Source organism: Corvus kubaryi, unplaced genomic scaffold (genome assembly GCF_017639235.1).
Source record: "Corvus kubaryi isolate FWS band 111438036 unplaced genomic scaffold, C.kubaryi_AGA036_p1.0 37396, whole genome shotgun sequence".
Taxonomy (NCBI): domain Eukaryota; kingdom Metazoa; phylum Chordata; class Aves; order Passeriformes; family Corvidae; genus Corvus; species Corvus kubaryi.
The window spans coordinates 24,934,481-25,006,569 of NW_024581135.1; the positions used below are offsets into that span (position 1 = coordinate 24,934,481).

Consider the following 72,089-nt stretch of genomic DNA (forward strand, 5'->3'; position numbering starts at 1 on the left):
CCACGTCAGCTGGTTACAGCTGAACAATGGATTCCGCCTGCCTGCAGACTGCCTCTTCACGCCTGACTTGTGTACGGTGTGTGCTCTTCACACTTCCTGCCAGTGTTTACAGCCAGGCTGCAGAGAGAATTCAAGAAGTCCTGTGCTGGCTCTAGGTGTCCACACCTTTGTAGGCTTCTGCCTGTCCAGAACCAATGTTGGCTCTAGTGCTCTCATATTAGCTCAAGTTCAATGCATTACTTTAGGCTAATGAACAAATGAAAACTAGTATAACCTATTCCCAGGGATGAAAGGAAGAGCCAAGAAATATCAAAGTAGTGATGTCAGTTAAACCTCTTTACAAAACAGTCAAGTGGAAAGACTGAAAAGGAAGGTTGCTCTTTTACTCCAATAAAGGCCAAATAAAGAGCTAAACACTCTTTCTCCTTCCCATCATTACAGTACTATTAGAGACTGGGCTTTTTCAAATAGTTTCCCTGATACAATCAAAGATGTTTACTTTCTTTATACAGGTATGTCCTCACACAGTAAATCCCCTTTAGGCATTCTGAAAAAGAGAAATCTATTTCTACTAGCTTTATTAGTTCCCAGACCCGGAGCAGGATGAATTGTTTATGGTAATAAGTGATTTGTTTAATTTAGTACATTTTTCCTACTTGTGACTTGACCATCACATTATCTTAACTCCTGCGTTTGTAGGACTAATCATAAATATTCACCAAACAGATTATACAGATACATTTCAATTGATGATTTGTTTGCAGACCAACATCTCTGAAAATACCCAAATTACTTTTTATGCCCCCAAGGGTATGTGGCCGTTTGCCTAATTCACATGCCATAGTTTCTGACAGAGGAAGTGAAATCTTTAAAATAGGAGAATAATGATGGAAGCGTATCAGTTACTGAACAGATAATAGTTATTAATACTAATCTGTATAAAAAATTGTTTACAAAATGTTTAGGGCTCTCAAATAAGTTGGTAAACATGACCCCTGGAAAGCAGGAGTGAGATGGGATCATGAGACTAGTCATGAATCACTTTCTTCTATTTCCAAAACCTCTGCTACTTACTAATTTGTCTATTATCCTGCAGTGCTGCTCTGTGAAAACCTCCAATGATACTACATATAATACAAAACCCACATGCAAATGATCATGGAAATTTAAGTAATACTAACTAAGGGAAATTTGGCTGAACAGGCAAAATTTTATATATAATAATTTGTTTTGTAAAAAACATTTACAAAATTACTTCCAATTATGAAAGGAGGACTGAATTAATTATTGCCTTTTTATGAACCAGATAGACATTTTGGAGTCTTGTGAGAATATTTCTTTAAAAAAAACATGTGCAAGTAGAATGTAGAATTAGGGTTAATAGAGTCATCAACAATAATCTTCTAAAGCCATAGAAAAATGACAGCAGAAAACGTCAGGTTTCAGAGGCATAAAACTAAAAGCTCAGAAATTTAATAATGAACTCTAATTTTATCATAAAACCTTAATAGAGCTGGCTACAAAAATGTACTTCAATTTTTATAAACTCTCAGACTGTCCTGAAATCAGCAAAACCAGAGGTTTTACATTGCTTTTAATAACCTCCAAAGCTTAGTGACATATTAAAATTTGATTGTATTTTAATATCATCTGAAAGATTATCCAACAGCTGCAATTAGCAATATGTAGCTGGCCCCCTTCAGGGTCAAACTTTGTGTATAGGAAGAGATGAGATTATTCTGGTTTTATTAGAAAGGAATACTTATGGATACGAGGCAGCAGCAATGTGAAGCGGAAGCTTTCCAATCCTAATAGCTGCCTATGGGCTCAGATTTCCTAGGTAGTTACGGCACATGGTGCTTGGTTGTCAGACATTTTGGGATGATCTCTGATGTAAGGTTTGGCTTGCAAGGGCAAGTAGAGCTGTCTGCTGGGAGCCCCTGGGGGGTGGCCACGCCAAGGACACTGTCGTGGCCCTTCGCATTACGAGGCTGTGTGTGCGCCAGCTGCTCGTGCGCTGAGGGGTGAGCCACTGGCATGTTCGAGGGACCAATACTTCTTGGGCTCAAGATACATTAGGGGAGACACCTAAACATTTGGGTGGCTCCCTGCTGGACCCCATGGCTTGCACCAGTAGACAGACTGGATATCTCTGAAATAACAGATGGAAATTTTCTCTGCTTCTTGTGTGGATGTGACTTCTAATAAACCATCATATAATTTTTTTTCTCCTCCTCTTTAAACCAGCAAGGATTCTTACCCTCTGAACCCAGCAAGGCCTTTGTAAACAGCAGAGCGATTGTTTTCAATTTCCTGTTTAAAGGAATAGTCTAAGGGAATGCTGGCATGCTCAAAAAATGCAGGATTTATTTTCCAAGAAAAAATCCATTATAAAATTAATAAGCACTTACCAGAATTCACATGCATATCCAAATCAGTAAGCAGGTGCTTCCTATTGTGATTTGAAAAGGACTTCTCTCTGCTTTCAGCACTTTTCACGGTTAAGAATCAGGAATATTGGTATTTAGTTCCTATGTGGAAATATTTAAAACTCTTTCTAATGTATTTATGATGTTTTCCTATGCAGCCCTGCACAAACATTTCCAGTGTGCTATGACTCAGTATTTTTTTGAAGTAGCAGAAATACAATGAAAAGTCTGTTTCTCATAGTATTTTGGCAGAAAACAACTCTGTGGGTTGGTGTTGGCAGCACCACAGTCTAAGAATAGGGCACTTCTCAGGCAGAAAGTTGTTGAATTTGGACATCAGCTAGGTTTGCCTAGGCGTAAAGAAGCCACTGTCTTCAGGGAAAGGAGTAATTTGGAAATACTTATCCTACAAGTTAGTGTGCTAGTGTCTACCAAAATAATTATTTCCTGTGAGGACTACTCAGAATGAAGTAATATCAAAAAATATATTCCATTGGATGAGCGAGGTTGCTGGGCAGCCCTTTGACACTTCCTCAAAGGGGCTCTTATTGTGTGGAGTGCTCTATTCTAGTTTCAGTTGTTCATAAACATGAGTAATGCTTCCTTCCAAGTTTGTGCAAATGGGAAGAACTGTAAAAGTGCAGCGCTTCACCATCCATGTACTGTGCTGATAGAACTACTACCATCATTGTGAAATGCAGGGCAAGACATAAAGTAACACAACAACGAGCAAGTGAAAGAGTTAAAGCTTTTAAAATGAGCTTGAACATGACAGTCTTAAAACCTAATATACCGAGCTGAGCCTGGACTGTGCTGGTTCTGATGAACCCAGAGGAGCTGGAAAGGTTTTCTCTACCTAAGGCTTTACCCATAAGTACAGGATATACAGACTGTTCTTTACAAATAAAGGCAATGCAGGAAATTCCTTGGAAGCCTCAGCTACAGCATTCCCTCACTATGGGTAACATTTGCCTAGTGACTCAAGTGTCTACACCACCAGTTTGATTTCATCCTTACTTCGCGCCAGGGCTCTGGATTCCTGATTATCCATACTATTCATGTGCTGCTTTTGGCAGCAAAAATTTTGGTCAATTATTTCCCTCCAAAAGGAAATGCTGGCACAGATGGCGGAGAAGCCAAGTCCAGTCAGATCATATTGGATGTGTAATTCCCAGGCTTGGACTCCTGTTCCATGGGACTGCCATTTAGCACAGCCCCAGAAAGCCTTCCTCCCTTGGCAGCCCTCTCCAAACCTTCAGACCTTGCAGGACCTCCCATGACACTCCATCTTGCCCTCAGATATGAAAACATAGTCCTAGCAGACAGAAATCTTTCTACTGGTATTTAGAAATCTATGTAACTTCTCTGGACAAGCTGTAGACGGCCAGGTCTGGAAGCTGTCTTTTTGCACAAGGATGAATTTTGAATTTGTCTGCTCAAGATTTCTAGGCCTTAAGTTCTTTGGAAGATGCTTCCTCTTATTTAAAATTTCTTGTAATATATCGGCAGTGCTTCTTCATATCTTTTGTCTTCAGCAGGACAAAGGAGAAGGAGATAAACTATCTCAGTTTGAAAAAATGAGACATGCCATAAGAGGATAACACTGCTTTGTTGCCCTATCTTCCATGATAATATATAGCATTCTTCACCTTCTCTACCCAAGAGGAAAAAGCACCAGGCACTGCAGCCAACAGAAATTCTTCTCCCTCTAGACCTAATTTCAAAATGCTTTTATCACAGAACACTTAGCATATATATGTACTCACCTGTGGGCCTTATTCCAGGTACTCCTACCTAAACACTGTCCTCTAATGAAGCAACAGCCGTATGTCAGGTTACAGGCAAGTGACAGATGGAGTTAATCATGCAGTTTTGAGCCATTCTCCCCCAGCTCATTAATCTACCTCCTTTAAGACTTGTTCTAACAGTTCAAACCAGGAATAGGTACAGCCAGAAGAAAAGGTTACAACTTTGAAACTGGAAGCCAGGAATGTACATGTGTGAACTCCTGCCCCTTTCCAACAAACACAAATGAAGAGCTTCATCTACTAGCATTAAAAATAATCAGTTTGTCAAGGAAAGATTTCTTTCCACAAAGGGAAGGCTTCTCTCAAGCTCTCTTTCAGGTTTGTATGTGTTTGATGGTAGCACTTAGTCCTATGTTAGTGACACATTAGGACAGCTATCTTGAGGGCTGGAAACAAAAATTTCACATCTTTCCAAAAGAGAAAGTTCCTTTTCCACCATGACATGTCATATTTAGTTCTGGCCCTGGAAGGTTCCTATGTACCAGACACCAGTTGTAACATTTTAATTTACAGAAAAACAACTTAAAATTCCCTCTGAAGGAGTATATTGATATTTCCTTCTAAGGGTAATGGTTGTACTTGTGATATGAAGGCACCTGGACTCAAAGAAAGAAGGATATAAAAACACTCAGAATGTGGTGAAAATTCATCAGTGTGCATGGGAAATGACAACATGGAATGGAGGCCATCAGAAAACTGGTCAGATCTTGCAAGGTACAGAGCTTACCAGGGCTACTCGTAGAGGTTCCTAGCTCTGCCACTAACCTAAGGCAAGTCCTTGGGACTGTCTCTTCACCTTGCTGTGATTCCATTCTCCATCTGCAAAGTGGCTAAAAATAGCTGTCACTTTATGAAGAGCTTCAGGTGACAAATACAACATAACTCCTTGGGCCAGCTTACTGGATATAGTAGGAGGTGAATAATATACATAATTGATTGTCTTCCTAGTTAAAAATAGCATGTCAGTTTGTTACACTCTTTCTGTCACTCCACTTCTGCACCTCTACAGCAGCTAGTTAAAGCACACTTTGCTTGTAAGCAAAATGTAAAAGAATCAATCTTCCATCTGTACCAAGGATGCATAGCACTGTTCAAAACACATCATTACTTGGAGCAGCAATGGAAGAATCAAGATGTTTTAAGAATTGCAGTCATAAGAAAGAAAGCATTTACTTCAGCAGCTGACAACATACAAGCATGCAGAACAAGCAAAATAATGCCTACATAGACTACTCACTCAAGGTCTGCATCATGGTTCTTTATGGTAGGGAAGCATAGGAAGATTCTCTCAGACAACTGTTAAATTTAATCTTACTATGTAGTTGCACGACAGTACATGGACATAAAAGTTAATTGTCTATAGTAGTTAAAAGGGAATTTAGTGACTTACTGTCTTCCATCAGATTGGAGTCTTCAGAAATAAGTGAAAGATAGTATATTGATGCAATTATTCTTCTAGTATGCATATACAGTTTTATTTGCTTGAGAACAGGAGTATGTGCTGGGAACAATTATGGCACTATACAACTTCCAGTGACTGAAGGGAGGCTTCATTTTTTAAAAAATTACCTTCTAAACTATCCACTTTTTAAATCATAATAAATCTGGAATGTCTTTTTTGACTTTAACAGCTGAACACTTGGCTGAGGATATGTGGGACATTACTCCCTCATTCTTTTATGTAAAGGCAAACTGGCAGCCTGCTTGGGAGTTTTTGGTACTCTTAAAGATATCCAGAAAATCCTTCAGAAACTATTTCTCTAAAACTCAGGTCATAGCTCCTGTCAGTGCTTGGGTTTCTAACAGTAGGCCTGAAAAGCTATGATCAAATACCTAGACTGTTGTTTTATTTACATACTGTGAAGAGTAAAAAGCCCAAACCCATACTCTAGATTCTTGTGTACCCTTCAAACCTATTTACAAACCTTTAATTTACTTCTCTTGGACTGCAATTTCAGCCATTTTGTGATGGGATGGAAACATTCTTTTTCCCAAACATGGCCAAATGGCATTTTTAGCTCTTTCAGTGCTCTCACAGCTCTAGTTCCACTGAAATTACAGTGTTAGTCGGGATTTCCATCACTGCGACAGCAAGCAGATCCTGTCTGCCAGTGTACAGACAGACTCAACAGCTGAAATACGAATGGAAAATGGGGTAAGAATAGAAGTCAATACTGCCTGAATTAATGTTACTGCAGAACACCCTTGGATAATGCTCAGGATATAGAAGGAGAGATACTTAGAGAAGTGGGAGAATAATGCAAATTTAAGAGTGAGGGCATACTGAGAGACATTTTCACACATTTTTTTTCCTAGATAAATTTTTATGTGGTTTGTCCTAAGTACAAGATGGCTTGCTGAAAGCTAAAATATCTTCTTCCCCTGCCCTCATGATAGCTTTGGCAAAAGAAAAAGATCACACATGTGAAATGGCACAGCCAAGTATCTAAGTGATTGGAAATGAATTATTTAAATTAGAGGAAGAGATGCAATTTTGAGAAGGAAAGGAGCCATACCCTCAGGAACAAAAAGGTTTTAAAATCCTAGAAAACCAGGAAGTGCAGATGAGCCAAAAATTATTTGGGAGGAAGAAAGCACCCTTCCTTACTCCAGAGATCAAAGAAGAAACAATTAGGCAAAACTAAAATCACAGCTGAAAAAAAAGAAGCTCTGAAAAGGGCAATACTGGTACCCCTATTCATCAACCCAGAGAGAAATGATACATCACAGCTTGGTCTCTAGAGCCACAGTGGAGAATTGCCCAGTGGGCCCTCTTCCCTCTCCTCCATTCCACCACTCCAGTCCCTGTTTGCAATCAGTACCTTGGTCTGTCCTCACAATGGGAGAGGCACATGAGGAGCAATAAGAGATGGAAAGGAATAAATGGGACCTCACCCAGAGAGTGCACACTGTTCTCTCAGGTTTTTGTTAGTGGATTCTTAGAGCAGGATCTCCTCCTGCACAGCTGTTTCCATAATCTGGTTTCCACCTGAATGGTGCCCTTTCGCCAATGTATGCCAGTGAAATTCATGGCAGTATCTCTCTCTGCAATATATTCTGCTAATTCTGGGATGAGGGTAAAATGTACTCCTCGTGCATTTCCAGTCCATATCCCAAATACAGAAAGGATCTGACAGCCAAGATGCAGATTGTATATGTTGAGTTACCAGAGCCAGAAGATATTACCAGAGCCAGCAGTGGTTTTCATCTCTGTAACAGCAACTCAGCAAAAAGGTACTGAATTTTGTAACATTTTTGAGGGATTCTCACTACAAGTTAAGTTGAGACTATTTCATTGGTAACTGCAGGTATACTCATATGAGTCAAAAAAATGTGTCAGGACATTTACCTAGATACCACAAAAGTAGGCTAAGAAAGAGAGAATCTGATTTTTTTATCTTTTTTACTTTTTAATTAGTTTAAGGAAATTCCAAAACTTTCAGTATTGCAGGCAAATTACACCAATTACAAAGCAAAAGAATAATGTTTAAATTCCTAGACTGCAAATGGATATACCAGCTAAGGCAACTCATAAATTGCATTTGTAATTTCTGATAAAACATGGCCTAAAGGTTTCAGATACTAAGGGATATGAAAGAATAGTACATGCTCTTTCATCCCTTTCTATAACCACTCAATTTTCTTGAAAGTCTTCCTGTTTTACCTTCCCTTTTCTCTCAAATCCAAGATAGTGATGGGCATTGATACAGTTAAATATTTCTACTTTGGTGGATGAAAATAAATAGTTAATAACCAGAGCTTCTCACGTTATAAATGCCATCACCGGGCTCTCACAACCTGCTTTTGCAAGGGAAGAGATGACATTGAGCTTGCAAAGCAAAGGAAGAGAGAGCATCTACCTGATGAGTTGAAGAAAAAACTTTACAGAAGAAGGCCTCCATGAAAGCACTGAGTGAGCAATGTGCTTGCTGCATGCTGCCTTTACTTAGATGTTAATTGGATTACAGTTGCACGCATTCATAAATTGTGATAATTTTCAAAATGTGAAGGTATACCAGATCACTGTTTCCTGCACTATTGGCTCTGCATTCAGGCAACAAGCAGATGCAGAAAAATGAGTATGAACAAACTACTACCAAAATATGTCAGTGTTCCCAGGGCCTGGGAAAACAGGCAGAAGCAAGATGGTAGGCCAAGAGAGGAAGATTTTTGCTCCTAGGATTGAGGAAAGGTGAAGGTTCCCGAGCACACAACTTCCTGATGGGCCAGGCCTGGCCATCAGGAACTTGGAAACTGGTATTTGCTTCTCCCATGACGATGGAACCAGTGTACATGTGTATGTACTCCTGGTAAATAAAGAGCACTGTGTCCCTAGGGAGGTCCATTCCTCCCTGACAGGAGCAGCCTTGCAGAGCCCCAAATGTAACCACACCGTGCAATACAGGGCTTACAGTCCCTATCTTGAAATGCACACTTCCAGCACCTTTTAAGTACTACTGAGCTTTGCAGAGGCAGCTTCCTAAGACTAAAATCATCAAACAATTTAACTTCCTGTTCAAGCATTGCCATTACAGTGGTTTCACCAGGCAGTGTATCATGTGCTGCAGAAGGAGGAGGAGAGAAGTTGTGTGAGCACCCGAGAGTGCAGCCTGGCCCCACAGGGAAGGAAGGCAGGTGCTGTGGGGCCCTGGGAGACGTGGCAGTGCCTGCAGGGGGAGGGGACAAGGCAGCAGGCCCACCATTAGCACCATGCTCCTGGGGATCCTCGTGGTGCTCTGCTTCATCCCCACTGCTGATGTAACAGGTAACAAAACCCCCCCACATTTCAATCCTTTCCCCTATTTTTCCTCACTTTGATCATCAAGGGGTAGAAGGTCTGGTATAGCTCTGAATTAATTTTGCACAAATTGTTCTTGTTTGGATGAAAGGGGAGAGACAGCATGCTGCTAAGTCTGCACATGGATCAACTTGATATAACCAAGAGGCCAATTTTTCTCCTGCCACAAGTATCCCTCCAAGATGAGACCCAAGAGTTTTCCTTTAATTTGACTTCTCTCTAGATCCATTTGGAAATTGCATGCATAGGCAGAGGGGTGTTTATTCCACCTACCCCCGGGCTTTACAAGTTCTGCTCACAAGTGCCTTTTCTTGGGGGCAGCAGGTCTGAGCAGACCTGGTGCCAACACCTCTCTTGGGGCAGACTCTCCACATCGCCAAGTCTACTTGTAAAGCTTCAGGTTCCCCCATGGCCTGGCTTGGTGTGATGGGTTCCGGAGCTGAGTGCACTGACATCCTCACAGGACTAGCAAATAAATGCTCAAAAGCAGAGTTGCTTACTGAGCTCAAAGATGGGAGGATGGGACTTGCCAAGTTTCTGATTTTTGCATTGTTTGGTGGTTTACTGATACTTACTAGACACCTAGTTTCTTTCTGAAGATCTTCAGGAAAAAAAATCTTTTTGTGATTTTGAAATCTTGAGTCTTAGTGAATCTTCCTGACTCTTCAGTTTTTGTGGCTGAGGGTATTTATCTTGGTGTTGTCTTGCTGATGCAGTGTTCATATGTTCAGAGCTAATATGTCTTTCCAACGGGTACATTAAAATGCAAAGCAAGGCAAGGGATGATGGCTTTTGCTAGGGTAATCTTGAGACAGACAGTTTTTCAGACGGCTGGCTGTGAACTGTTGTTACTGCATCTTCTCCAAGTATCAGTGTTTTGTATTGTACAGGGAAGTTACAGATAGGAATAAAAATCTGTTTTCCGGTACAAAATTTTTAACATAGAGAACAACTTAAAAATGTTGCTTTTTCTAGTATGAGAGATGCAATTGAATATATTTTTTCTTATTTCTACATTATTTTTTACATAGTTCTTTTCCTCAGCGAAGGCATTGTAGTTTGCATGACACTGTGTTCACCATTTCTTTCAGAAATCGTAGGTTTTTTTCTTCCTTGTCCTTTCCCATGTTTATAATTCTCTGTTCGCAATATCATAATTGTTTCCACACCAGGCTCCTGGATTGTCAAAGAAGACACTAATTCCAGGAGGGGATAATATCAGCAGTAGGTTAACAGTTCTAAACACATTTCAGTGAGGTGTGAACAGCTTTAAAGCAGTGCTTTTGAATTGCAGCAGAATTAATTACAGTGTGTGGTTCTCAGACACAGGCATTATGCCATGGCTTTACAGACATATGTACACTTGCTTTGCATGAAGAATTTGGATTTCTCCAACAGACTCACTAAGATTGTTCAACTGCTTAAAGAGAAGCACATGAGGTCATTAGCTTCTCAGGGCTCTCATCCTTTCCCCATCTATTTTTTTCACTCTTCATTTTCAAGGTGATTGATCCTTAGTACATGGAAAACACTAAGGCAGGTCAAAACCCTGCAGGACTTCCTCAAGCCATGAAGTGCACTATAAGCCTCAGGTATTTTGGTTTGGGAAAATCAACAGAATTTGTCCTGTTGTTAGACTGTATCACTAACTGCTGCAGTTTAATCAGTAACTGGTTGAGTTTAAATCATAGAAAGGGACTTAAAATACTAGTTTAGTCATTTCCCTTTTGAAGAAACACTAACATTTACAAAGTTTGGCCTCCTCCCCTTTTTGTTGGCTAAATAATTGCCCTGCTGTGGTCTGTCAGAGAGGCAGCTATATCAAGTGTCTGGTATTTTGTGAAGTAAGTAATATAAGCAGGTTCCCAGTGCAGTGTATCACGACTGACCTCATCTTTTTACTATCGACATAACCTTCTGGCTTATGGTCTCTGGGGGTTAAAATCAACCTCTAACCCACCAGGGTTACCAGAATGCAGAAGATGGATGAGGCAAGGTTAGCTGAGATTAGGAAGACATCAACTAATTCTTGTTTTAAAAAAATAAATCACAAACTGCCAAGAAAAAACCCTGTGCTCAGACTGGATTTGATTAAAGCAAGAGTGTCACCTGGGCTTTCTGGAGTACTCCGCTGCCTGCAGTACTCACAGCAAAACAAGAAAGTTTAGCAGAAAACAGGTCTGTAAGGGCCAGAAAGAGAGGATCCTCCCAGCTGCACGTTAAACACACAGCTGGGTGGCCTCAAACCAAAGTAAAAGAGAAGGACCCTTGTACCTAGGAAAGAAGAGTAAACGTAATTGAACAGACCACCAGCAACAAAAATGAAATAGCTTTGTTTATAACATACCTGTGTGCCTTTCTGCCTGTGGCTTAAACAAATTCCTTTCAGGTTTTTCCCTATCCCCCCAGGGAATTAGGTGGGCCATTTCTTTCCTGTGCTTACAGAAATCCCAAATTATCTTAGATACCTTGCTCTGGAAAATAGCTCCCTGAAGCTACTGGCATAAAAAAAAAGACAAAGAATACTAAATATTTTAGCAGAATATTTTTTTCCAATAGCTGATGATGATTCAAGAAGAGTTCTGGAGAAAATAAAAAAACAACCCACCTCAAAATAGTTATTTTCCATACTTTGTCAACTCTATTTCACTTTCTTGGTGAATAGAAAAAAAATAAAAAACTTCAATGAAGTTTTGCTTGCATCAGGGTTCGATGATCAGAAAGTCAGTATTTTACAGATATTATTGATGGATGGCACTTTGTTTCATGATGCAAAACCCCCTCACATGTGATTATAAGAAATGCCCAGCACTAAAAACAAGCTACAAAAAAGCTTAACAAACATTTAGCGATCTTACACACTATTGCATATAAATCCCAAGATCCTAAGAGAAGGTTTGCAGCTTGTCCACACTGACTGAAATGATTTTACATTTTTAAACATCACTGCTTTTTGAAACTGTAAAAAATTATTTTTCATAACTACTATCTTCCTGGCTGGGTAAGGCCAAGATATAGGTATTTATTACTATACAACATGACTGAACACAGCTCTGAAGTGGCAATCATAACCCTATTTAGGGGAATGGAAACACCTACAAAATGTTTCAGAGTTTCACCATTTAACAAACCCAAAGTGACACTTATGAGGAAAAACTGGCTCTGTGAAGGCAAAAGCAGCCTCAGCCCATGTTTGCTTAGAATGGTCTACATCCTACTAAGAATGTAGTCAAATCCTATTCAGATCACAAGTGAAGTGAGGGATGTTTGGTGTTACTCTGTCTTCCCCATGAAACTAATACACATTTTAGCATGACTGACTTTATTCAATTCAAAAAAACCTCCAAGTCCAGAGGAGGAGGAGAACAGCAGGGCTTGTCTAACACACCGGTGGAGTAAGCTTGCCTTGCCCCTGTTGGCATTGCAGCCCAACCAATTCATGTGGTGCTAATTAGTGCCTATAAATGAAAACAAAAATATCTTCTTTAATTTAGGTTTATCTAGTAAAGTCACTTTGTAAAAATAGATTTGGGTGCTTAGCTTCAATCATGTAGGAGCTGTCTTCATTTAATGATCCACAAATGGGCTTTTTCCCACTGCTCAGCTGTCTGCATCCCAGCATCAGCAGCATGGAGCTGGGTTATCAAGCCCAGCCTGCAAGACAAGGCAAACAGTTTGGGCTATAAATCCAAGAGGTGAAAATAAGTTGAAGGAATTTATCATTTTTGGTGGGTATATCAAAACGGACTGGTTGCCAATTATCACAGTATCATGGCAGGGACATAAATAGTCCAGAGCTGTAGTTAAATAGTGGAGCTCAAGGCATGAAGCTCAGGCCTAAACGTCAGGAATTCAGGTTGGCTGATGACAGTGAAAGAGATGGAGTAAGTCATTGGGGTCTGCAGAGGAGTCTAAATAACATCTGAAAGTTGTCCCTCAGTGATGAGATTTTCAGTGTTCTTTGACTTTCCTTTGGCCACAGTGAAAATATGATCAGGCTGAGCAATAAATATCCATTGGTTTTCTGTAAGTACTTGCAATGGAAACAGGCAAGCACTTTTCTGAAGTGTAATACTTCTGTCTGTTCTGGAACCCTATTTCAGTTGTCAACTCTGAGACAGAAACGATCTCCCCTGAAGGTGCATTCAGTCCCTTTGCAAAGTAGAATAACTGTCTCAAGTGAGTTGTGTAGTATTCTGCTGTGCTAAAGGTGGAAGAATTCTACTGCAGACTTGCAAATTGCCGCATAGGCCAAAAATCAATTTTCCAGCCAACAAAAATGTGATCAAATACCTTGTCTAAAGGGGTGGAATCCGAACCTCACCACTTACTAGAATGCCTTATAAGCCTATGTGAGAGCTTTTGTCGGAAAATGCTGATTCAATGAAACTGAATTGTTTTGCTGAAATGTCTTCATTTCGATGAAAACTCACCACAGGCACCACCTTAGGTAAAGACTTGCCTTCTCTGTTCTTACTTTGCCACTCTGTCCTAGGAATCAAAGACCCATGTCTCTTTCTGCTGGAAAGCCTGGAAATGCTATCCTTCATCCAAAGTTTCACAGTGTTTGGGTTCCCTGCAAACATGGGATTCCAGAGCCCTTATGAGCTCTCCTCAACCCTCCCCCCCAACAATGTTGGGCAAAGAGACACAAGGAGGATAGGCTACAATCTTTCTTTTTTTAAAGATGAGGCAATTAGAGCATTCCCTGCCTCACATCTCCTGGTCTCATTTGAAACAAGGGCTGGTAAATGAGACTTTCAATGAGAAAATTAACAACTTCAGCAGTTTCATGGGTTCTGCTGGTAACTGGAGAACCTGCTAGCCAAAGGTTGTTTTTACTGTCTGCACCCTACTAGTGGTCCTGGACATCTCATTCATCTCTTTGTGTTTGCTTTACTCCCTGGACCACATTCATCCCAAAGGAGTATCCTACTCAACAAGCCAGGGTACTTCATCTTCTTGTGCAGGCATGAATACACTAAGCATCATTTGGTCCTAAATATTGTTAAACACAGTTTTAAACACGTTTTCTGGGCATTCTGGGTCTGGCCTCCTTACCACTTCATTTCTCTTACTAGCTTTTTTGAAGTCTCATCACACAGATTAAGTAGAAAGAATCTAGGTTTGCACAACATTTTGAGGACAAGAGGTACAATTGTCATTCTATCAGCCACAGTGATTCTCAGGGATCTGTAAAAGACTATCCAGACCTCCTATTAGCTGAGGTTGCATAAAGGCTTAAGTGGTCATACAAAAGCCTTGGCAAGACTCTAGCTTAAAAGCCAAAACTCCCTTCCTCTTACTTAGGGGTCATCATTTGAAAAGAAGGGCCTCATTTGTACAGGATGACTTTTCTTTGAAGAAATTGTCTTTCTGCATAGTCCTTGCAGTGTTTCATTGTTTGGCAGATGATAGCACAGAGGTCTACATGTCAGAAAACATTTCCTGTTTGTGTATCAGTCTGGTCAATTCAAATTCAATTATACATTCATGTGACATGCTTTTTTACAGGCCATTCAAGTGCTAAGTGCCAGTGCAGTGTCAAATTAGTCAGCTCCTGAGTCCTTTGAGAGATTAAGAATCTACTACAGCTGCTAGCTAGAGAAATTACTTATTTTACATTAAAATGATAGCAGTTCATGCTTTTAGTGTTCATTGCCCAAGGTCCAAACCCTTGAATTGGTTCAGCAAATCCACCTGCAAAGACTTCAGGAGTCCTTGAATTAAAAAGCAAATGTATAAATAATATTCTCTTATCTGAACGCAGTGTCAATTCATAGTATTTTCACTCCATAATGTTCCCTGGGAAATTGCTTGCTAAATGAAGGATAAACTTAGATGGCCTTCTATATACACACATGCACACAGTTGCAGCCTAGGCTTCTGAGTTCTGATGTTAAATCTTAATCATGGGCCACTGTCTCTGCTAGTGTTCTGACTCTGAAGAAAAACACTCTTGATCTCATAGTCTCCCCTAGTGACTATGTAATTATTTACCTATAGGTGGATTGCTGCAACAATAGCTCCTGTGAGAAACTGCTTCTGCAGATGGGTGGTTTCGTACTCCCTAGTAGGGAGTGTCAGCAGGGGAGAGGAGATATGGAGAAGAGTTGCAGGGGAGGATGTGTGGTTCTGAAGTCTCATACTGTATTTTATAAACAAGTGTTTTTCTCACTTTCTCCCCTCCCTTTCAGAAAACAAGATTTTAGTGGCTCAGCATCCTTTGCTCATCGTAGCTAACCAAACTGCAACTCTAGTTTGTAACTACAAATACAATGGGACAGGGAAGGAATTTCGAGCTTCTCTACACAAAGGAACGGACAGTTCAGTTGAAGTTTGCTTTATTTCATGGAACACGACCAAAATTAGCAGCAATTCAAATAAAGAATTCAACTGCCAAGGGGATCATGATAAAGACAAAGTCATCTTCAATCTTTGGAACATGAATGCCAACCAAACTGACATCTACTTCTGCAAAATTGAGGTCATGTATCCACCCCCATACGTCTACAATGAGAAGAGCAATGGGACTGTTATTCACGTGAAAGGTAAGCTAGAAATCTCTGTAGGCCAGTATCCTCTCTATACACACTCCTTACTTAATGGCTGGAGGCAGATTGTTTCCTTAAAAAAGAAGTTGGATCGCCTGGTAAAACTACATTCCTGCTCTGAATTTCCTGAAGAAGAGATCTTAAAATGATGATTAATAAAAATGACACATTGGAACAAGGAGTAAATAGGCAGAGATCAATGTTTTTGATTTAATGTACTTAAAGTTTTCTTTGCTCTTTCCTTAAAGAGACACCCACCCAAATACAAGAGCCTCAGTCGGCAATTCCTTTGTGGATTCTGGCAACAGTGACTGGAATTCTTGCATTCTACAGCATGCTAATAACTGCAGTTTTTATTAACTACTGGGTAAGCAACTAGCGTTTTCCTTTGCTCTATATGCTCTAGTAGTTCATTTCTCAGGCTATACTTGCCATGTTTACCACTAACTCACAGATCCCCCCGTCAGTACAGGATGACTGAAGTGTTTCTTCAACCCAGCTATGTATGCACACCCATGGTGTACCCCAAAAGAGCTGAAACACCAGATGCTCTCCAGGTGGGCAGTCAGGCCTCTGCAGTAGAGTCCTAAAGCAAATAGTAATGCCACAGTGTTGGCAGTGCCCTGCACACCAGCAATACCAGGACACTGTCTCTACCTCTGCCAACTGAACCTGTCAGGGAAATCTAGAGCTACAAGCATTTCTGGCAAAACCCTTTGAGGCTATACTGACAGGAGTTCACCTAAAATAAAACAATCTATAGGGAGCCTTCAGTTAGCCCACGACCATCTGCACTGGTGTCTTGTGCCTATCCAGCAATTCCCTCAAGCAACCACTATTTCTGGCAGCTTGACTGCAAGGGAATAGGAGCACCTGGATCTCAGTAGTCCCTTGTCTGTACATCAACAGTAAGAAAGCTGAGACAGCCTTACAGATCATAATTTTTGCTTTCTAATCTCTCTGGAGAGTTGACTGGCCCAAGTCACATCCAGTTCTCCTCCTGGAGTAAAAAAAGAGAGGCATGATACTGGGGCATCAGAAGGACATTTTCCTCGACAAGTCTTAGGACTGTGATCTCCAGGGCCAATTTAAACTACTTACTCCATGTGAGAAAGACTTGAACATAGAGAACTCAATTCCTTGCACTCTGGCTTTCCCCTCAATCTTTGCTGTTAAATAGTGATTTTCAAAACAACAATTATGAGGTAGCCCGTATAAAGGGTCCAGAGTCTCTGCCAGGTTAAACATTGCATATATACAGAAAGCCACTGCTAGCTGAAGCTTGAGATCTGCTAAGTGTTTCACAAAAAACCACTTTCTCAATCTGTGGCTATTTCTAATGGAAAACAATCAAAGGGGGCACTGCCGTAGGAAAATGAAAAGGCAGGTTAAGTGGCTCTTCTTTGTGCCCTGTTGTAGAGGCTGACTCCTCAGAGAGCTGAGAGGATTACAGCAAACAGCTGCTGGTGTTACAGTGCTGTGCTGCTGTGGCTGTGCCACAGATGAGATGCTATAGCTTCAAATCCATCATTTAGAATCTGAACCATTTTCTCTGTGCTATATTCATTTGCTACCTAATGGCTTCACACTTTGCTACTAACATGTCTGCCCCCAGAAAGAGTGGCAAGGCTGTGTTGCCATGTGTGTTGTTTGCTCCATCAGTTTTTACCTGCTGTTATTACTGCTGGCAGTATTCTTTCAGATAATATGTCTTCTGATTGTGGATGTATTTAGAGTGTTGTTGAGTATAAATACAGCTGCCTAGAATTGTTTGTGATATTGTAAAAAAAGGTATCCTAATTGTGATACTAGACAGACATGGCAAGCCTGATCAGTTCCTGAAAGCAGCTAAATATTTGTCTATTTTCATATAGTCTGCCTTCCCTGAAGAAAAACTGCTTTCCGTTGCAAAAGTAGCAGTCTTTGATCCTGTAACAGCCCAACATTCACTCATGCTAGCAAAATGTCTTTCTCCCATGCAAAACTACCTCTTGGGTGAATTAGAAATCCTGTATTATGGAGATGAACACACAGAGATAAAGCTTTTGTATCTAATGCTTTACATGCATTGACTGCATTACATGGCTTAAGCAGTATGTAACTTACATTCAACACTTTGCATATATATAACATTAATATAAAACAGGTTAAAATATTTCATAGTAACTGCCCCACTCTGCACATACTACATAATTCAGCCATCAGATTTTCTAATGCAAACTCCAATTCCACAGCATCTCCTCCAATTCCACAGCATCCTATGCATATATACTGCAGCATATGCAACTATTTTTATACATAGGAAGGGAATTTCAGTAAAAAGGAGATTGCAAAACAGTGTATGATGAGTATTAAGGAAAAAGCATGGAAGCACTTTACTTACCCCTGATCAATAAAGCCTTAAGCTATGTAAAAAACACCAACCTTGCGCACAGCCTGCAGCAGTCAGAGGCTGAAATTCTGCTGTAGCCACAGATTTCCTCTGTGATTTTAGGCAAATTATTTCACCTGTCTTCTGCTACTCTTATTTCTGAAAGAGCTGATGCTTCCCTTGTCTCACAGGGGCATTATAAGCAGGAATTCAACAGTGGAAATAAGATTTTTGCGGCCCAGATATGGAGACATAAAAGATTAACATCAGCTCTGATTCTTTCACTGCTTAAAGGAAGATTCAGAACAACATACGCATTGTGTCTCACTGCTGTAAATGGTAGGAAAACCATTATACACATAGTCTGGGCTGATTTTTCTTGCTCTTATTCTGTTCAAGTTAAGCTAATTTCTCTTTTCCTCCTAATAAATAAGGACAGCCTTCACAGCTCAGACTCTACTGTTTCTGCTGAATCATTCCACAGATGAGAGAGGCAAGATGATGGTGAGAGGTATCAGTTTGTATCCTTGGTGTGTAGCATTCCTTTACCTGAAGAACTAACACTGTAAATCTCTCACCAGATAAGATGGAGACTAACTTTCAGGTTGGGCAAATTCCATAGATTATTTGATGAGAACATGTGTTCTAATTCTTTTGTTAATGTATTTAAACCTGAAGCTGCCTTATGAATATGCCTGCTTCCCTGAACAAGGACCTAGGGCCAGACCTGTCAGCAGTTAACATGAGAGTTTTCACAGTTCTCTTCACCCTTCCCCACAGCAAAAATCCAAAAAGAATATGTACCATCAGAGTGACTACATGAACATGACTCCCCGGCACCCGCCATACCAGAAGAACAAGGGTTACCCGTCCTATGCGCCAACACGGGACTACACCGCCTATCGGTCCTGGCAGCCCTGATCCCAGCAGCGCACCCACCAGGAGCCTCCTGTCCTTCCAGGCAGTCGCTTGCTCTGGGGCATGGAAGGACAGCCTCTCATTTTCTCGTCGTGTTTATTGCTATTGTTCACAGACACCTACACCATAGCAAGTATTAGATAAACTTTGATCTACTAAAAGAAAATCCAGACCAACAAACAAATATTAAAAGGGGGACGGAGGGGGAGAAGTAAAAAAAGAATTTTTTTCCATGATGGCTGAAAATGAGGCCCAGCTTGTGTTGAGGGTTGTCAGTGGGTAAGATGGAAAGATGGCATCAGTCCTCAGAGCTGGTCTCTTCGTAATACTTGTGGTTTTGCTTAGCTGTTGGAAGAAGCAGAACTTCTGATCTTTTCCAATAACTACTGCCTTAGATTTAACCCTTAATTTCCTTCCCTGTATGTGTAATCCCTCAGACTGTTGCTGTTAAGCCTGGCAAAATGTAAAAAATAATATTTTTTTCTCTACAAGACCAGGACACAGTTTGAAGTTCAAAACACGTGCTTAAAAGAAAGAGGAGAAGGTCAGCCAGAAGGCATCCAAGCTATTAGGCTATGGAAAAAATAGTCTGCCAGGACAAATCAAGCTGATAGAAAACTAGTAAACCTTCAGCATGTGAGTCCTTGGGCTGGTCACTGTGTAGATGTTCGTAAGGCCACCTGCAGTCGTGACCAAGGAACTCCACTGACTGAAAAAGCAAGCAACCTGAAGACAAAATCAAGACAAGTGGGAGAGGAAGAAAGATCTGTCTTAATCACAAACAACCCCATTTCTGATTTGTTTGCCTTCTGCATCAAGGGAATGCAAAGTTATATATGAAGCATTAGAAGACAGAGACCTCGGATTTTGAGAAGATTTTTACTTTTATTTTTGAATTTGATAATTCAGAAGGTATTCTCCTGAGTCCTCCTGAAAATTCGTGCACATCTTCTGGCACCTAGGTTGTACCAGAGCGCTTACAAAAATCTGGGCTGACTTATGAGCAACTAAAGACCACTTGAATTTTTTTTCCCATAAGCACCCAGTTTTTGTGGTGTGAGAGGATTCTTCATTCCCAGCATTGTAAATGGACCTGCAAGTTCTCAGACATATGCAGGATCTGCTCTGGACACTTTGAGGAACTTTGTGTTATCTGGAAATTACTTTTCTCTCTAAATATGTTCTTCAGGACTGTCCATGCCAGAGTAGGACAAAGTATTTAGCAAAACATGATTCATTCTTTCAATCTAGTATGTTTACAATAACAGGACATCCTAAATTGTGATTGGGGTTGCCTTGGCATAAAATCCCTTTTCATACAGAAGAGACAATGTTTATTTTATAGAAACTACTGAATAAACAATTAAAAGAAAAAAAAAATCCACATTCCACCTTGAAATAAAATTTGGATTGTACAACATTTAATTTCCTTCAAACTGGAATAAGAAGATTCTTTCTCTCTTTGAGGAGACAGGACAAAAGTAGAGATGTGGGAGCATGACAACAATTTGCTTTGATGTCTTAACCCAGGAAAACAACTTCAGCACTTCCAAATTGGAAGTTTTATTTGAGTTTGCTGACTGGGCCCCAAACCTTTCAGTGTGAGTATTATATCACCATGAACTATGTTCCTGGAGGGTGCTGTACCACCCATGAGCAGCGGTGAGGTGCCTCCTGTCCCCAGCCAGGGACAGCAGAGCCCTGATGGCAATGCCCAAGAGGCAGTGCTGCGTCTTCAGCATGGGAATCCAGTCATGGACCCAGCAGGCCCTGAGAGCCTTGGTCTGGTTCAGCTCAGCAAACTCAAAAGCTTATGACTGAACTGAAGAACTTCAAAACAAAGTCTTATTTATTCCTTCTCCTTTCCCCTCACCACATGCACAAACACTCCAAGGCTGACATTTTTCTACACACAATTTTTACTCTCTTCTCCTGAAAAGCCCCTCACTGCACCTTTGTACAGAAGTGGAGGCAGCAAGGAACATGTGCACAGAGCAGAGGGGAGGGAGCCAGGCAGGACACATGACAGTCGCTGCATGGTCCCAGCCTGGTCTGGCCCTCCTTGCTGGCACTGACTGGGAGGATGCTAATGCCTTGCCACCTCCCTCATCACTTGGAGGGGAGATAGGAATGATGCCGTGCTGGGGCTTCCAGACACTCCCAGCAGAAAGCAGCAGGCTGGGCACAGCTCTCTGTCAGGGTATGGCACTATGGCACTGTCTCACCAAGCTCCAGTTTGTCATTGTATGGCACAATGACATGTATGATCACAATGTGCTGGGGAAAATCACAACTTCTAGTGCATGTATAAGGTGAGATGGCAAATGTGTATCAAACCCACGAAACAGGATAAATGTTCTTTGCATAAACTGCATATATACATATTTAGGTATAGATGCATCTATTTCATTACATCTATATTCCCTAGAGTTTTATTATACTTTTTGCAATCTCCTTTTAAATTTATTAAATAGATACAGTAAATTAAATCTTGAATGAATGTATTAGGCCTGAGGCTAGTCGGAGGAAAACGTTACTTTCTAAAGCAAATATTGGTATAATTTGGTTTCCTTCCCCTAACACTTTTGTACTTTCCATATTTAAAACATACTGATAGCTCCCAGGACATGATACTGGAAAGTAAGTCCTGGAACATCTGCAACACGTATTAATTTGTTTGACTGACCAAAATGGAAGGGGGATACAGGGAAATATCCTAAACATAAAATGAAAAAATGAGGAGAATCAGGACATGAGAAAGCCCCAGCACTGTGTTAAAATGGACATTGCTGTTAAATTAAAGCTCCAGAGGGACATGAATTACAGACAGTTGGAGATGGGATACCAGAAAATTCCTTTTATCCACCACTGTAAAGGAGTAAAATAAAGTGTTTGCAGAGAAGCAATCCAGTTAAGCCTGGACTCCAGCTCTGCATATGTGGATTAGCATATTCAATAAACAGCAATCCTAATTTATTCCATCTGGTTTTAGGCAATGCAAAACATGCCAGGAGAGCCCTGTCCTTCCCTGGCCCTACCTTTGGGGTCTATATGCTGTTTATGGGATGATGTAAAGAGAAACCTCCCTCTGCTGCAGCTCTGAACTTGGAAACTGTCCCTCACGGAGGGCAGGGGTAGATCAGTAGGGTTTTCTGCCTTACACAAAGGTTTTAATTCAAATACAAATACAATCCTGCCAAAGAGTGATTTAATTTTTCATCCTCCTTTCCCCCACTTTTGGGTCTCAGTGTCAAATGAACATCTGAACTGCAGTCATCACATCTGAACAGCAATCAACATATGTTGCAAGGGGTCAACCAAGGGTTGTGCGGCTCCAGCCCCTGCGTGCTGATTCCTGTTCTGCATGTCTCCAGCACAGCACAGTACCACACCTGGCTCTTCTTCGCTTCCAGGAACCAAAGCCCTAGAAGACAAATGCCGAGGAGGTAGCCTGTGTTATCTCTGCAGTGTCTTGAACCCTCCCCATTGGGGCAGTTAGGCTTACTAAAGCCAAAAGTCTTGGACGTTCCTTCTAGTCTGAATATTTCAAATTCCAGTATCATCCTTCTGTATAACATTTTTTTAAAAATACCTCTTATTTCTTCTGTAGCTATAAATGTGAACCCTGCATCCCTGCCAAACAACATCATATCTTCCTTCTTTGTGCATCATCTTTTCCGTTCATTTCTAGTCCAGACTCAGCAGTTCAGGAACCCATCCTATTTGTTAATCTCTAACACCATTGTGCAGCCTTCCACATGTACCCCTGCCTGACTAGTTATTTGCTTCACAAAGACTCTTTTGTATGCCACATTCCTTTTCAGCTTGGGGTAGGGAGTGGCCATAGGAGATTGAAGCCATGTGGTGACTGGATAGGTACATGTTTTTTGTTTGAAGGATTTGGGGGTCTTTCCCATCATCAAATTTTCAGTTGTGCCAAACAGCCACGTGGGGATCCCACACACCACATGCTTCCCAGAGTGCATTTAATTTCTGTACATTTCATTTCCTATGCATAGCAGGCTCTTGGTTATTGCAAAGTTCATTATGCCTGCAGACATGCTCTGATAACAGAAGCAACTTTAGCTACTGATGGTATGTTTGACTAATAAAAACATGGTACAAAAAGCTTGAGTTTTAAGAGCACACTGGTGAAGGCTTCAGTGCTAAAGATCAAATCTTTCCACTTTCAGCAAGGCTCTTGCTGTGTGACTGGAAAATGTGTATGCAAGATGAATCACAGGCCAAGACATAATTTTGTTAGTCACTCGTACTAACCAGAAAACAGGTTAGGGTGATGAGAACAGGATCAGCTTTGTTAAGGTCCAGTAACGACTGGGAAAGGCTGAAACAGCACTAGGCAGTAATTTGTAGCCAAAGCCAGTGTCTTTAAGTGGCTGTGAGAGGGAAACTATCTGCTTATCTTGATGCAAATGGATTGTTCTTCACAATTAGGTGCTTTTGTTAGAGCATCACATTACAGTATGTTACCATTCCAGCCTCAAAGGCATGCAGATAGTATGATGTGGATAATTTGGCTGACAAAGTATTAGGAGGCTGCCAATTTCATATAAATCCATTTGAAAAGAAACAAAAAGTTGAATGATCTCAAATTTGTGGTGGATTTTTTTGTTTGTTTCTTTGCATTTTTTTTTTCCTTACTGGATCTTCAGGATTGAGGCACTGGTTCTTATTTCCTGCACCTCCTGCTTTGTTGTTATTGTTGTTGCTGTTTTCTTAATAAAAAATAAATGTAACTTTATTTTTAGGTCACATAAACTTACCAGGAGCTCTTCAGTTTCATTCATGTGGCCACTGAAATTATGAGGAATTTTCAAATGTCACAGTTTTCATAACCATTGTATCATTATGTGGCTACATCATTCCTTTTCCTCATTGTCTTCTTATTCCTTCAAGGGAACTATTCTGGATAGGTTGAAATGTTCTCACGGGTTGGAATAAATTTAGTTTTTCAGACAGGAAAGATTACTATCTAACCAGCAAAATCAAAGATGCAAGCAAGCAATTAGTAACAGTTCTGTGGAAATTAATGTAGTGGTTTCAATCTGGTAGGAGGATCAAATAGCCTTTTTATAATATCCTTTTCCTCTAAAATAAAGAAGTTTAAGAAATTACATACTAAAGTACCTTAAAAGACAAGATATCAGGTTGCGAAATTAAGAAATCAAAGGCAGGAAATGCCAGAAGGAAGCTTTCCTATCCAGCCTCCCTTCTGCCCCCTTGTGTGACCAGAGTGGCTCTTTAACTACGCTGCATTTTCCGTTCTAAGCCGAGCCCACGCCGAGCGGGGCCGGCCCCGCTTCCGCGCAGCGCTGCACGAGGGCTCCGGGTAGGGCCGGAGCGGGCGCTCAGCGGGCGACAGATTCCGAGTGCAGCTCAAACCCGTCACACGGAGGGCTGCAGCAGGGCACAACCAGCAATCAGGCTATCTTAGATAATAGCTAAATTAATGCCCGACAGCCTCGTCAGTGCCCCATTAAATTAGATCACTCTGTCGTGAGTCAGAACGAACTAATTTTCCTGCTATGCTTACTGCCTGTGACAGCCCTTGGGCTACTTTAATCTTCAAACACCAGTGGTCAAGATGAAAGCTGATTTATTTCTTTGCCTCATGAAAATGATTAAGTAGGTTGCTCACATTTCTTCCTGGGCTTCTCAACCTTCCCCAAACAAATCAAAACTGGCTGCAGAAAGGAAATTGTTTCTCTGTTGGCATTGCTCATCAGCTCCTGATACTCAGGAACAGAGCCTGAAGTCCAGAGTTGAATGACGCCTTTGGGAGCATTATCCCCTCCTTGTAGCTCTTTTTCTCATTAGCTGATTGTTGAAGTAATGCCAATGTTTTATCTTAACAACAAAAAAGACTATGAAGATACAGAATTGGACAGCAGAGGAATAACCTCTCTCCCTCCTGCAGACACACACAGGTGACACTACTTTCAAGTCTACCCCTGTAAGGGAGCAATTCACCAGTAAGAATGGGAGAAGCAAAAGGGGTTAAAGGAGAAATCACTCTGAAACCTCTTCAGTGAAACTCTGGAACAGTCCCTCAGGGAATGGAAATGAACAAACCAGCTGCAGGATGTACTACACAACCCAGACTTTTGCCTCTCCCTAGCCATATACTAGAAATAACTCTTAAAAACTTCCTAGTCCTTCTTGCCTCAAGAAGTACTTTTTACCGCTTAGGTTGCTCTGCATCATTGAGACATAAGCTGCATTGATGGTGAAAGCCAGGTTAGGTGGTGTGTGTGGACTTGGGCGCACAGTCAACCCCCAAGAAACTCTTGAGATGAAAGCAAAAATTATGTTCAAAGGGCAATTGGACAAGCAAATTGGCTGGAAAGGTAGGATGGATGAATGGCTGACTGCAGGAAAAGTTAAGCAACTCCAGAGCTTTCCTGCAGCAACTAGAGAAATGCATTAGTTTGAACTGCAGCTCTAGTAGATTTCCTCCAGTAAAAGCAGCTCTTGGAATGTTGAAGGTTCTGTTGTTATTTCAGGACATTTAAGTCAAAATAACCATACATATACAAAAAAGATTTAAAAATACCCTTATTTTTGCCTTTTCTCCTTTCTGTACTGTCTTGGGGTGATTTTATGACAATACAGTATTCCCCTATCGTCGGCTTTATGCCCAGAAGTAGGTCCTGCAGCTTTTAAGCTGGGTCCAAGGAAAAGAGGGGAGGAAGCCAGGCGAATTCTTCAGTGAGGTTTGTGTTCCAGGACTCACACACACACACTCCTGTGTTTGCTTGGCTCTGCTTGCAGCAGGAGAGAGTGGATTCCTGCTTCTAGCCATCTTGTGAGCTGAGGCAAAAAGTTTTCCCAGGACTGTATACTGAAATCTTCCATTAAATTCTTCGTCTTCTTCTGGAACAGTTCAGCCTAGCTGTGATCCAAGAACCAGATCATCGGACCCCGTGGACTGGCAGGGAAGCTGCGGGGATGCCGCAGCCTGGCCTCGGACCTCGGGAGGGGCTGAGCCAGTTGCAGGGGAACTCTAAATCTACCAGCTTTCTCCACAGAGAGGAGGTTTATTATCTGGCATTACCCTTTTTTATTTTCCTGTGCCCTACTGGCATTCTGCTTGTTATATAAATAGGTTTTTTCCCTTTTGTCCAAGAAATTCCTTTCATATTGGTGGGGGAGGGAGTGCTGAAACCTGTCTTCCGTGGAGGAAGACATCCCTTCCAGGGCGTTTCCCTCTAAATTTGTCTCAAACTGAAACATGTACTAAATGATTACTTACTTACAAATCCTATATTTAACCTGCAGTATGAGGTTTTTAAAATCAGTGTTCCTTTGTTCCTTTTTTTTTTTTTAAATTTTTATTAAGGTGTTTATGTTGTAGTTCTGCAATCTGATTCCAAACCACTAAGGCAGAGGAAAAATGAGGACGAGGGTATAGGCAGAGTATATATGGACTGCAGCTCAGTCCAGTCACAGCATGGCAGTACCCACATGCTGTGAAAAGACAGCAGGTACAAAGTGGAGTTCAAAGAGTCCACAGGTTACATGAGCAACCTGGTGAAGAAATGTCAGTTAGAAACGAGCAGCAGAAACCAGATCTGTTTTCCTACTGCTGTGGCTTTGCTTGGCAACGATGACATACAAAGATTAAGCCTAACTGCATGAGCTCCAGTTGTTTATCTCCTTTTTTATCATCGCCAGTAAGTGAAGGAGATGTGTGGGTGTCACCTGCAAAAAAAAAAAAAAAGAAGTTGCATTTCTGCGAGAAAAACATCTGCAGATCCGAAAAGGCAAATGGTCTTGTTTAATTCATGCATATCCAGTTTCCTTCCTGTCACTAATCTGCAGCACTGAATTTAGTCTCCTGGATTTCCTTAGCTTTTTTATGCTGAGAGAGAGTGCAAGAGAGGGGGAGACAGAGAGGCTTGAGCAATATTAAGTGCCCAGAATGACTTCAATCACTGAGGTAATTTGTAAATCACAAAGATAGTCTGGCTCCCAGGGCATGGAGTTTGATTTTCCCTCCTCCCTCTTCCGATCTGCTGAACTATGGAGATTTGCAACAAGAAAAGCTATCTGCTGTGCAATCAATTTACAGAGTAACATTTTGTTTGGTCTGCTCTTGATGTATGCTAGCAGAAACTGGAAGCCCTGGGTTCATGACACAAGTGTTAGTGTCCATGTAGAAGATGTGGTTTTTCTGTCCTTGCATGTTTATGCCTGTGACAGAATGAACCTCTGCATACAGTTAAACACTGCTTGCTGCATACATTGCACAGAAATCACCATTTAAAAAAAAGATTTAAAGCAAAGGCATTTCCTGCATTGGATTCTGAGGGATACTGTATGTATGGACATGTAAACAACTGTACAAACACAGATGCAAGTTTTGGTCTTTCCTTTCCATTATTATGTATGTATATAAATATAAAATAAAAAACCCAAACCAGTGAGCACATGTCTTGGACTGCACATCAAGCACAGTATGCTCACTGTGTCTAAGGTATCTCTAGATTAATAATGTTTGACTTGGCTGTGTGCTGACTTGTCTGGGTCAACTTACCAGCCACTGAGATATAAGAAGTATCAGAAAAATTATAAATTCAGAGTATCTGTATTTAGAAGTAAGACTTTCCTACACCTCCAAATTTGCTGTAATTTGCTCTAGCCTTGGACTTGAGATATATTCATAAGACTTTTATCACTATGCCCAGTGAGAACACTGATGACCATCCTTTTTTGACTGCAGATCAGAGCGGGTTCCCTGTGGCTCTGCTACAGCTATTCTAATCATCAAGAGAGCATGTTGCACTCTTCTGCCCCAGCTACAGCCCAGGAAAACCAAGGGCTTGACTAACCCTTCTTGCCCAAGTGCAAAATATGACATTCACCTTCCCCACTAAACAGAGCTCTTTATAAAAATTGAACTCACTTGTTCTTGATAGCTGCCATAATGAATGCTTGGTCAACAAAGACTAATTCCTTGTTCTTGCAAACAAGTTCTTGTGTCCGTTTACTGAGGGAAGGAATCCAGTTGATGTATCATTAGTTGTGTGACGAAGTTGCACATCTGTGCAACTTGTTGTGGGCGTGTCTTCTTCCCTCATGTAAATGCTGGGTTGCAATCTGGGTCAACAAACTAATGTTTAGCACTTTTGACTACAGAAGAGCAGAAGAAAAATATCAGAACCAAAAATCTGTGAAATTTGAGGGACTGATCAATTCAGTACTGCCTCTTGTTGAATGACATGAGCTCTAGCAGCTGAGTAGCACACTCAGACCCCTTAGGATTGAGGTCATGCTGTAATCTCTCCAAGTTTAGCATCTCATATGCATACAGATTGCAAAGACACAGCAAAATTCTAAAGGATCCAAGACAGTGGGAAAATACAGAGAAATAAGGGGTTTTACTTGCTAAAGGCAAACTGGTTTTGTGCTGGCAACAGGAAACCAAGAGACAGTTCAAAGAATGTTGCGGCTGTTGGAAGGGCCAACACTGTAACACTGTAGTTACTGTGCATACCTGGTTGACTCATCATCAATGTGATGCTGGCTTGCACTCTAATGTCCCTCCTCCCCCAGCTGAAGCCAGCTGGCTCATCCTGTGTGGCCTCTCCATGTTTCATCTCTGCTAGGTATTGTCTGGAAAGCACTTAGGCTGGCACTAGGACAGGCTAGATGTTGCACTTGTGACATATATAGAATATACATGTGACACACACAGGAGTGATGTGCCAGTCGTTGCTTAAGGAGATGAGAAATGGAAAAAGGAAGTGAAGGGGGAAGCCAAGGTAGGGTGCTCATGCACACATGTGAAACTCAGCAGTTGTGAGGACAGAAAGCACAACTGGGACATTCTTCACACTGCTTGTAAACTCTATCCACTGCACCCACCATGGGTGTATGTGCACCTTGTGGGGGACTCACTGCTTCACAGGAACTAGAGGAGATAGTCACTTGATCATTTGTAAGGTTTGGGATTGGGATTTTTTTGTAATGAGTTTTCCTATGGTCACAGAGTTGACTCTCTCCCAGGCTTTCCATAACTCAAGTTGTTCCCTAGCACTGTGGACAGAGGATGACAACCTTTGGTTATCAGAAGACAGGGCTGGGAAACATATTTCCATGTAGGAAAGAGACAACATATCTCCTGCTGAGGGATTAAAGGAGTATAGGAGCATGGCAGTACACTGTGATAATAGAGTATGGCAAATTGAAGTCAGCAGAAACTCAAAGATCTGTGTCAGAATTTGTCTGTTGCCACCAGGCTGGACCCTTGTGAAGGTCATCTGTCCCACTGCTCTTCAGGAAACATTGTGAATACACCACATTACACAGCAAGAAGGCAAGTGAAGGTGATGAGTCTGACTTGGCAGTAGGAGGTTCAGACTGACTCACATTTTTTATTCCTCAAGGAGATTGCCAGGATATTGACAAGCATCCTTGGCATACATTCCCTCTGCAAACTGTGGAACTTGCTTTGCATGCAAAGGATAAATTAGTCTGCAATTTCTTCTTTCATAGATCATGAGCATATTAATGTACAGCAAGAATAATGACTGAAGTCTATTCCTTCATCTATTCCTGTAGGTGCCCTGTAGCTCTGGGTAGCTGCTGTCCCTACAATTCAATGATTTGGTGGCCAAGATCACCTGTGCTGAGAGGTCATCAGAAGACTTGGCAGAAGCAGTGTAATGTAAAGATGAGACAGAGAAGCAGATAGGTGAGCTGTGCTGTCAGCACTGCCTCTGAGCTTTCATTGGCACTTCCTATGTATCTTCCTTATTGAGACTGCAAGCTCTTTGGGCTATTTTTACTGGTGCCTACATTTTTGTACAGTACCTGGGACCCCAAGTCTTGGTCAAGGTCCTCATATTGTAGTACAAATGATGGTGATAACTTCAGAAGATGTTATAACAGATCCTCATTCCCTTCTTCAGCAAATGTCAGCACTAAGAGCCATGGAGAGGAAAGTATTATAAAAACAAACCTGCAAAGTTGCAGGGGCTGGGACAAAAACACATAAATGTTCTTCTTTTCTTCCTTCCACACATTTCACTTCCTTTCTGACATATCTCTTATTTACCACTTGGAACACATCTGGCTGTCAGAGCTGTGGTCTTTCCAGAACTTATTTTTCACTTTACCACTTATTTATATGGCCACACGTGTCAACATCAAAGTAAGCCAAGAAAAAAAAAATCAGCAGAGAGCTCTGTAAGTGATCTCTCTCATTGCACAACCCAGAAACCACAGGTGATCCCCTCACACTGAATTCAAGCACAGCATTGCTCTGAAATAGTTCCACCCAGAGAAAGATTTGCTGATGCTTGACTCACAAAAAATTTGCAACATCACGGTACTGGGGACAAAACAAGGAGGAAGAACAGAGTGCAGATCAAGCAAAAGTACACGCAGATGATGTTTTGAAAAAAAATGTGTGTTTTTCAAAGGGCAGAAGGAAGCTTTAGACCCACCTCACGCCCCTTCTGCCTCTCACCCCCACTCCCACCATTAGAACATACTGAAAATGCTTTGTCCTGCAGGGAACATCTGTACATGGTTGAGAGGGGGCAAACATTTACACATATCATCAGTTCTACAAGAATATAATGTTTCTTTTAGAGTTATGCCAGCATGGTTTTTTATTTTCCCAGCTTTGCTCGGTGTAAGGTCTCCTTGCACAAAGAGTCCATGCTGCTCAGTGACTGCTGCCTGCCCTGTTCTCTGGTTGGCAAGTGTGTCCCTTTCTAATGGAAAAAAACACGCTTGAAGAAACTTGCTTTCTGAATGCGTCAGTCACTCCTCTTACAAACTAGACCATATGAACTCTCTTGTCTCATCCTGGGGGACCCAGAACTCATGAGGCTTTTTTGCAACAGAACATAAGCACACAGACCTGTGCTCCATCTGGCAATGGTGTCTGGTTTCCAACAAACCTAGCTGCTCCAGTGGAAGACATGAAGCCTTTATGATGACCTAGCTTGCCCTGAAAGCAATGTGTTTCTATCATTAGCTACCAATCATCCCAAGGCCTTTAACAGGAGCTTTGAGAAATAGTCTTAATGATTTTCATTTTATGCAATTGCAATCATTGTGATAACAAATACACATTTATATTACAGTAATAATCAAAGATCTATTTTTTTCCACTCTGTACAAGCTGAAAAGTAATATTTCATGTCCTGAAGAGTTTAGAGGGTAAAGGCAAAACAGATGAGAGCTAATTGACTGGGAAATAGAATACAAGAAAATGTAAGGAATTATAATGTGATTGGCATGTGTGGCTGTTTGCTTTTAAATTGGGTGTATAAACAGTGAAAAAGGAATGAAAAGAGAGGAATATATATTGTTACTGCCGAAAAAGGAATGAAAAGAGAGGAATATATATTGTTACTGCCTTTTGGGGTTCGCTGGCTTTGTTTTCAGTCAAGCACCAGTTTAATGCTTGAGAAGAGGAATACAATCTACATCTCTCTGCTACACAACAGTGAACTGTCAGCAGTGATTGTTTGAGATTTACACTGGTTCAAGAGCATGACATTTGGAACTGGAAACATCTTTTTTTTTTTTCATAACACCACATATAACCTGCCTGCAGCAGCCAGCAGTCTGCAGAGGAGTGTCTCCAGTTTCTGGCTAATTGGTTGAATGGTCTCTTTCTTCCCGGACTCTGAGCCTTCATTAACTTCCTCTCTGCTCCCAGCTATCATTCCTGGAGAGTTTTGGTAGGATGCTGTCAGATACATGTGAGGGAGAGATTTCTTTTCACTGAAAAGATGATCGGATTCCATTTTCCTTTCCTGACAAATGATGGTGCTTTCTCCTGCCAGTATGTGACTGGCAGAGCTGGGCTCTGTATTTTATGCCTCACCCTGACCTTGACAGCAGCATTGTATTTACTTCATTCGTTAATTGCAACAGTTCTCTTTACTGTGAGCTGTAAAAGCAGAGTAATAAACCTAATGGTATTATGTAGTGTAGACTCCAGCTCATGTTGTTACTCATTCTCTCAAAGCAGAGACTGCTCAGGAGAAGAACGGCTGCCTAATTAACCTCCTTCTGCATTGAGGAAGCCTTGGCAATTGGGCCATTTTAATTTAGATTTCAACACCAATGACTTTGATTTCAAAAGAACCCTCCCTTCCTGGGATCAAAACAAATTTGTCATCTGTAGGCCATTGGCCTCCAGTTTCCAGCTGCACTTGCAAACACTAACAGACAGGATAGGGAAATTGCTTACAGTGATGCTGAATGAAAGCACAAGTACTGTGCCCTCTTTGCAAGGTCAGCATGTGCTGGTATTTCTTAATAAATACGGAATCTCACTGCTGATATCAACTGTAGGAACAGATACCCCTGCATTACAGCAGGAATCCCATCCCCTAGGGAAGTAGTATTAGCAACACATAAGTTGTCTGAAGAACTAATACAAAAATACACAGAGGCTTTGTAATGTTTCTTTTGCCCTCAAATCTGAGGTCTCTGCTACTGAAGCAGAGCCCTCTTGATTTGGCTTGGCGAGTCCTGTGCACAACCATGTGAGGAAGCATTCCTTCAAAACCTCAGAAGAAATTTAGCCATCCACTGGGCAACAGCCTGGATCATGAGAAGGTGAAGTCTTGCTACGAAGAGTGAGACAAAGAACAGTGGCACATCAGAACAACATTCTGTTGTTACAAGGAAAAGAAGGACAAACAGAAGCTCTTCAAGGAATCTGGCATTTGGAAGGAAGAAACTCACAAATTGATATGAGATCTCTATTCTCCAGGGACAAGTACCTGAAAGCAGCTTAAATAAATCAGGAACTCCGGAGCCACCAGATGTACAGAGACCACTGTACACTTCATTTCAGGCACTACAAGGCTGAACTATGCATGCCACCTAAATAATCCATTAAGTTTTCAGGACATGGGTTCTTTTAAAAGCCTTTGACTTCTTCATACACTTGGAAAGAGTCAAAATGTCAGGTCATCTTATCTTTTCCTATGTGAATAAAGCAAATAATTTTGCAAAAACTTTGCAGATGCTCTTACTGGGAAAGTATTTCAAGGAATATCTTGAAGCTTGAGTCTTTCATGTAAATGAAGAGGCTGACTGTCAACCTTTTATGACTTTCACACGACAAGGAGAATGGGTGGAAAGTGGAAATGCCTCCATAAAATGGCAACCCTCGCCTGTGTAAAATCTGTTTCCTTTTCTATTGACATGTTTCAGGTTTTGAAAGGTTAAGTCACCAAAATGGAGCAACTCCAACACTGCAGAAAAAAAGCTGTGAGACCTTTTTAGTGGCATATATGTCTCTGCAGAGTGATGTGTCTGCAAACCATACTGAATTATCTGATTAGAAAGTGAGAAAAAACAAAGGCAGCCTGCAGTGAGAAAATGAGACTGTGCAGAATCCATCTGCCAGCAAAGCAGTTAAAAAGATGGACTTCTTAGAACAGCATTGATTGTCATTTGTGTATGACACTCGGTGGGCTCTCATTCCCACAGATAACACTCATGCATCGCAGCACCTGAAGACCATGTGGTGATTACTATGTAGTTCACTACATTTTCAGTAGCTAGCACTAGTTAAATAGCTCCCTAACTGAGCTATTTAACACGTGTGAGACCAAACAGTCTCTTCACACAGAGTGGTGCAGAAAGACATGCTTGTTTGTTTATTATTTTCTGTAAATGTATTTCTCAGAAGGTTTGTGGATATGTATCTCCCTCCTCTGGCGCACAATAAAGTAACACCCTGGTGGAAGGTCTGGGAGATGTGGGAAAAAATGAAAATAGGGAAAGAGTCCTCAGTGAAGGAGCACTTCATAAAACTCATGGGAGATAATGCATTTCTTTTGTTTCTCAATTTCATTATACTATCATCATAGAACATAAGTGTAATAGTTGTCTTCTACACCTGGGCACTTTGCATTCATGAATAGTGTGTCTTAGAAATAGTTCAGCCCCGATTTGACGCCAAATCTCCATGAATGTCAAAGAAAGTGCACACCGCCCCCTGGCAAACTGGTAACAATGGATGAAGAGAAGGCTGAGGTACTCAAAACCGTTTTTTGCCTCACTCTCCACTGAAAACCCCTCTTCCCACATCTCTTGAGTGATTGGACTGTCTGGCAGGCAGACTGGTGGAGCAAAGTGCCTCCCACTGTAAGAGAAGATTGCATTTGTGACCATCTACGGCACCCAATGAGATGCATCCCAGAGTCCCAGGGAATTGGCTGATGTAGTTGCCAAGCCATTCCCTGTGATATTTGAAAAGACATGGCAGTCAAGTGAAGTCCCAGGTGACTGCAGTAAGGGAAATACTGCACCCATTTTTAAGAAGTGCAGAAAGGAGGACCATGGGAACTACCGACCTATCAAACTCACCTCTATGCCTGGGAAGATCATGGAACAGATCAACCCAGACAACCTAGTGTCCTTCTGTGATAGAGTGACTACATCCGGGGACAAGGGAAGAGCTACAGATGCCATCTATCTGAACTGTAAGGCCTTTGACATGGTCCCCCAGCACCTTTCTCTCTAAATTGGAGAGAGATGGATTTGATGGGTGAACTAATTGATGGATGAGGAATTGATTGGCCAGTTGTATCCAGGGGCTAGTGATCAATGGCTCAATGTTCAGATGGACATCAGTGACAAGTGGCATCCCTCCGGGGTCTGTGCTGGGACCTGTACTGTTACTTATCCTCATCAGTGACAATAGACAGTGGAATCGGGCGCACCCTTGGCAAGTTCGCAGACACCATCAAGCTGAGTGGTCCTGTTGGCACACCTGAAGGATGGGATGCCATGCAGAGGGACCTGGACAAGCTTGAGAAGTGGGCCCATGGGAATCTCATAAGGTTTAATAAGACCAAGTGCAAGGTGCTACACCTGGGTCAGGGCAACCCCTAGTGTTAATTCAGGTTGGGGCATGAACAGACTGAGAGTAGCCCTGCTGAGAAAGACTTGGGAGTGCTACTGTATGAGAAGCTGGACATGAGCCAGCACTGTGTGCTCCCAGCCCAGAAAGCCAACCATGTCCTGGGCTGCATCCAAAGCAGCAAAGCCAGGGAGGGGATTCTGCCCCTCTACTTTGCTCTTATGGGACCCCACATGGAGTACTGTCCTTGACACATGAAGGACATGGACCTGGTGGAGAATATCCAGAGGAAGGCCACAAAAATCGTCAGAAGGATGAACACTGCTCCTATGAGGACAGGTTGAGAGTTGGGGTTGTTCAGCCTGGAGAAGAGCAGGCTCCAGGGACACCTTATTGCTGCCTTCCAATATTTAAGGGGGCCTACAAGAAAGATAGGAACAGACATTTTAGCAGAGCCTGATGCAATAGGACAAGGGGCAGTGGTTTCAAACTGAATGAGAGTAGATTTAGACTAGATATAAGATAAATTTTTGACAATGAGGGTGGTGAAACACTGGAATAGGCTGTCCAGAGAGGTGGGAGATGTCCCAGCCCTGGAAACATCCAAGGTCAGGTTGGACAGGGCTCTGGGCAACCTGTTCTAGTTGAAGACCTCCCTGCTCATTGCAGGAGGGTTGGACCAGAGATCTTTAAAGGTCCCTTCCAACCCAAACTACTCTATGATTCTGTGATCTTTTCTGAACTCAATTCTTTCATTCCTATCAGGTTCATCCTGTTTCTTATCAGAACAATACAGAATGCATTTTCCCATTTTCCTAGTTGTTTTGTTCATTCACAAAAATGGCACAACCTCAGGTTGCCAGACCACATGTTAAAATGACCCGTATCTCACTCAGTTTAGTAATTTTATGTAGATCTATACTTGGCACTACAGTGAGTCTACTCATGGCCTATGAGAGAGACTAAAGAAACAGAGTTCTTCTCTAACATCTGACATCAGTAAATGTGATTTCTCTCTGATGATTTGAAGGGGCTCTGGAGAACTACCTTAAATGCAGACACTTGCATTGGCTAGCAGCCTGCCTTAGGCAATTCCCAGAAAAAAACCTTCCCACCTCTTGTGCTCCACTCTACCTTCTGTTTGGCTCATCTTCAGTTTGAGCTGGGTATTCTGCCAGAAATCCTAAGAAAATAGAATCATTGCCCTAGTCCAGAACATCAGCTGGAAAAGGAAAAGTGATCTGGGCAGAGAGTAGCAAGCTATCACTGCTGACATCCATCTGCAGCAGAGCAGGTGTTCCCTCACAGGTGGGTAGAAAACTGTTTGCTGCTTCTCCAAGCCAGACTGCTCAAGCTGGTGCAGAAAATTCAGATTAGAAGAGAAATCCTTCATCTGCAGACTTCTTTATTCTTTTACACAGTTAGAGAATTTAAGAAGAAATACTGTGGGCTTGAGTGCTTGTTAAGAGAAAAAGAATTTAAAAGCTTTACAGTGTGCAGAGCTCAACAGAAGCAGACAGCAGCCAAAGAGCTACTTAGCTCAAGTGGCCTCACAAAATGTGTCTATGCCTGCTCAGCTAACCATGTCAGTGGTACAATAACTCTTACGTGCTCATTTGGGGGATGGCAGTACACTGCTCATCCAAGCCCGGCCACCCTCTAAGAGCTACAACACTCAAATGGGTCTGAGGTGTTGCCTGAAGTAGTTGTCTCACAGTGGGAAAGGCACAAGCAACAGCTCTATTTGCTCTTTCAATTTTTACTTGGCTGCATAGAAATTCAACTTTTCCCCTTGAACACATGGGCAGCCTTTGAGCTAGAAGAAGATAAATAAAAAACCCCAGAAGGACATAAACTAACCAAGATTTAAAAGGAGCATCTAATACCAAAAGAGGAAATGAGAAAATATAGAAAATGATCCTGAAATGTAATGCACACCTATGCCTTTACTGCTTTCAGAATAAAATGGCAACAATCATAGTATTAAATAGATCACTGTGTGTGCCTAACACCTGGAAATTCAATTGCTTTACTAAGGGTTAATGATACAAGTGTGCAATGCAGAGTGATTTCAAAAAAAAAAAAAAAAAAAGCTTCATTCTTGCAGAGGAGCTTTTGAGTCATGGATATTAAATCAAAAAAATGTGGTCGAGATCATGTTTTACTTCTCCAATCTCTCCAGTGAGTGGATTATGTACCCTCCTATTTGCTATAGGTCTACTTGCGGGTGTGCTGATGGAATAGCAGTGGGCTTCAGCAGCATCCACAATTTACAGAAAGCTGCATTCACGCTGTCATCTCCTGTTCCCGTGCTGTGGTCGCAGCCAGTGACTCCAGGCTGAGGTACGCGCTGCCCCAGAGCTCGGACACGCCAAGCCCGCGCACGCCCCCTCTGGCGGCACACAAGCGCACTCCGTCCCCGCCCGGCCCGTGCAGGGGCACAGCGCTGGCTCCGCGGCGCTGCTCGGAGCGGGACGGAGCCCCGGGCGGGGCCGGGCGGGGCCGGGCGGGGCCGCGCTGTTCCTGCCCGCGGCGGCAGCACCGAACGCCGGGCCCGGCCGCCAGCGCCCCCGCGCGGCCGCCGCTGGCGGGGGCTCCGCTTCGCCCCCGGCCGCCGGCCCCGAGCTCCCGCGCTGCCGCAGGCCCCCTCCTGCCTCTGCCCGCGCCGGGCCCTCCGAGAAAGCCATGAGCTGCTGTTCTGCACCAAGAGTCTGCAAACCGCCGGTACGCGCCGTCCCCCCTGCGCAGCCGAGGGCTCGTTCTGGCTCTCTTTCCATTCACATTGATTCACAGACCTTTTGCCGCAAGCACCTGGGGACAGGAGAGTAGCTAGGAAAGGGGGCAGTCCCTGGTATCTCAAGGAGCAGTGTTTCTCCACCTGCTAATCCATGTAGATCAAAATTCTTCTGCCTTTACAGGCCCGCAGGGAGCTAGCTAGCGGCACCCCACAGATTGTGGCATGTGCCTCACCTCAGCTGTGGCCCATGGATCTAACTGCTCTGCTGCAAGCAGAAGAGCTAAGCTACACAGCTGGAAGGAACGCTGTGTGTCCCTTCTGGAAAACCACCTACTCTGATGGCCTGCTGCACATGATGGGCTGCAGTCCTCTGTTCAATATGGGCACTTTGTGAGCTGAGCCAAGAAAAACTGCATGTGGGAAAAGGAACTTGGAGGTGCCTCTTCAGCTGAGATCCCATTCAGCCTTTCCCCAGGGTCCAGAGGAATTTGATGCATTTCCGAAAGTAACAAATGTTCTTGAAAGCAGTGACATTCAGTGCTGAGTATCAGAGGTCTCCCAGGACAGCATTGGACAGTTCCCACATGAGAGGATGTGGGGAGGAGAGAAAGAGGTCAGGGGTCTGTTTGCTCATTCTTTATATGAAGGCCAGATGAGGGAACTGGAGGCTCCAGAAGGTTCACCACTGTTCTCACAACTCTGTTCATTCCATAGTGCTTACTTGTCTCAGTTGGTAAACAAAGCCCAATAGTACAAAACCCAGAAATAAGCTTTACTCAATCTAGTCAACTATTCCAGATTTACACTTCTGCTTCCCAGTTTAAAACTCTGCAAGACAAAGTATGACTCCATCCCAGGACAGCAGGAAATATTCCCTACATTTCCCATGAGCTCCCGAACTACTGATAGACTTTGGGCTTCTCACCTCACATCCTCAGGCAGTGATATTCCTTCAGCCTTGTAAATTATGAAAACACCAGTGCTGAGCAATGACAAAATGTTCCCTGGCGGGAGAATTGGACTCTGCACAAAACTGGCCAAAGGACAAAGCCACTGGTTTTCCTCCTGTGTGGTGCTCCCACCAGAACACCTATGAGGATGCTACATCTGCCATGCCTTACCTGCTGACTGGGGAACGGCGTAGTGACTGCGCAGTGAAAAATGAACTTGAAATATTGGACTTGTCCAATATTGGGTTGGACCCCCATGATACTGATAGCGCCTTTTCCCTATCTCATCCAGCACCTGCCATGCTGTGCCTTGTGGGCCTTGTCTGGGTCCATGTGAATCTCTGTGACTGGACCCCGGTGCAAATGGTCTGTGACCTACAGAAGAGCACCGAGCTTTCAGCTGTGGTCTTCCCAGCACAACTGTGAGCAACACAGAGTAGAAAAAGCAGGGAGCACGTTTCCTTCTGGAGGACATCTGAGGGGGGCATCCAGCCATGCAGCCACTCCGCACTAAAGCAAAGATGAGTAGTGCTGAGGGGGATACGAAAGGACAGACTTGGCTGGCTCACACGTGCTTCATAGTTACCCTCGATACTTCATCATTCCTGCCAAAGGCATGGTATTGCTGGTTCTGAGAATGTAGCATGTCAAGTGACATTTGGCTGTGGTAGACCTATTTTACAGTGACGCTTTCTACAAACCCACAAACTCAAACTGAAAAGGGGGAGGGCTTGCGAGAAATGAATTCTTCAGGAAGGTATGGCAGATGCGTTTCTAAGAATATATTGCATGATAAGACATAATGCCCTTGACAAAGGGGAAAGGCCAAAGATGTATATTGCCCTGTTCATCTATCAAGGAGGCCTGGTAAGAACATTATTGCACAGTCAATATGTTTTTACTTCCAAGTTATTTTATTCCTTACCCATTTACACCAGAGTTTTTACTTAATTTGCTATGCTTAAATATTTTGGAGGGATGCTGAATTTAGAGAAATTTAGCTGAGATTCACTCCCCATCTCTTTTTATCTTCCCTTTTCTTTGGGGCTGTCAGGTTATAGTGGTCAGCAGCTGTTGTTTCTTGTTACACCCCCACTTAAAAGGACTAGATACAAGATGACAAACCTGGTCCTAAAGTGAGGATGACAACACCATAAATGTGAAGCATAAATATCATAGAATCATAGAATATTCTGAGCTGGAAGGGACCCATAAGGATCATCAAAGTCCAGCTCCTGGCCCTGTACAGGACAACCCCACACATCATACCATGTGCCTGACAGTGTTGTCCAAAGGCTTCTTGAAGGTGTGGGTGTATTTTAGGGGAAAAACTAACAATACTTTTAAGAGTTGAGGCCCACTCTTTAATGTAAAAGGTATGTTCTTCCTAGAAGGGGAGAAACTTGTGGGTTCCTTATAAAGCCTCAGGGTTCCAACCCCCAGAGTTACAGGAACATCGGCTCAGAAAGCTTGCAAGAAAAAGTTCCCTTCGCACAATTTCCCTCGGGTTAAATCTCGGTCTGTGTCTGTTAGTAAATCAAATGGGTTCAAGGACACTCCTGTGAAAACCTCTCAGCCTCCAAAGCTGGGTGGCTGCATCCAAACTGCTTATCTGGAGCTGGTACTGGAACATCCTCACTCCACAAGTGTGGGGCCCTTTGGTGAGAGCACTTGCTGGCTGCCCTGGGGTAAGGGCTGGCTGTCCCCCTGCCAGCACCATGAGCTGGTAACTAACACTTGAGCTTTGAGTTTAAATACCTTACAACACTCAGGCATGGCTGCTGGAGAATGGTGTGGGGACAGACAGGGTATTCCTGGAGCCCAGGGCCATTCATTCCAGAAACAAGTATCTTGTGGCAAACACCCAAAGCAGCATCTGCTGTTCACAGAGACATGTAGCAGGGTTCCTCACATCTCCATCATTCCCATAGCTATTGCTGATCCAACAGGATTTACCTTATAAACACAGGCAACTAGAGTGAAATCCTGGGCACCCCGAACTCCTTTTCCCTGACCTCCCTCTTTGAGGTTCCCAATATGCCCACATTTGCCTTATCCTTTGTAAAGAGAGCTCAGCCCTGCTTTAACCCCATCACATTCACTGGATATGTCTCTCTGTCTCTGTAGTGAACTGTGTGTTTCTGGAAGACATTCTCCTGTTCAAATTCAATATTTCTGATATTTTCACAGCTCCTCCTTCAGCCCTTTCTATCAGAACAAATGTACCATTTTGCTAGAAAACTTTACTACAGCAGTCATTGCTTAGAGGGCGTTTGAGGTCAAAGCTGAGTAGACCTCAAGTGCCTCACCAGACAACTGTGCAGAAATAAATTTCAATTTCAAAGATTCATTCAATTCATTTATTCCTTGAGCTGACACTGTTCACAAGTGTGAGCCATATCACACTCGTGTGTCAAGCCATATCACAGACTACATGGTTAGGATTTAATTATCTTCACTATATATTAGATGTACTGTATACAGTGTGCTGGAGAGTCAAGACTTAGAAAGATTTAAACACAAACAAAATGTATGTGGTTGAGGAGAAAGCCTTGAGGAATTCTCCAGTCCTATCCTGACTGTCAGGAGTGTTTTGTGCTAGGTAGTATTTTAGGACATGTTTTCATGATCTGCTTTACCTGATCTCAATCAGCATCATCAAGAAAAGGCAGCACCATCCAGACTTCTTCTCTGGCCTCTAGCTGCACCACCACTCTGTTGTGGTGGCACTGGGATTAATTTGGCAGTGGCATGAACTGGAGCAAAGAAAGGATTTAGCTTGCACAGTTGCACAAAGGCTAATGCCACTACAAGGGAGAGAGAGCCACTGGGCTACTCAGCTAGGGATTTGGGGGAACAGGCAATGATCCTGCCTATTCTGGTAGAAGTTGCTCTTCCATGGGGTTAGACTGTCAGTGAAATTACAGCCACAGGACAGGGACCCTTCCTTCTCTGTGTCATCAGACAATTCAGGCACTGTGCAGTGTCTTCTCGCTTGGATCACAATGATTTATACAGTAAAATCCCACAAGTTTAATCAATTAAAAGGTGGTGGTTTTAGCCTGCCTGAGGGAAATGATGAGTTGGGAGGGTGATAGCTACTTTAGTTTAAGAGATAAGAGCTGAGACCTGGCAGTAGCAGGTCAGTAGCAGGCCAGTCCTCCCTTGGCAGGGAAGGCTTAGTGCTGCCTTGTGTAAGATTGCGGTCACAAGAGGAATCTTTTAGCAGCTCAAAAGCAGCACCACAGTGCCTGCACGGAATGTGTGCCCACGGTGTAACAGTAGAGGTGGCCCTGTTGGTTGGCAAACAGTGCTGCTCCCTGAGGAGAATTTCCTCTTGAAGGTTGACAATTGCCAATGCAAATTAGAGCTGCCTGCAGTTTTAGGAGTACAAGGACAAACTTTTTGTCATGTCTTCACCAGAAATCAAGTCACACGAAACATGATTTGCCACTGAGACATGTTGAATGTCTGGGCTTCACAATGTCCCTGAAATGAGCACAAGCAACTCAGGAGGATAAGGTGCCGTCAGCTAAGCTCTGCTCCTGCCTGATCTTCAAGGACTGGAGGTCTCGGTGGCATTGGAATTAAAGAACTGATCTGTCCTTGATAACATAATACCTTAGCATCTGCCTTCCCTTTCCTGCTAAATGATGGTTGCTGTAGGCACACACTCTTGCAAAAAACTTCCAGATATCAAGGGGAAAAAATGTCCAACAATGACACAAACAACTATAGTAGGCATTTAAACAGCTAGGAGGATACAAGCTAGATGTGGCCTTCATGATATTTGCTATTAAACTAGATTACTGAGCAAAAGCCTTGAAGAACCTGTGGGCACTTAAGTGGATCCAAATAATAGTAAATGCAGGTTAATTAAAAATGCAGTTAAACTCTGAAGTGCAGAGCAAATGGATTACCATGTGCACTGTGTGCAGGTGGCTGCTGTCCATTTTAGTGCAAGGGGAAGGACCTGTGCTCAGCTGGGGCACCCAGGATACCACCCCGTGGCCCCACTGGCCCTATGCATGAGTGGGAAGTGCAAGAATGAGAACATTTCTTGTGCAAATTGCAAGCAGCAATACTAAAGCAAGAGGCAGGAGTGTTCCTCTTTAAGGTCAACTGAAAAGCCTGGCAGCATGAGGGTGAATGAGGTCAGACTCCTGCTTCAGAAAGGCTGCTGGGGAGGGACTGACTGTGATTCACTTCAGGAGGGTGTTGGTTGACAATAAGGAGGAGGCTGGCAGCCTTTGCTTCCCACCATGCTCACTGGTGCAGTGTTGGCAGTCGCAGGGCACAGAGAAGAGGGAAATGAAGAGATTGGTGTGGCTGCAAAAGGAGGGGGGAATCAAAGCTTCTTCCTTTCCCTCCTCTGCTTCTGGTCCCTCAGTTTGACCGTGTGTTCTGTTGTGTTTCTTGGTGTTTGTTTTCCTTAGAGGTTCACCTGCAAGGACAGACCTCTGTGAAGAGAATCCCTCCACCGTGTGCCAAAAAGAACTCCTGCTCTGCTAGAGATCCTGAGCAACATCAACTGGCAGGCCAGGCCTGCTCTCCCTGCTCTCCCTGCCATCCCCACCATCCCTGTATTGGTGCTACCTGGGGGTGCCATGGGTGCCCCAGGGACAGGTGGCTGCTCCTCATCCTTTCTGCTCACACCATCAGAGTAGTAATAGGTTTTACAAGTAACTTCATGAACCAAGTCATGGAACCATTTCTGTCATCTCAGGTGCATTTGCCTCACAGGATGGCAGCATTTGATATCTCAAAAGATATAGAACATTTTGTTGTAAGCAAAAGAAAAGTAGAGAAGATTGATGATGGTATGAGGGAGGCTGGAAATGAGCTCAAAACCATAGACAAGGCATAAGTCTAAATAATCAGATGAGTGAGGAGGGTTATAGTGTACAAGTGAAGAGTCATTAAGTCATGTTTCAAGCTTGTACCATAAAATGATCTATAACTATTTCCCAGAAGGTGATTAGTTTGCATAATTCGGAAGTTTTATGAATGGTGTTCATTGGAACTCAATGAATAATTTTTTTTTGTGTTTCATTGGCAAATTTGGAAAGTCAAGAGGACTCATTTCAGTCAGACTGAAAGGAAAAAATTTGATTCTTTTGTGAATTGAGATGTAAACCAGTAATAATTTGGAGGCTTCAAAACAGACATTTAATCCTAAAAAAAATTAAGGCCTGATTTTGATTGTGGCTATTTAAATATTGTTGAATATTTTAAAAGAGAGGGATTTTTGAAAGAAAAATTAAATAATTTAATTTGAAAAAACATTGAGAATTATTTAATTTGAAATTCTGAATTTTTTTCCTTGATATTAAAGAATTATGATTGTACTGGCCAAGATCCTGAAGTGTATTACTATCTCCTGTGCTAAACTTTTGGCTGCAGAAGTTTATTTCAAAAACAAAAGCCCCATTCCAAGGCTTGACAGTATATTGGGCAAATCCAAATTTCTCAAGACTCCAGAGCCTGCAGCTCCATGTGTCTCTAGCTCCTCAGTGGCCCAGGGACTTCAACAAAACACTAATCAGTCACTGCCAAGTCACAGACAGAAATTATAGCTGCATCCTCTCCAGAGCCTGCTTTTGCCAGCTCAGTGCATTACGACTTAGTATGCAATCTACCATTAAATAGCTTGCAAATGAAATTACTCTGTTTCAGGATGCAGCATTAAAAGAGCAACAAGAAAAGTGCTCTTACAGAGCATTAGTAGTTAAACCCCTTCAAGGCAAGAATGGGCAGTGCTGTAGTTCAGTAGCTGAAGGAATGGTACTGAAGGGGGACTGAGTCCTGCTTCACCCGTGTAGCCCAAAGCCCTTGGTACAGAGATACCAGGTATTTTCACTGAATCTTGACCTCTGGCAATAACCCAACACAGGCTGATACATGAGGCATGCAGTATTGCAGCAACATCCCTTACAAGGCTGTGGCAGCAAAATTTGTTGATGTGCTTAGGTCCTTAGAGTAATGAGAACTAGACAGTCTGCTTTCTTCTAAAAGACATCAGTTAGTTGCTGACATTTGAAACTCACAAAAAGTGGGTTAATACAATGGCCATTTGAATGAGCAAACATAGCAAAAAACCTTAGGAAGTGAAACTTTCTCAAGAAAGCTTTGCTTAACTGCAGTTCCTCTTGCTGAAAAAGGTTCCCTTCACCTTTTTCTCATTTCACCCATTATTGGTTCTAGATAGAAAAAAGAAAAATTTTTGCCAGTATGTAAGACACTGCTGGGTGGCTTTTTTTGAAAAAGAGCTAATAATTAAAAAAAAAAAAAAATTGTTGGGGACTTTAAAAAGTTTTATGAAAATAGGTTCATGCATTTCCTAAAAAACATTTCTTCAAAATTGTAGAATTCAAAACATTTCTTCCTATTTTGCTTAGAGTTTGATTTTTATTGGATCCCATCCAACACGTTTGTTTTCTTTGTATGTACCAGATATAATCTCACTGATACAGAAAAAATAATTCCCCAAGTGGAGTGTTACCCACAAGCCCATCCTTCTTTTTATATACCCTCTTACTGATTTTGCAGCCTTTTTTCATAATCTCTTTCCCCTCTAGGAACACATTTGCAAACTTCCTTGATTTTCCCCTTCATCCCTAGTACACAGGCCAACAAAGCTGTTCACTGTCATATGTTCTAGTATGTTATCCCTGTGGCCAAAACATTAAGAATTCTTTTGGAGGATGGATTTGAATTTTAAAATGTAGTTTTTCCTCGCTGAGTTTTCAGGTATGATAGCAGGAGGAACCAGCTAGAGCTGTGAAGAAGCACTTAAGTCGAATGCTCAGTGCAGTCAGAGGCTTTATAGCAGGCATTAATCAGTGCTCAACTTAAATAACCAGGAGAGCAAGCTGGCCACACACATTCAACTTAATATCCTATGAGTTGCTATGATGTGACTGTCTAAGAATATGAGAAAGATAAAGTTTGTAGGGAGCACTAATGTCTGTCAGCAAAGAGGTAGAGTAAGAAGGAGCTTCTGAGCAGAGCTTCTGAGTAGAGGCTTGTCAGCTATTTCAAACTTCACTTTGGCTAATGAAAGACTTCAGCCTCCCCTTGCACATCTGGTCTTTCAGACATTTCAGGGGTTTGTTTTTGTACTTAGCCCTGGTAGGCACTTAGGGAAAGGGCAATTGCTAAGTCCTAGAAATGTGGTTTCAAACACTTCATAAACTAGGGAAGACAAAGGGAGTTTGAGTTATCCCTAATCCGAGAGCAAGGCTTTGTACATGAGATCAGATTCTGTGGTGAAGAGTGGGTTGAACAACAAATCCTGCAGCTAATACATTTTGGAAGGTATAGGACCTGCTTTTAGTTTGCTGACTCACCTGATTCCAGCAATAAAGGCACTGCTTGGCTCTAGTGTTCCATTTGCAGAGCCGTCTGCCTTATGGAGTGACAATTTTTTTGTAACTGCTATACTTCAAAACCAGAAAGATTCTTGCAAAGTCTGGGATTTGTTCTACAATCCTCTGCTAGAAATTCTGTATCTTTGTTTTCCAGAGCCCCCAGCCTAGGATTTAATAACTATTCTAATGGCAACTCATAATCCTTGCATACATCACTGTAAACTTTCAGTAACATGTGGTGTCATGACCAAAGGCAAACAGATTGAATATTAAAGTTCCTTACATCAGGGCATCAACCCTACAGATCTTAGACATAATTCCCAGAAATACATTCTTGTACAAGCCCTGAATAAACAATCTGTGATAAAGCCACTATTCATTTTATGCTTTTTGTAAATAAAACTGCAAGGAAAGAGGCAAGGAGAAGCTGTCTGAAACAGAAAGGCAAGGCAAGGTTTATAGCAAGGAGGGATTCTGAAATGGTTCCCATCCCTCAGTGCTGTGTTTCCACATCACCTTGCTCTGTCATGCAAAATTTAAAGAGCATTATTGACAGGAATGGAGGTGGTGCATTATCTGGTCTTCACTAAAATGTTTTGTCACTCATAAGAGGCTTCTGGGGAGGTTTTGTCTGGAAGTATATTTCGCTCAGCCTAACAGTGACATCTGAAAGCTAAAAAGCTACATATACCCTTCACCGATCCAGGTACTCATATTTCTGCCAAAACATCCTTTCCCCCCATTGGTATTCCCATTTCCCTATCTCCATCTCATCACAAGCCCTCTGAAATTTCCATGTAGAAGCTGTTTCCCTAAGATGTCCAAGGCTTGTGGCCTGTGTTCCCAAACTTCGTGTGCCCCTGGGAAGAGATGCATACTGTGCTGTAGTTCTGAGATCTAATCCCTGCAAAGGCAAATCGGACAAAATATGGATGTGGCCAAACAAGAAGCCTTAGCTCAGGATTCCCATACACCTCAACTGCTGAAACAGTATCTGCTGGCCTTGACAAATGTTGGCTCACTGCTGCGTATTCCAAATGTTAGTGTAAATCTGTCAGTTTGAACACCTTGTAATTCTCTTTGTGCCTGTCCAGTGACTTCTGCCTTCTGCTACATTACTGAATTCTCCCTTAATTTAATTTAATTTACTTTACTTTCATTTTCTAGCCCATCCCATTCTAACTATCAGCTCACATCCACTCTTCAGAAATGGCCTCCAGACTTTGGCAAATAAAGCTGATCTTCATTACTCGTCAATAATTAGAGAAGTACTTTAGAATCTGCTCCACGTGCTTCCTTGGATGAACTTCACACTGTGAGCTTAGGAAAATGCCTTTCTTTGTTAGGTCTCTTTCAAACATCTGGATTCTCCATATGTCAACTGAGCTGGAGCACTATCTCCTTTATGTAAACTTCATTGAGTCCTTTGCTTTATAAAGGTTTAATTCTAGGTTTTCCAGGAGTCCTGCTTTGATCTTAATCATTTGAAATGCCATAATTTTCTTTCTTGGTTGGTTTTTTTTTGTTGTTGTTGTTTTTTTTTTTGTTTTTTTTGGTTTTTTTTTTTTGTTTTTTTGGTTTTTTTTTTTTTGTTTTGTTTTGTTTTGTTTTTTTTTTTTTTACATCAGGGACTTCATTAACCCTGTGTAAACTGGAATTAAGCCCTTAATTATGCTCCTCATCTGTACCCTTTAAAAATATTTATTACCCATCTCATTTTTGATTAGAACATCATTTCTCACATGTTTTCAGCAAGACTTTATGATTTATTCTTGTGTCCCTCACTAAATTCAAACTGCTGCACTTTCAGAGCCAGAGACTCAGAAATATGTCTATCTTTTGCTGTTTTTCCTTTTTGCAGTGCTTTAAGAAATAAAGGAAAGTGGAAGTAAAACATTTCTCCAGTATTTCTCCAGTCATGGGGTACACTTAATGGCTTAATTTTAGACTTGGGGGATTCCTTTGGTTCTTCTCTGCTTATTCATGAAAAGAGACTAGCTTTCAATGTCTGCTTTGGGGTGAAGATATCTGCTTTATTCTGTGCTCAATCCCAAGTGATTGGTCTAGAAACAACAAATATGTGGAGCTCTGCTTTGGAAAACTCCTTCCAGTAAAGGAAAGTCATTAAACATCTGCCAAGACATTTATGGTCTCTTAAAATTTGTCCTAAAATCTTTCCCTTGCCACAACCCCCTAAAGGAAACTGGAGAAGAATAAGGAAGTCGGTGAAGACCTTTTGCCTGTGTTGTTTCTAAGCCTTGTGTCTCTATTTCCTCTTACTTCTGTCTGTATCTCTTTCCATACATCTCAGACCTTACATTCTGACAGTAAGCTGCAGGGGGATAGGGTGGGGGCAATACATTCACACAGGCCTGGTTGCTACTGGGATATAGGTGGCTTCTGACAAATAACAGGTAGCAAAGCCAGCCAGGTAAGGGCTAGAATGCAGACACCCAAGGCTAAATGAGAACTGGTAGCACGAAAAGTTGGGAAGAAATTTGCCCTCTGTGTTAGATAATTATAGATGCTGTGTGTATCAGAAAAGCTTGGATATAATTAACTTTACAGTAGGGGAAACAAAGCCTAGCTTCCAGAAAAGAAATACCAACTATTGTATCACAAAGAAAAAGGACAGTCACACATCCACCCCCATCTCAAATCTTTTTGGACAATCTGCTGGTCATCAGAAGTGCACAGGAAGACCAACCCTGTGTGCCCTAAGAAGTAGTGGAAAGAGAATTGCTCAGCTAGTGCTGTCCTCACCTCTTCTGAGGCTGGATTGAGGGCACAGGCTTAGGACTGGAGAGCAGCATTTACAGAACCAGGTTAGAAGCTGAAACAAAGGCAGTAATTCTGAGACACTTAAAAATCAGTAGTTTTGTGATGTGAATTGTGGTTCCTTCAGGAACTAAGCCTGATCCACCAAACTTGGTTACATCTAGGTCTTTACTTACACTAACCAGGTTTTAGTCCTTTAATGGTAATGAAACAGTATTTTTCCAGTCACTCTGTTATTTCCTTTTCTCTTTACCTCTTGTTTTGAAGATTTTTTTCTTCAGCCATACCATCTGAGGTATGGATTTTTTCAAATGACAGTGCATTTCAAAACCCCAATAGGTTTGTGGCAAACTAACATGGTAAAAACGTGAACTGTTGAACATAATAAGACATGATCTCACATTAGCAAAATATTCTGAAACCAGATACTTATGCAAATTATAAGAATTTCTTCTCCCCGTTACATCTCAAGCAATTTGCCAAGCAAGTTCCTGTCATAGAAGAAAAAAACATGGGCAGCATGAGACAGGCTTAAAAGTGTGAAAATAATTTTGTGAATAATAACATTTTGCAATGGGAATTCTGACAGAGTATCAGCAGGAAGGTTTGTCCTAACAAGTGTTAATGAAGAAAAGCAGATCACTAGAATGCAAGTGACTAACTCAAAATGAGAAAGAAACTTAATGAGAAGCCTAGTTATTTAACTTCCTAGCAATCTGAGTAATCACAGTAGTGTAGTCCAGTGTAAAACTGCATGGCCCTCCCTCAGCTAAGTTCAAAGAGGTTGTGAAGCCCAAACCACTCCTAAGCTGAACCCTTTGTTTGAGGCTCTGCAGCTTAGCACTGCAAAGCCCTCAGTCCTCTCCCGTGCTCTGACACTTTGCTGTGGTAGCATATGTAAAGTATAAAGATTTCCTGTGACATGGGAATTATTATCACCCCTAAGAACAAAGAGCACTATAGTCTAAGTATGTGCATTAAAGGAAAGAAGAATATAATATTGATCTTTTGGAGCACAAAGCACAAACTTTTAGAAACAGCCTGAGGAAATACCTCACTTAAAGACCTGAATCTCAAAGTCACAATTAGGGCTCTTCTTTCAGCCATTTCCTTGCCTGGCCACTAGGCCATGTGTAAGGTTCCATTTATGGGAAACGGTGAAAGACGAAGAGTTCCCAAGATAAAACAGTCAGGGCAGGAAGATACCAGACTACACAGACAAGAAGCTGCAGTAACTAGGTAAGATAGGTCCTGTGCCCACAAAGCATGGCCTGTATTTTTCATGTGATATATTCAGGGAAGGTGGGGCAAGCAGAAGTCCAAGACTCTTGACCAGCTGAAGAGTAGTTAGATAAGGGATACAGAAGAGAGAAAAGCTGTCTTCAGAGATTCTTGTGGATTTTATTTTAGTGGGAAACTCATTCTGTTACCAATACTGTGTTCCATGCTGTAACTGAGCTGGGAAGGATGGGAGCAGTGAAAGTGAGATCTTATTTGGAACAAGATGTCTTTTACTGCATGATCTATCTGCTATCTGCATACATTAACTCAAGATCCAAAGTCTGATTAGGAAGGGTAGAAGGCACCATGGCAAGGTAGTCTCTATCCATTGGAAGAGATAACCCAAGGCAGCCTGGGCTCACTTCAGGCTGCCCTATCTGCAAAGACAGAGACAACTTCAAGAGATTCCACAGGGAGACATGGTGTGCTTAACTTAGAAGAGTAATTGTCATAAAACAAGGCTTTTAAGGAGGAACAAGGGTAAAAAGGAAAAAGTAATGGATCTGAAAAGGCACCCTGAGAACAAAACATCCAGGAAACAAGATGAGTACTGCTGGAAACAAAGCTTGCTAGAGCAATCTCAAACAGGAGAGAGAGGAGTGCCAGAGCCCTGCCTCTCACTCTAGCAGTGCAAGATCCTGTGGATATGTGTGGCATTAGCACTGAGTTTTACATGGCAATCTTTCGCCAGTGTTTAGTGGCTAATCGCACCATCAGTTTGCAGTCCCAATCAATCATCAGGAGATGACACTATGGTTGATGAAGCTCAAATGCATCATTTGTTTAACTGCATGCAAAACCCAAGCTCAAAAGATAGAAAAGGACAGATAATTTAGTTACTACTCTGGATATGAAAATGTCAGGCATAACTTGGTAATTTCATGCCATAAATCTCACTGATAGTCTGGTACATGATATTGCAATAGCATTTATTTTATATTACATTTAATATTAAAATTGATTTAAGCTTGTCTACCCATTAATACAGTATGTGCCTGTCTCATTATTAGGGTGCAGTTCTTAATTTTCCCATAGCAGTATTTATATTTATCATCAGTTCTGTTTTGAATGCTGGTAAGATTAAAATGACTGTGAATCTGTCATTACAAACAAATATTGCATAACCTAGGTATGGAAGCAGTAAACTTATTTATATCATTAGGTATTTATGTGATTTCAAGACTAAGTATTTATCCTGGATCTTTGTATTGGATGGGCTAGTGTTCAAGAAGTAATGCTGTTAGTTTTTCTAGGTCACAGTGCAAAAGCAGGTCTTTGCAATCTACTAGATCTACATATATAAATGATCAAGCACCTTCTAAAAGAACTTCTCAAAGTGCGGGTAAGAAAAAGAATGTCAACCTTCTGAATAACTGAAGTGAACCTTCATTTTTATGGAATTCTTTAGGCAATGATTCATGGATATGACAGGCTATCACATAAAAAAGCAAAACAATTTTCAGAGCTTACATGACTTTTAAAAGGCCAATGAGCAAAAACTATTTCACTGAGATTTGAAATGATGCAGGTGCTCTAAGCAGAGATAGCAATAATCAAAGCTCCTGCAGTGTTTTTCATCTGTTGATATAAAGGTAGTTAGGCAGTAAAGTCTGTAGGTAGCAAAATTCTGTACAGATGTGAAAGTCATTAGCTATAAACCTAGATAATTTTTTCTTGGAAACACGAAAGCTTAAAGAGGCGGGTTATGATTCAAGTCACATTGCTGATACAAAAAGATTAAGTAATTGCAAGTGTAATCAGTATTTTGAAGGGGGTAGCAATTTTTAAACATGAAAAGCACTAACATTAAAGCAAGCAAAGAAATTGGGGGTGGAGGCAAGTCCTCCATAAAAAAGCTAGCTTGCAGTGATTCACTGTGCCACATTAGGCAGAAGTACAGATCTCTGAATGTTGTCCTGGTAGGAAATATCTGATGATTGCTAAAATATTAAGTGCTGTGATTCTGCAAGCTGTCACCACCAAGGGGCCTGAACTGCTCTAATGATGATTACCTTTCCTCCCACCATTCTTAAAGCAGAATGGACGGCAGTTTCAGATTGAATATATATTTTCCATCTGCTGAATAGTTGTTTTTGACATGCTGTTTGAGGTTAACTGTGCACGTACTAATCAAACCCACTACTTCCTTTCTCGTAAAACCAAAACAAAGCTTCATACTACTCTCAGGTACAGCATCTGGGATCAAAGCTATATATACACACTGGCTCTGTGTGGTTTCAAACATTTCGAAGATTCAGTATCCTGAAAGGTGTCACCTCTTTTCCAGTCCTGAGAGTTCCAGTTTGTCTTAAAGTCTGAAGGCATCAGACACCTTCAGCCCCTTCAGCATCTGTCCCAGCACAGGAATGCTCTCAATATTGGTCACCGTGGGCTTTCTCTGCACAGCCACTGCCACTGCTGAAGGTGGGTAGATGAAGGAGTCAAGGTATCCGGAGGTGTCGACTTGTTTTCAGTTTCATGTTCTTGCAGGAGACAGACTTGGTACAACAGGGAGAGGAAGGTGACATAGGACTGATGGGAGCAAGGTCTTGGGGCACTGCAAGGTGTCTGGAAAACCAGACACAGATTTCAGAGCAATACTACCTGTAGGGACACTGGGCAGCATTCAGAGTAGCTCAGGCAGGAAAAAAAGATCTTGAAAAACTAGGCCTTGCAAGTGAAGTTGTGACAGCCGATAACATGGGTATAGAGGTTTGAATGGATGGAGAAATTCTGCTCTTTATCTGGAATTCTTGTGTGCAGAACTGAAGAACATAAGCCCTGCCTCAAAATGGACTGATATAAAATGAGATTGAAAAAATAATACTGAGTCTTCACAGCTTACTAGAGCAAAAGACAGTGCCTTCCCATCATGTGTCAGTATAGAATACAGAAGTTGCAAAAAGCTGTCAGTGGGGCTGTACATGGCACAGTAATTTCCCCTGAAGATTTTTTTTGGCAGTCTGTTTATCAGGCTTTGCTGCATGCTGCTATATTGGCTCGGGGTATATACTGTTGCTATACTGTGGCTTGGAAGTAGCTAGTTAAAAATAAGGAGAAAAAAGATCAGAAACAAACATATGCAAACAGATTTTCTGTTCAGTTTTACCTTAATAGTTCTGTTCCATGTTCCATACAGGACGTCAACTTTTTTGTTCCTAAATGTAAACATGTTTATTTCTACCAGGCAGAAATTGTGGTTTAAAAGCCTGATTTTAAATTTCAAATTTCAGCCTTACCATCTATAGTCTACTTTTTTGGTTTTTCTTATGTATATTAAAAAGTTTGTGTTGAGGGAAACGGAAGCATGCAGGTCATTCATTGCTCAGTTAAGTGGGCCAAGTAACCTACTATTTAAGCAACAAGTAATTGCTGAGATTTATAATATCATTTTTAGTAATCAAAGCATTTCTTGAGCTTTTTAAAGAATATTAATGCAGTGCTAACATGAATTGTGGTCTTGGAATCCTTTCTTTGAAAGCAGCTTTTCTAGGAATCCCCCATGGATAATAGGAGGTGGCAGGAGTCCCTTCCTACTGTGCAGGTTTGAAGCAAATGACTTGGGATCCTTTCTTGACAGTTCACTTACCATCACACTCTTTACTTCCTTACAGTAATGGAAGTGACTCAGCCAGCAATGGTTCTGGCCAACAGGCAAGGAGTTGCCAGCTTGGTGTGTAAATACAAGAACATTGGGAATGCAAAGGAAATTCGAGTGACTTTGCTTAAACAGACTGGTGATGGCTTCACAGAAATTTGCGCTTCATCGTACACCACGGAGTTTAAAACATTCTTTGTGGAAGAGATCATTCAGTGCCATGTTACCCCTGGCCAAAACAATGTGACCCTCACCCTGGCTGGTCTGCAAGCAAATGACACCGGGCTTTATGTTTGCAAGATGGAGCGGATGTACCCCCCACCCTATTTTATGAACAAGGGAAATGGGACACATCTCTATGTCATTGGTAAGCCAAGCAGGTTTACAGTACTGTGATATTTCCAAATTAAGGGAGTTGCTATTACCTCTCAAAGGTTTTCAGAGTTCTGTTTGTAAGAAGTGAGGGTAAATACTGGTTTGAGCACTAAAAATCTTGATTAGCTGTTATTTCTTTCAGGTCTCCCTGCACACACCCAAAGCAAGCATAGCCATAGCCATGCAGTGTATTTAGCAGCTTAGGGATTTTTGATGGCATAATCAACACCATCAGTGTTGATCATGTGTGTCTAGGCAGTTAGATACAGAAGTGCAAAACTAAAAAAGTAAGGTGTATATGCTCTTCTACAGATAAAGACTCTTTTCATTGGAGCTTGAGTGGGCAGTGACTCAGAGCTCAGTCCTGGTGGTATCCTGGGATAACACATGCTAGAGGAAAGCTGTGTAGAGGCTGATTTACAGACTCTAGGGCCATCCTTATGAGGCTCATGTGTGACATGACTTGTGTGGTATCATATGTTTTAGATCCAGAACCTTGTCCAGACACTGCCATATATCTCTGGGTATTAGGAGCTACTGCCTCAGGATTTTTTCTTTACAGTATCATCATCTCAGCTGTTCTTGCAGGCAAAGCGGTAAGTCCCATCAACTCAGCCTCCTTCTGCTAATAATATCCCTTTGTGTGATGAGGACAAGGAGAAAGAAATGAGAACAGGGAAGAACACTGGGAACAAACCCAGTGGGATGCTCCATTTTACTAGTGCAATGCTATTACAGAAATGCAAAATAAGAGAACTTGATGGAGCTGCCACTTATATTTGTTTATGACTCATTGATGTTGCCAGTGTACTAGAAAGCACTCAGCTTCCATCAGCTGGACTGAGCCTTGGCTTAGGTCTGGATGCTTAAAACCAGGCAAAGTCCTGGATGCTTCTGTGATTGAAGGCAACAGTCTTCATGTGTACTATGATTTCACAAATGATTCACACAAAATCCCAGGATTTGTTTTTTTCCTTTTCTCACCATTCACCTCTGAAAAGCAAATTTAAGCAGGCTACTCCATGGATGGGGGAAGTGTAACTTAAAGCATTTTTAATTTCACAGCTAGAAATGTCTGCACAAAAGCATGCAAAATGTAAGCCTGCATTGCCTTTTTCCACAGGGGTCTGCAGTACTCATAGTCTGTTAGAAATGAAACTGAGCTTGAAACCAAACAATATCTCTGTCCCATATTTTTCAATCAGTCCTTGTCCCTAGAAGTTAAATGAAATTGTCTGGTGTGAACACTTCTAGCTTTGAACCAACACTGAACTCTGAAGCAGGAGCACCTTCAAAGTGCTAATGAATGGCAGGACTGGTTTTTTTAATATAAATATCCCTTGTACATCCTGATCCTCCCTGAAATGGTCTCAACAGATCTTCTATAAAGAGGCAGAGAAAGGTGTCTAGAATACATTCTACTCAGTAAAGGCAGAATATCCATCGGTGTCTCTAAAATGTGCTGATTAATGATTATGCTGTGATCACTTGTTTATTTTACTTTCTTCCCGTATTTTACAGATAAAGAGAAGACGATGTCTCACTACAGGAGTCTATGTGAAAATGCCTTCTGAGAAGCTAGAGAAAAAAGTGATTCCATTCCACATCACCGTTAACTGTAACCAGGAAAGAGAGAAACCATTTCCTAGCTGGGATGGAGAGTCTGCTAACTCATTTCAGTTAAAGAAATAAAAGTAATTGTCTTTTTACAAAAGGTGTGCAGGAAGGTGAGAGAATAGCCTTTGTAACTTCTATGGTTTGGAGGAGAATAAATAGTATAAGCATTTGTATTTGAAGATTAACCCTGTCACATAGAAATGGCTACATTAGGCCATTGACTTTTTTGAGATGTATTGTACCAATATGTAATATATATGTGTGTATAGCATTAAGAGCTATTGCTGTTGCAGTTGAGCATCTTACTGTCAAATTTCATCATGCCTACTGATCAACTGAAATCCAAACACTATTATGACAGAGGCTTGTGTGTCATACAAGGGGGAAGGCTGACCCACAGGTCTGGGGGGCAGAGGTAGGAGAGCACACTAATGTACAAAGGAATGTTAACTTTTTTTCCTGCATTGGTATTTATTGGTTCCATTTCTGGCATTAGTGCTCTGCACTTCCACAGAGGTCTCCCCGTAGGCTGGCACTGATGACACTGCTGCTCTAGAAGACTGATCTTAGCTCTCTTCAGTGGCATTGTGTCCCAGAAGTGCTGTGATGGAGCTGACTGATGGTCTCTGAGCCAGTGCTGACAGTTTGGTTGGAGAAAAGGCTCCAGCAGGAGCCATCTTAGGCTGTGATGGGAGAATGTTCCAGCTCTGCTGGGGCCTTGTGTTTTATAAATGCTAAATTAGCATCTATCCAAAAGGCAGAAGTATGTTGCTGTGTTTAACGAAGTCTATTTTCCATGAAAATACTGACAGTGTATAATCTTGTTTATTAGTTATGTACCATTCAATAAAAACCTTGAAGCTTTGCCCAAATTCAAGTTCATTTCTTGTTCACCTTTCTCAGAAGAAACAGGAAGTGGCTACATGTTAGAAAGCAGTGAAGACAACATGAACCTTTCCTCTCTGACCCTGTGTTTTGCCCTTCAGAGACAGCCATGCCATGCTCATGCCAACACTTCTGTTCTCAGCTCTCCTCCTCAGCCGGCCACCATTACAATCTGTCAATTCTTCTATTTGTCTAGCTACAGCTGCTGTGATGTGCTTCAGAGACACTACCAATCAAGTTTTCACTTCCAGCAGAGTTACTTGCAGAAGGTAGCTGTAATGCCTTTGACAGCACCTCCTGTACATGTTTAAACAAAAAACTTGTCCTAGTTTCAAATCCTGTTTTCTTTGCACCACTTTGACACTCTCACTCACTAAATGCTAGTCAACACACAAAGCTGCTGAAGCTTAAAACAATTTCAGCATTCTCAGCTACTATCTATTAATATGACTCTTTGTTATCAAAATTTCACCTTGCAACACTGGCAGCATGTGTCTCTGTTTCACAGCTGTGAATCCATCTTGGCTTCACAGCTGTGAAGCCAAACCCCAGAGCTCTTTATTCCATGTTCTTGCAGTGGCAGCAGCTCCCAGAACACCAAATCTCATAGCTCTTCTAGGCTGCTTTCCCCCTCCTGCCCATTTATCTGGCACCACTCCAACTGTGCAAAGACACATTCACATTATCAATTTGCCAGTGTTTGCAGGTGCTAACTGCTCTCTCAGTGTTGATATACAAGTGTGCTGCATTAAGTAAAAGCAGCCTCTGATGACATATCCTTTTTTTGAAGGTATTTTAGTATTCTGACATTAGTCTGGTACTTTTCCATAATTTTTCACTACCCAGTGTTTTAGGGATAAAAAATGATAAAAGATCACATATCTGTTGTCACTGCATGAATAATTACCCAGGGCAATTTTTTCCACCACTGCAAGAAGTGAATCATATGTCTGACTCCTAATCAGGAATCAATTGTTTCTTTTTCCTTTTCTTGGCAATTCCTCTTAAGCAATCTAAAAGCAGTTCAAATACATTATTTTCTAAGTTTATCTTTCCTGGGTGAAGAGATGTTTTGGATCTGTATCCACAACCTCATGATATCTGGCCACAGCTGGCAGTGAATCTGTATCACCATAGAGACTGTGTATATTCCAATTCACCTCCATTTCTGGCCACTAAGTTGACCATAACTAGGCCTTCTACATCCACATGGACAATTTCCTCTTGGTACACCCACATTTCCTTGAGATATTCAGCCTGTAACCACCAGTGAAGAATTCTGCCATAAATAAGCAACAGGTTACTAAAATAGCTGAATAGTGAAGGTTATGGGAGAACAGAACAGAAACAATAATCTCACATATGGTAATAGCAATATTTTGTATTCGCCTCCTGCACTTAAATAATTCTTGGCATGATGTTGATTAATTATCTTATTAGAAATTACTTTGCCCAAATTCTCTGTCTGTTCTGAACTGCTCTTCATCCTCAGTGGTTACTTTTTCCAACCTTCTCTTGTTTCTGCAGTGCTTAATTTTCTTTGGCTTTCCTTACCACTGTAGGAGCCTTTTCTGATCTAAATGTTATATAATGCTTTATGAGTTTTTGCTCTAAGCCAGGTTCCCCTTTTGAACTTTCTGGCAGCATAGTATGTGCACTCGAATCAGCAGATGTAGCAGTGAAGACCAAAGTGAGATTTCAGTTTAGATTTTATTGACAATTATATTCTCATCATTTATATGTGGCCCTACAGAGATGAGTGGAGGCTATGTACTCGCAGAGATGATATTTATACCTACCTCCATATGGTCCATATAGCAGCTAGTTCTGATGAGGACAGAGCTCAGACCTCAGGGAATTTCCATTGTCCTGTGATGCCCTCCAGAACCTCGAGGTCTATGCTTTTCCCTGATACTTGGAGAGCATCTTTCACTAGCAGCACCCCAAAAAATTTTACATATACAAGTCAAGTATAGTGTTCTGTCAGATCACAGCAGTACCAAAATGAAAGGTGCAAACGCTAGGTCAGTGTACATACCAGAAAATGCAATAGAGGAAATTGTGCCTCTTTCTGGGAAGAATGTGCAAAGCAAAAGTGAAAGGATTTGGTCTCAGAACTCTGCTCATTAGAATGGGGAGTTTTAAAACACAACCAAGTATCATACCTGGACAGCCAAATTATGAGACCATACTGCTTGGTGAGGAAGAGTCAGGAAGAGTCTCTTTTGATGTGCTCTTCATCCCTTTAGAAGATCCGTCAGCCTGTTTGTGAAAAAGAGAGTGTGAGTTTCTGGCTGGATGAGTGGGAATTCACAGGTATACTTGTCTGCATCGAAGACGATGGCATATGCATACACCACTCCCAGCCCTCAATATTCTACTTTCATTTTCATCCACTTCTTTATCTGAACTATTTTTTTCCTTGTAATTTTCAATTATCAGAGTCCTATCTGATACAGAAAAACATAGGGCAGAAGTTTCCCACACAGCTACTCTATGAGTAGGCAATGAGTAGTCTATCATTTTAGGATTACAGATTCCCCACTCTTGGAAGGAATATGTGAATCTGAACTCACTACTCAGTCAGGCCTTGAGGTCTGCAGGGAAAGTTCATTAATTCTGTTTTCCACAGATACTTAATAAATTTTAAAAAAAAATTATCAAGGACTCCTAGGCTATGCAAGAGCAGATATTTTTGACCTGTTGCTATCTTTCCTAACCTCCTGACTTTTGCTCCAGACTCCCTCGGGCCTAATTTCTTTTTTTCCAATAACCAATGTTTGCATTGGCCAGGTAACTCATAACTCATTCCTGTCTTCAGTACTGACTTTGAGCTTTGCAGGTCCAAAGAGTGTATGTGTGTGAGGGGCTCAGGTGAGATTTGGAGGCAAAGTACATTGGAAGGTAAGATACAACAGGCTTCTTCCTCTCACTAGACAAAAGCTAGCGCTGGGGAGTGAGTTCTGAAAAATAAAACAGAAAATGCATGATTTTGCCTACGACAGGAACAGTCTGAACCATGACTAAAGAGCTCTACCTCTAGAAGAGGCATAAACAGGAATCAGATGATGTATGCAAGAGTTATAACATGAAATCCAAACCAAAGAAGGCTGGTGTATAGCAGATGGATTTATGCATTACTAAAACAAATTTATTGTTGACATTTGCAAACTGCATTCTTGCTTGAACATGTAAAAGTTATTTCAAGCTAGCTTCTATCACAGCTAAGCAGTGGGGCCTCTGCACATAACAGTTATTGACAAAAGATCTAAGAAACTGTGGGAAGGGGGACGTGAAAAAATTGCCCCTGAAGTCAGATAAAAACTTTTTGTTGTTTACTAGAGGGACAGAGCAAGGAAGAGTTTAGGTAAGGGACGAAACTTCACTGGGAATCATTAGTAATTGCAGCTGAGGTGACATGGCAGATGTTTCCATGAACTAAGAAATTGTTACGTACTCAAAATTTCACTATCCTTTCCTTTCTCGACTCTTCAAATGTAATTTTCTTTCTATTTCTGTAGCAAGCTGTCTTAATCACAGTCACGATTTTATATCACAATGAACATTTTTTAGTGGTTATGAGGTTACAGTTGAACAAAAAGTTCTCAGTTTCTTCATTGATGGCTGTTCTTCATTCTTTTCTGACTGCTGTTTTTAAAGAGTAGTACTTGAAAATGTTCTGTCTGATCTGCTTCATTCAGCAAAAAGCAAGACCTTGCTTTTAGGGAAAATGGAAATCCTCACATAATTATATGATGCCAATAGGTGGTAATTTTAGATGACCACATCCCATAACAACACAGGTGATAAAACTGGGAAAACTTGAAACACTGGGTAACATCTGGTTGGACTATGCAGTGCTGTGGGCAGGATTTACTGACATTCATGCTCTAGCCTGTGATGCAGCAGTTTGTGTGGAAAGCTGGAACAAGCAGCAGGGTGCTCTATTCTTCCCACACAGATCAGTGCCTGGGATGTAGGTTTTCTACAGAAAATGAATGTTAAAGTTTGGGCCAAGATTGCCACTGACATGCAAAATATAAGATTGCTGGTTTTACATAAATAAAAATATATACACTGAGCAAATACTCCATATTTCTTTCAAACTAGGAACTCAGTAGCCAGACCCCAAAGACTCTTACAGTTCAGTATATACAGGAAATAAACAAACACTGCTCTACATTAAATGGGTTATTGTTAACTTACTACACCTTAGTCTTGTTTTTAGAGTTTCTCCTTGGGAATTTGCAGCTTCCCTGAACTAGTGATGAAAGGGGCCAGCAGAAGTACTGCTTACTTTTGTGCAAACTAGAAAGTCTTCCCTCTGCAAACTAGGAAACATGAGGGGATTGATATTTACTAACTTCCACAGCACTTAGTGCTGGGCACTTGCAACACCATAAACTGTAAGAAATATTTCAAGATCCTTTCTCCCTGTGAAAATTCTCATTGGAAGTTGGGTGTCTGTTGGCCTTCAGCTGAATTCCAGATACCTCTTTCCATGTGCTGGTGTGTGGGGAAAGCCGAGTTGTTTGAAGTTCTGTAGAAGCTTTGATAAGACTTCTTTTCATCTTGCATGCTTTCAGAGTTGGCCTTCGTACCTGCTAGATAGAGCTGCTAGTTTTTGCTATTGTCATCTTTCTACTTCGTTTGAAGCCAAACAAATTGGTGATTAAAAATAGACCTTCTCCAGTGCTACAAAGGGTCTTTGGTGTACTATGGTCAAACTGATTTGCATCATACAGATTAAAAATGTATATGTAATGAGCTAGATAAAAATTGTAAAAATACTTGGTGGTGGGGAAACAAGTACCAAAAATAATCCACATTTGAAACTGTCACAAAACGTGGTATGCTAGCAGTACTTAATCAAGATCAGAAAGCAAAACAGTTCATTTCTCTGTAAGTTATCAAATCCTTCTGGTAAGTGACACTTTGGAAACATTCAACAGCTTCATAACTGGCTGACTTAATGTTTTACAGGCAGGAAAGATGGCTAGAACAGCAGTAATCAGCAGAATAAGTTGGTTTCATAGTTGAGCTCTGTGAGGTGTTAGATCGTGTGGGTAGCATTTATAAAAGCTTTCTCAGTTTTAATTCTGTAGCAAAGATGACTGTCTGCTTCACAAATTAATAATATTTTCCTTTCCCTCATAATGCCAAACTAATTCATTATATCATATTTTATTCTATGACTATTTGTCTAGTCTTTTTATAGTACTCTCTCACTAAGATGAAACACCACTTAAGCTCTTTTCCCTATTCGTCTCTCTGAAATAATATAGTATCATTATTATAATCTTACCAATAGGTTCCAAACTCATGTTATTCCTCCTCTCTTATGTAAGCCACAGGCACATATCTGGTGTAAAAATTCCTCTCATTAATGCCATCATTTATACTGCAATTTTCAGAAAAACTTGCATTCTTGTTTTTCATGTTTTTACTTCATATTTTATGACTAAAAAAGACCAGGCTTCCATATACTTCATTAAATACAGCAATTATTTTACTGTCACTGGTCACAAGGAAGGTGTGGTTCTTTCATGGGAGTCAACAGAGATGCTTCACTCATGCTTCAGATGCCTCAGTCAGAAATATACCTTAAGCAGTTCATTTATGGTTCCTGGAAGGAGGGCAGTCCCTATGCTGAGTGTGTGGCTGCGTTTTCTTGGTTTGTTTTGCAATGCTGGATGCTCCATAAGGGCAGATTGCTCGTGTCTAATCCAACAAATCCGTGAACTAGAAGGGGGTGCAGGCTGTCTTATCCAGAGGGTGACTTGCAGGAGAGGGTAACAACCTGCACAGCCCTGATGGAAGTCAGGCAGCAAAAGGAAGAGGCTGGAGGAAGTGAGAGAGAGTCAGCTTCTCTGCACACAGCATGACTGGCACCTCCAAATGTGGCACCTTTTGAAATGGCTCTCCCTCAGAAAGTTTATTTAGATTCAGCAACATGGATGCTCTTGGTTTACTTTTCAATATGCAGAACATGAAATACTTGGCACCTAATGTGCTCTAGAGACATGAAGTACTAGAATTTAATAACCTCTTCCACTCACAGTAAAGACGTCAATATTTATTTTGGCAAATTTTTGTGTATTGAAAGATCATGGAAAAAAAGGAAATTTGTTGGTATTTTTACATCAAATACTTGGACTTCTCTGAAATAGTGTTTAACTTTAAAATTTAACTATATCAAATTTATAACAAAACAACTCTTTTTGTTAAACATAAAATTATTTTTTCTCAACTCCCTAGTTTGTCAAAATTTCCAATTTTCAACTTTAGGCGGTGAATTTAAAAATATTTATTCTCATAAGTCTAGTCTTTGCAGAACAGAAATTATGGATGTGAGTGTTAAACCTGTAAAAAAAAAAGATATTGAAGCTTAAATATCACAAAACCCAGATGAGGCCAAACGTAGCAAAAACTATGGTATTGATCTTTCTTTCTCAGCTTACAATGAAACCAGAAGTGTTCTGTGTTATTTGTGACAATTGAATGGCTAATGAAGGTCCAATTACTTCTCAATAACTAGTCAGCCTTTTTTCTTCTAATTATGCTATGGGTAGTTACCATTGTACGATTCCAAGCTCAAGTCACTGTTATAACAAATAGAACTTTAGATGCTGCTAGTTGGACCTATCTGGGTTTTTCTAACTTCCTTTTAACTTAATCCTTTCTTTACTTGATTTAATTTCCATGGAGGCCAGTATATGGATTAAAAGCACTGGCACGTGCAGCAAACGAATCAGATTCACACATGCTGTTCACATGGCTTTAAGCTCGTGAATAAGTCACAAAATCTTACTCGTCATGCAATAGTAACAACAGGGTAAGGTTTAGTGAAATATTTAGGTGTAGCAGAAAGCTGTCCCTGCAACAGAACTGGAAGAAGAGAAGCTGGAACAGCCTGTTGCATGTGAAGCAGGTAGTGTGGGAAAGTCGATTTAGAACTTAAATCTATTAAATATATACAATGAAATATAGTAATATAAAAATATGCTTATGAAATATGCATAACTGTATATTGAGTATGCCTGGAGGCTTCCCTTGCTACTTAAACCCACGGTCTATTATAAAAAAAAACTCTTAACAAAACCTGTCACTTATTCAGCAATACATTGTCTTGACTCTATTCTGAAGTAAAACCTAAAAATTATCAGAAAATGGAAGTGTTGCCACAGTTTCTGTCTAGTTGCTAGAAAATACTTCCATGTTTTGCTAAAGTGCTGCTTTCAGTCTTTTCAGCACGAAACTGATGCATTGATGATATGTGATCGCTGGAGATACCTTGGCCCTTTCGTAATAAAACGTTTAAAAAGAATACCCCAGCAAAATTTCAAATAAAGAGATTTTACAAGCTCTGCAGAGTCCTCTTTTGTTCCTGCCCTAATTTCTTCACTTAGGTTTGTATGAGTACAAGGCCAACACTTTCCAGTGGGGGTGAGTTGATGCAATTAGTCACCTTCACTTAACTAGAACTGTCCAGAAAGCTCATACAGAGAGTGCTCATCTATTGAAAAAGCCTCTGTGCATGTGTGCAATAAAACCATGCATGCTAAAACTTTCCTTGGGTCAAAGTAACACTTTGTGTTCAGCACCAGAGACAGGAAGGAGAAGAGCCACTTGCCCAAAGGCTGTGGTACTGCTGGGAAGTGAGACACGCAGGTTGCTGCTGCCCAATCCGACACCAAAGGCAAGAGAATGCCTGGAGCACCGACTAGTCTCACTGTCTGCACTTTCAGTGGAAAACTTCAAAGGCTGGCAGGCCTTCTTGATTTCTACTGATAATCTGTAAAAGATGGCAATTTTGTATTGATACAGACTGGGAAATTATTATCTTGAAACTTTACAAGTCTAATAACAAATGTATTAATTTTTTTTGTTTGTTCCATTAAAGTCCTTTGAGATTTCTAAAGAGGATATACCATTATCGACACTGTCCTGTTACAGCATGGATCAGCAGCAGATTTAGTAATGAGTACTGTGAATCTATATCTTGCAACAGAACTAGGAATCACTGCTTTCAACAATTTTCAGACACTTAAACATCCTTTACCCAGTAGATTTTTATGACAGAAGGAACAGTTGTGTGAAGTTCAAAACCAATAAGCACCATTCTTTTGTATGCAAGCAAGATCTCTTATCTGAAAAATTCATCGGTAACTCTTATCAATGATTTAGGTGCTGCCACCTACCAAGAATTAGTATTTTGAATCTGTTTCTGGCTGGAGCTTTTTCTGTGCTGCTAATACCGTGTTTAGTTTTTCTTTTCCCTTTCCAAGTCACACACATACTGCAGTCATGCATCTTATTTGTACTGTTTGTAAGTAGTTAAACATGAGGTAGCATAGCTCATCTTTTTGAAACTGGCAAACTACATAGCAGGCTGTGCTCTTGGCTTCCAGCTCTGCTGCAGTCACTATTAACTCACTTGGAACACCAAAAGACACTCAGTTCTACTAATGCCTAACATCTACTGATGATGAAGAGCACAGCAGCAGTAACTCTTTATTTCATATGTGGTAACATTATTTGCAATAATCAGGAAGAGTACAATATAAATGAATACTAATAGAATAGAACCTGTTCTACAGTGTCTGTAGGCATCCAGACAGAGCAGGCAGGGAAAAAAAAGGTGGGAATGATGCTAAAAGACACAGCAGCAGCTGTCCACTTCCCAGCAGTGTCCAAGAGCAGATGGCAGGAAAGAGTATACAACCAATGAAAGCATGCTATGAAACCTCCCTAAAATACTGTTCCAGCCCTCCTTCACCAGCGGCTCAGGAACTTCAAAGGGTGGTGTCTTTGTCTTCAACAGCCACAGGGGATTTCTCTTCCAGGAATTTACCCTTTCACTTTTTGAAGTCCTGTGGACTTTTGAGTTCACAGAAACAAGGATGATCAGCTGTTCTGTATTACAGAAGAAATGGAAGAACTCAAAGCAACACAAATAGCCTTGAAAAACAGTGGGTAAACCTAAATAGACCAAAGGGGATCTCTGGAGTAGTCTTCAAAGTTTGGAAACAATGAAATGTTTCTTTTCATAGTGGAAAGCCAGTTATGTTTCCATATCAACTAGAACAATTTGTACCTGTCTGATATAAAGCTAATAATAAAATCACCACTTTCTTCTCTGTAACCACTAGCACTAACCACCTACTTATGAAATTGTAACTAGAAGGAAAGATGCAAATGGCCAAATTAATCTTTTCCCCTTTAACTATTTTTATTCTTCAAGCAAAAGAAGCACCAAAACAGTCCGTCATTCGAAAACTACAGAGCCTTCACTGATGTCACTAGAAAACACAGTGTAACCACAGAACCACAGCAACCCAATGAGAAGTAGAGTGGTGTGACTGGCTTGCTTCCTTTTTTTTTTTTTTACAGCTTTTTTCTTACCTAGCAGGGAAGGGAAAAAGCCAATGGCTTGTGGAGGTACATGCCTAAATCAATATAACGTGAATCCATGATCTTGTAACTACAGAATCCTGTATTTGTTGATTGCATGTGTAGCAAGACACCCAGCATAAGAAGTAATACATTTGTACCCTCACCATCATACTGTGAACACCAACAAAACAGCGCTTACAGATTTCTGGGTCACAACCAGCAGCCCCTAGCATCAGGCAAGAGGTGAGTCTTAAAAAGGAACTGGGATAACCAAGAGGAATACAATCACACCCAATAGTACCTTTGATGAGTTACACAGCAGCATCTGAGGGCCACTTTTGTCAACGGGAGCCTAGTTCAGCTGAAAAAACAAGCATCAGCTGTGAGGCTGACCTCTGTGGTATGTACTGAACACATCTTCACTGCTCATGACTTTGCAAGGGCCATACCTTGCCTCTGCTGCTGACAAAGTACAGCAGACAGACAAGGGATAAAGGATTCTAGCAACCAAAGAGGGCAGGCAATAAGAAGAGATGACTTTGAACTAAAGAGAGATGGGACACATGCATGTGACTTTTCAGTGGCCACCTGAAACAATGGAATAAGCACTTGATCTATAAACAGATCTACAGACAGAAAACTGAGATTTATCACACCGTATTTTCCAGGGCTATCTGATGAGACATAGCTCCACTCCTGGCCTGGCAGCAAACCAAGGCAGCTCCCAGCCAGAAGGAGGTTCCTGAGGAATTCTGAAGTTAGGTCCGGCCGCAGATGCTAATGTAACATTAATGTTTAGTAGCAGTATTAACACAGTGAGAATGGAGAAACACCAACTTCCACCTTTTCTGACAGTCATCTAAATTCATGAGAGTATAAATGTAAAGGCTGTACCAGATGAGAATAAAAAATCAGAGGCAAGTATCTTGCCTCACAGATAAGCATCCAACAGCGGGTACTTAGTGAAGAATATAACATGAGGAAAAATATATGGTAATGCTATCCTGAAAGACTCTCATAACCTACAAAAGTTTTCAGGTTTAGGGCTTGTCTGGTTCTGACGAGGAGGCAGAAAATACAGGATTCTGTAGTATCTACAGGAACAGTATGGACACCTCTATTCCTCTAGCTTCACTGTGCTGCAGATGCTTGACTTCTCTGGATATGGGTGTGCTTTGCTGTGGTTCAGTCAGGATCACATGAGGCTACAGACCCAAATGGAGCAGCAGTTCAGTGAGGACAACAAAAGCCCCCTAAGCAAACATTCACTTTTAATGGCCAGTAACCACAGAGTGGAGATCAAAGAGACCCAGCGTGTAAAGCTTGCTCTTTTCAGTCAGTCATGGGCAAGCAAGGAACTGCTCATTCCTATCCACTGTGTATATATCTGCCCGGACCAACTTAATAGTAGCTGGGAACAGCTTAGACTGAGCAGAGTTTACTGAGGTTTTATTCTGAGTACAAGGGTGGATTAGCTACTGGGGAGCTTGTCTGAGTGAACTAGATACTTCCTGCATTGACACTGATACTGTGATCCTGTTACAGCTGGTTTGGATAGTTCACCCTGAACTGTATTGAGAGTGCACTAGAGACACAAGGCACCTAATCAAGACGTGAACCTGGCAGCTGCAGAGCTCGTTCTTTTTGTTCCACTGCTGTGTCTCCCAGGAGCAGAGAAGTGCATGGCAGCTGGGAACTTCAGTGAAGAAATCTAGAGTCTTTACATGACAAAGGCCAATTCACCAGAATATCCTATGGTGATCTGCAATGTGATCACTGTGGTTAAAGTCATGTTCTAGAGTAGTCATTTCAATCACACGTTCTCTAGATAATACAGATATCTGATTTATATTTTTTTTTCGTTTTCACTGTAATTATTACTGCAAATTCTTTTTTTTGTGTGGTGACAGCATCCAAGCTAGCTGTAAGAAGTGTGCCTAGACCCCTCCATTACAGTGAGATCCTGAAGCACACCAAAGGCTTTAAGGCTCTGTTTCACTGGGTTAAAAGTGCTCTGGGACAAATAGCAAAGACATCAGAGAGGTTTATAGTCGGCTCCTATCCTCTTGCAGGAGAGAATTTGGTCCCGGGTTAACTCGGTTACTCTGAGTGGCAGCAAACTCTGGTGAGTTCTGTCTGGCCTCGGGGGAGTTCCTCATTCACTCTTCACTACAGCACCTCTGAGACCACATCAGCCACACACTTGTAGTGGTTCCCTGAAAAGTGACTTCTACTCAAACTTCATTACCTCTCGGCCTTTCCCAGCCTGCTGGAAGGATTGTTTTCACAGCTTGTTCTTTCTCATAAAATTAGCAAGAACACATAAACAATGTTCAAATACCTACAAAAAAGACCAACCCCCCTTCTCGGCTATGTCACTTTCAAAGCCTCCTGAGCCCTAAGAAACTTGCTCTGTCCCTCCAAACGCAAGCATTGGCGACACTGACATTGCACTGCTCTCTGCTGTGCGGTTTCAGAATTTCTTTCTGATGAAAATAAAAAAAACCCCAAACCCCTTTAAACATAAAGCCACGTGCACGTGAAGAGGCTCGTGTGGGATTCTAGGAAACCACAGAGAGCAGTCGTACCTTCGTGAGGGCCGAGACCGGGGCCATGCAGGGTGACCCTGAGGGGCTGCACTGCAAGCCAGGAGTTCGGCAGTGCCGAGACGGGGCTGAGAGCGAGCCCCCCGTATGGCACCGGCAGCACGGCCCCATCCGCCATGACCCGGCCCCATCCGCACGGCCCGGCCCGATCCCGCACAGCCCGGCCCCCTCCGCACAGCGGCGCTCCCGCTGCCGCCTCACCCGCCCGGCCCGCAGCGCTCCCGCGCGGCCGCAGAGCCGCCCGCGGCCGGGGGACCCGGGGCTCGCCGGGTTCCGGGGGCTCCGCTGCAGAGCCGGGGTGCGCGGTCACCCGGGGGTATGGAGCTTTCGGCCACGGGTCAGCAGTGCTGCTCCCCGCGTTTCACAGCGTCCGGGTGAGCTCAGCCTGAAAGGCAGCTCTTGGAAACCTCTCCTGCAGAAGGGGAAACAAATCCTTCACCAGGCCCTTGCGGCAGGAGCCCGGCGCTGACACAGCACTGCAGGGTACCCAGCTTTGGTTGTCTTTGCTCCGGCGCCTATCAGAGGAGTGCGGCTGGAGGGAGCGAGGGATCTCACCTTTGCAGGTGGGAGTACTGCCTTCCATAGCCTGCATGTACAAGGCACTTTGTTCCTGTGAGATTCTGAATGACAGACACAAAATAGAGACTTAGTTACATATTTGTGATTTCATTGTTTTTACTCCTCCAAATCCACCAAGGCCTGTGCTGTCTAAGCCTAGCTCCAGTTAACCACTAACAACAATAGTGAAGCCTGACTTGGAGACACTTGAGAAACAGGGTTTCCAAAAGCAGTTTAAGTCAGCTGGGAAAAACATGTGTGTGTCCTCAGCCACTTCAGTGTTTCTAGAAGTCCAAGACAGGGTTGTGCTGCTTCACCTGTCCTTGCAATTTTCAGCATTAACTTTTCATTTATCTCTTATCTGCAAGATTGCATCACAATTTTGGTGACTGTTTCTTTGGAGAAAGTTTCTCTTTGTTACACTGCCAAGGCAGTGGTAGCAAGAGTTTACCTTTAAAAAGTAATCACAACAATGCTGAGATAAAAACCACACCACAAACCCCAAGCATCACCACAGAACATGGCTCTTTCCCTCCTAACTCCTCAAAGGCAGCTGACCAGATAACCACATAGTAGGAGTCCCCACCCTACTGCAAACTTTGAAAGAGCTGGGGTGTGAAAATTTTACAAAACGTGTATAATTTGTCACTGTCACACCTAGGAGAACTCCTATGGTCACCTAGCTCATCTGCATGTATCTGTCATGCACTGCTCCCCCTAGTGCCAGACAGTAACACTCTGGGTCTCCAGGTTTGCACTTCACTCGGGTTTTACGTATTTGCCATCCGTTCTGAAAGACCTCCTTTCCAAACCTAGATATAAGGGGCCCTGTAACAAAGTCCTACACAGCAGCATGTTGGCCATAGGGAACTGCAATGGCTTCAGAAGATCTCCTTCTCCTTCTGGAACACTGCCCATGAACACAGGCTATCTACAACCCTCGTATTTTCCTAAATACCTCCTGCACACTCAGGCATATGCCAATGAAAAGTACCTACTGCTCACAATCCTCTTCCTAGTACAAACTTGAAGGGCAGGAACATGGTCATTACCTTTGTTGTTGGTGTTTTTGAAGACAGTAGACTTTCCCCAGCCAGCCTGTAGGTCTGCAGTCCACACCACCAGCACATGCACATGAGCTCCACTGAGCCCTTTCTATCTACACCCCATATCCTGAAGAAGTGTACGGTACCTCTTTTAGGTAACTGTGCTGCAGGAGGGACAGGGCTGGATACACAGAGGCAGAGAAGTTCCTAAGATCAGACGGAGACTGTCTTTTCCTGGGTGGCTCTCAGTTGCCTTGAGTCAGCCAGTCCAAAACATTAGTCCCAGGATCTGAAGCAGCATTTAGAATCATAGAACAGTTTGGTTTCGAAGGGACCTTTAATCACTATCTAGTCCAGCCCCCCAGCAACAAGCAGGGACATCTTCAACTAGGTCAGGCTTTTTCCAGGGATGGGGCATCTACTGCCTCTCTGGGCAACCTGTTTAGACTTGACTGAATTTCCCACTTAGCGCCTGTTGACTGAATTTATAGGTCAATGCCCTTGCAAGCCTTAGAACTGGGCTAAACTCCTTAATATACTTTTTTCTTCTTCTTTTAGGAAGCTCAGCAGCAATTAAATAATCTCAAGCATCATCCAAAGGAAAAAAAAAAACAAAAAACAAACCCTAAAAAGAAGTTATTAATGGGGTAATTGAGCTTGCATCAAGAAGCAAAGCCACACATAAACCCACCCCAAAGGGGACTGTCTCATTAGATCTGCTCTGCAGGGAGGTCTTTGCCCGACTGCTGAGCTGGCTGGGCTGAGCCCCAGTAGCCTCCACTGGCACATCGATGGAGAGAATATTACAGGATGCCCACAGGCCTGGGGGAGAGATCAGACCAACATATCAGCAAAGGAGGCATCAGAACAAACGAGGGAGCACATGAGCTGCGTTTCAGCTGAAATCTCTACATCCTGAATGACTGCAGCTTGTTTACACACCTAATGGGGAGTGGTGCAGATGGGAAGTGGGATTTAAAGCCATTACAGAACTTTAAAAATAGCACAGTGAAAGTCATTGTTCCCCTTCTCAATTAGGAGGACAGGAAATGGAAACGCATGTGTGTAGAGGCTTTCTGCTCCAGCCCTGAGGGAATGACCTGGAGTCATGAGAATATAGGCCAGATATTGAAGCAAAGAATGAGAAGCAGCAGGAGACAATGGAATATAATTTGTGTGGATAGACTGTAGCAGTCTCTGAAGAAAGAATTGCAAAACATTCTACGGAGAGAAAATTTTTTATTGCTGTGGGCAACTGCTCATTCATGAGCAGAAGTGGAAAACTGCTGGTGAGATGGAATAAGAGCCTTCATTGAACCTTGGTTTCACAGTGAACTATGCAGTATCATTTTGCTAACATGGACATTGTTTTGAGTGATAACAGTAAGTATGTGATTAAACAGAGCAAAAAAATATATACATCATACACACAGGGAAAATCTTTGCTGCATCCTTGGGGAAACTGCAAAAGTGTTGTTTTCCAAGTTACTTGGAGTTAGAAGGGAGAAGTACTGAAGACTGTGTAGTAGAGAATACTGGTGTATGGTCCAAGGGATGAGCAAGCCGGTTTCTCTTTGGAACTGGGTGTACTACTGAACGCATTTTTAAAGGCACGAAAATTCACATAAGGATTTTCCAGTTTGTAAACAGTCAGAAGCAAGATGATAGGAAAAAAAGGAGATTATCACTATAGGGTAGCATTTGGAGTAGGACATGAAGAAAGAATAGGGCATGGGGTGAAGGAGAAGCTACATTCCAGATGGGAGTTACTGCACATGGTGAAAGGAAGCTACTGCTTGAGGAGCAGGATTGTCAGGGACTGGGGGACAGTCAGGTTGGAGGAGGAAAGAAGTCGGCTCTGAGAGGCGTATGTGGATGGGAGAGTGAAAATCAAGACACAGAGAAATGAAATGAGTGAGGATGGAAAAAGGAAACACGTGTTTGTGAGCAAAAATAGTTACGGTCGTGGGAAGCCTGTGGAAACAGACGACTTGTTCCAGGTGTTTAACCGTAACCAACCGTAGTATTTAGAAGAAACACTGCTAAATTGCAGTAACAATATCTTTGTGAAGTACGTAAGTGCTGATAGGGGAGCAAGGCAAAGATGGAAGGATTGAAAGGCAGTGGAAGAGTCCCTGTTGGTGTG

At 41.8% G+C, this 72,089-nt stretch overlaps 2 protein-coding genes across 2 annotated transcripts; both read left to right on the top strand.

Moving 5' to 3' along the window:
• Window positions 1–8,805: 8,805 nt before the first annotated feature.
• On the top strand, window positions 8,806–19,725 carry CD28 (CD28 molecule). The gene is made up of 4 exons (XM_042041255.1): window positions 8,806–9,002; window positions 15,233–15,586; window positions 15,838–15,956; window positions 18,741–19,725. Exons 1-4 carry the CDS (start codon window positions 8,948–8,950, stop codon window positions 18,879–18,881), a joined length of 669 nt encoding a protein of 222 aa, XP_041897189.1. The 5' UTR covers window positions 8,806–8,947; the 3' UTR covers window positions 18,882–19,725.
• A 32,343-nt stretch (window positions 19,726–52,068) lies between these two features.
• CTLA4 (cytotoxic T-lymphocyte associated protein 4) lies at window positions 52,069–56,324 on the top strand. Its single transcript, XM_042041382.1, has 4 exons — window positions 52,069–52,286; window positions 53,477–53,827; window positions 54,322–54,431; window positions 55,357–56,324. Exons 1-4 carry the CDS (start codon window positions 52,229–52,231, stop codon window positions 55,525–55,527), a joined length of 690 nt encoding a protein of 229 aa, XP_041897316.1. The 5' UTR covers window positions 52,069–52,228; the 3' UTR covers window positions 55,528–56,324.
• Window positions 56,325–72,089: the final 15,765 nt, after the last annotated feature.

What these genes read in the sequence shown, in the direction of transcription:
- CD28 (XM_042041255.1), top strand. Translation starts at nt 8,948, where the DNA reads ATGCTCCTGGGGATCCTCGTGGTGCTCTGCTTCATCCCCACTGCTGAT. An exon ending in GACTGTTATTCACGTGAAAG is followed by an intron (nt 15,587 to 15,837) that starts GTAAGCTAGAAA and finishes CTTTCCTTAAAG; the next exon opens with AGACACCCACCCAAATACAA. An exon ending in CAGTTTTTATTAACTACTGG is followed by an intron (nt 15,957 to 18,740) that starts GTAAGCAACTAG and finishes CCTTCCCCACAG; the next exon opens with CAAAAATCCAAAAAGAATAT.
- CTLA4 (XM_042041382.1), top strand. Translation starts at nt 52,229, where the DNA reads ATGCTCTCAATATTGGTCACCGTGGGCTTTCTCTGCACAGCCACTGCC. An exon ending in AGCCACTGCCACTGCTGAAG is followed by an intron (nt 52,287 to 53,476) that starts GTGGGTAGATGA and finishes ACTTCCTTACAG; the next exon opens with TAATGGAAGTGACTCAGCCA. An exon ending in CTGTTCTTGCAGGCAAAGCG is followed by an intron (nt 54,432 to 55,356) that starts GTAAGTCCCATC and finishes CGTATTTTACAG; the next exon opens with ATAAAGAGAAGACGATGTCT.